This window comes from Cavia porcellus, unplaced genomic scaffold (genome assembly GCF_034190915.1).
Source record: "Cavia porcellus strain 051 isolate PalLab524CR breed Dunkin Hartley unplaced genomic scaffold, mCavPor4.1 scaffold_33, whole genome shotgun sequence".
Lineage (NCBI taxonomy): Eukaryota > Metazoa > Chordata > Mammalia > Rodentia > Caviidae > Cavia > Cavia porcellus.
Genome location: NW_026947516.1, coordinates 240108 through 312196, shown reverse-complemented (window position 1 = coordinate 312196; position 72089 = coordinate 240108). Strand labels below are relative to the sequence as shown.

The 72089-nt window shown below is 39.0% G+C and overlaps 3 protein-coding genes across 7 annotated transcripts in view; 1 reads left to right on the top strand and 2 right to left on the bottom strand.

Moving 5' to 3' along the window:
- Window positions 1-21074, bottom strand: part of LOC100723486 (zinc finger protein 709-like) — a 95442-nt gene extending 74368 nt beyond the window's left edge. The window contains exon 1 of the mRNA XM_063243062.1: window positions 21003-21074. Coding sequence (XP_063099132.1) covers window positions 21003-21005 — 3 coding nt within the window. The 5' untranslated portion in view covers window positions 21006-21074. The remainder of the gene's footprint in view (window positions 1-21002) is intronic.
- The window catches only part of LOC100722928 (zinc finger protein 431-like), a 30603-nt gene extending 9472 nt beyond the window's left edge, over window positions 1-21131 (bottom strand). The window contains exons 1-2 of one of the 2 annotated variants that reach the window (XM_063243061.1): window positions 21003-21131; window positions 20484-20569 (exon numbers count right to left, since the gene is read on the bottom strand). Coding sequence is in view for 1 of the 2 variants with exons in the window: in XM_013146403.3 (XP_013001857.2) it covers window positions 21003-21005 (3 nt within the window). In the remaining variant the exon portion in view is untranslated. The remainder of the gene's footprint in view (window positions 1-20483; window positions 20570-21002) is intronic. The other variant, XM_013146403.3, reaches the window with a different exon arrangement.
- A 10413-nt stretch (window positions 21132-31544) lies between these two features.
- LOC111755284 (zinc finger protein 791-like) lies at window positions 31545-61038 on the top strand. Of its 4 annotated transcripts, none has more exons than XM_023562575.2 (5): window positions 31555-31689; window positions 47781-47944; window positions 52272-52398; window positions 52593-52653; window positions 56533-61038. In XM_023562575.2, exons 2-5 carry the CDS (start codon window positions 47936-47938, stop codon window positions 58238-58240), a joined length of 1905 nt encoding a protein of 634 aa, XP_023418343.2. In that variant the 5' UTR covers window positions 31555-31689; window positions 47781-47935; the 3' UTR covers window positions 58241-61038. The 4 variants fall into 4 exon arrangements, with proteins under 4 accessions (XP_023418353.2, XP_023418334.2, XP_023418343.2 ...); XM_023562580.2 differs by having other exon boundaries at window positions 31562-31683; XM_023562585.2 differs by lacking the exon at window positions 47781-47944 and having other exon boundaries at window positions 31545-31683.
- The last annotated feature ends 11051 nt before the right edge of the window (window positions 61039-72089 follow it).

The following is a 72089-nucleotide window of genomic DNA, read 5'->3' as shown; positions in this document are numbered from 1 at the left end:
GTAAGAGGCACAGTCCTGCTGGGGCACGTTCGCAGTTTCTGCAGTCTGAAAAACACAGGTGTTTTCTCACTCCTCTCTGTTTCTAAACAGAGTATTTCATGTTTGGTAATAACGAGGAGGTTTGCTTTCACCCACGGTCTTAGGCCAAGGTGTGAAGTTAAATGTGCTAATGGCTCTCTTGCTACCAGAGCCGGGAGCCCACAACACGGTACATCTCACGGAGTCTGAGGGGCGGCTAGTGCCCTCCTCTCACGCTGTGCCTGTGCCACCGTTCACTGAAAGAGAGCCCCAAAAATTATCAAGTTGCAATTGGATCCTAAGTAACCCAACTTCCTGAATTTACCGAAAATCAATTACTCCAGGCCACTGCGAATTACTTTCATCATGCCTTTTAAATGAAACAATCCACATTCAACCATAATTGTTTCCAAATTACTCATTAATCACCACCTTTACACATACACAAGAGTTATGAAGACATAAGTCTACATAAAAACTGGTACATGAAGGGCCGGAGATTTAGCTCAGTAGCGTAAGTGCCTACCTAGCAGGCAGAAGGTTATGAGTTTGATCCCCAGCACCAAAAAAAAAAAAAAAGAAAAAAAAGGTACATGAATGTTTATACTTCTGGTGGTTAAGTTAGATAAAGATTCATATCCAGTTTGAAAGGGCCAGTCCCAAAGCAGAGCCATTTCTGAGACGAGGTGAATTACGATGTCGTGGAGGCCCGAGCTGAGAGAAAACAGCCCCACGGTGCAGGGAGGAGGGCAGGCCCAGAGGCCAAGCTGAGCAAGCGCTCATGGCTGTGCCCCGACTCTTACACACCTTAGGGAAGCTGAAGACGTAACAAGTAGATGGATGCGGACGCTCCTGATCCTAACCCTGCTCCTACCCTGTCAGCACGTGTCTCCGTTCTTTCACTGTACTAACAGTTACACAGAAACCACAGCTAATGATTCCTGCAGCGGAATCCTTACTTCAGTATTAGGTAAATATTAGCTACACAATGACGCTTGTAACACAATAGATTGAATTTCACTTGACCAGAGGTGACCTTCACCACAGCTTACTGCACAGAACTTCCTAGACGATGCGATTTTACTGTGCAAAAAAATGCCTAAACACTCAGGTGCAACCCACGTTCACACTCCCTTCTGCTGGGGGAGATTTTGTTTTTCAGAGGCTCCTAACATGCTCTTTTCCATTCTTCAGTGACAGGACACGTGAACTTGACATATTTAACAGGCTGGGATGCACTTCACAAGAACACTTCAACTTAGTGTTCAGAAAAGCTAAAAGAACCAATTCAAACGTCCACAAAACTATGAAAAGCAAAACTTCATTCATTCATTTAATTAATCAATCATTTCAGAGCAATGATACAATCCAACCTGGAACTGTCAGAAAAAAAAGTTAGACACAGAAACTGTGTCGAGTTATTCACTTATATAAAAATGGCCAGAATAAAAACATAGCAAGTATGTGACAGATTGTTTTTATAGGTTGGGGAAATAAAGAGGTGGGTTTTGTTTGAGAGCAAAATGAGATATACTAAATGGATGAGGCTGTTAACTATACTCATTTTTATGTGAGAGAATCAAATATTAAGAAAGCTACATTTTAGCAAACATGTCACAAAAAAAACTTTTACTTAGTAACTGGTAGAGACTGGAGAACTACTTGCAGGGTGACCAGCAAAAATGAATGAAAAGAGAAAGGTGGCAAAGAAGGAGAGATCTGGGTGAGATGCAAAGACAAACGAGGAAGGACAGGAGAGCAGTAAGGGGGGGGGGTGATACAGTAAGGGGAAGAGCAGGAAACGGAAGGGACGGGGAGGGACGCTCAGGAGGGCAGCAAAGGAATAAAACCTGAATACAACCAGAACGTGAACGGAAGGAGAACGGAAGGAGGAAACAGAGATGTGGACGAGCAGGAGAAGCAGAAGCCACCGTGTCCCCTGCGGGTGAGAGTCTGATGAGAAAGGCCTCCTTCCAACGTTCTGCGGATCCGCATTCCCAAGAAGGAAAGTAACAGGGTTTCCATCTCTACAGTCACAGCTGCCGAGCCTCCTGTTGTGTGGTGCAGAATTTGGGCTGCACACAGCTGACAAAGGGAAGGCCAAAGAGCTGGCCAAACACAAGAACAGTCCTATAAAATGCAATTAAAACAGAGGACAAAAAACCCTAAAAAGGATGATATATTTTAGAAGAGTTCAAAAGAAACAACAGAAGCCAGGCATGGCGACACATGCCTGTAATCCCAACAGTCAGGAGGGTGACGCAGGAGGATTATTGTGAGTTCGAGACAGTTTGGCTTATAAGATGAGCTCAAGTCCACCCAGAATAGAATAACGAGACCTTGTCTCAAAAAGACAGAAAAGAAAAAGAAAAAAGAAACAATGGAAACAAAGATGAAAAAAACCTATAAAAATTCAAATGTACTTTCAAAATGGTAGCATTTTGAAATAATCTGATAGTTTTACATCCAAAATCACTTGTTTGTTTGCTAATCACTGAACAAGTCTCCAGAAGGAATTTCCTGTAGTGGGTCCAAAATTCTATACTCACATTAACCACAGCTCCCACAACTCTGACCAACTGAGATCCCAGGGTTGGTTCACAGCCCAAAAAGCACATTTCAGGCTAAAGCACAGGATGCTGTGTCTCCACACAAGTCATTATTCAGAAGATACCAAGAGACGGCGCACTGCCCGCCCTATTAACATAGATGAACACAACTATCTCAAAGAGGCTAATAATAAAAACAGACACTTGTATGGTTCAAAATATTATGATAGGTTTAGCACCCCAATTCAAGAAATGGGAAAAATGCCATTTTTTAATCATTGTGGTATACACAACTAATATAAAATTCACAGACATTTACAGTGAGAAGAATTCGAGGATTGTTTTCAGTCTTTGCATCACACATTCTCAATTAGCAAACATGACAGCATCCCAGAGATAAAAGCAAGTGAATAGTTGATGATGTTTAATTTAGTCAAGGAGCTTGGTGAACAGAGTGATTTAAAAACCCACACTAGGGCAGAGCTTGGTGATTCACACCTGCCATCATACTGCTGCTATGAACAAGCAAGAAGATCATAAAGTAAACATTCACTTTATGTCACACAGAGAGACCTACTTTTTAAATTGACTACTAATACTGCTAATTTTTTTTTCCATTTTCTCTTGGTACTGGGGATTGAACTCATGACCTTCCACTTGCCAGACAGGCACTTAGGCCGCTGAGCTAAATCTCCAGGCCTTGCTGCTAATTTTTAAAATGGATGTAGTAGGCAGCAAATGTCCTGGATTCAAGGAAAAATGTCCATGCAGGGACAGACAATGCTTTTCCCTAATCCCTTAGCACACAAGAAGCCCGGACAATTTTCTAAGTTTTTCCAGTTTGCTTACCTGTGTGCTTATACAACTTAGTAACAGAAGACTTACTAATCTAAAACTTCTAAAATCGCGCTCTTACCTTTAGTTCTCTGATGTTTTACTTGTATTCAACCCTAGCCAGCGTAAGACCCTCTGTTCACTGCCTCAGCAAAACATTTTGCTCTCGAGGGTGAACACTTCCCGGTCCAGGAGCTGACTGCCGCCTCCAACAGCCCCTCCTCCACATGCCACCCCTTCCTAACCCTACCTGGACACAGCCCTGTTATACCTGATGGCTGACACGCACACAGAACAGACAGTTGGCAGTCAAGCTCTGCAGCAGCCCTCCTCCAAGAAAACAGCTACCTCAACACGTTTTCATTATTTATAGAAATTCTACAAACTATCTAAGATTGTAAGGGTTATGTGAGAGACAGGACCTGTGTCTCTTTATACCAAAGGGTATTCACAGGAGGAGGCCCACATGAAGCGGAGCATCAGTTACTGGTTAACAGGCAGTCCCTCTGTCAAGTTGTTATTTGAAAGATTACTCATTTTCTTCTTTAAAAATTAGTAATTCTTCCGTCTTGGTATTCTAAGTACATTAATGAAAGCTTTCTTTTATTTTTATTGCTTTCAATGCTGTGGATTTAACAATGAAATTTAGCAAGCTCAAGGACTGGTCACCCAGTGAGAATTATCACCTGCAATGTTAAATATTTTTTCACATTATGTCACATATTATCAACAGCAAACAGTGTCTTTACAATGCGAAAAAGTGGGTAAAAATACAAACATTTAGTATCATCACAGTGAAGTCCAGAACTGAGGGTACAACTCGTAGAATTGAGACCCTGAATCCCAAACATGGATTAAGTTTTCAACAGTGGTACCTCGTCCAATCTTCTGTTACCAGGACAAAATACCCTACAATACAAAGAGAAGACTTTATGGCTCACAATTTCTGTCCAGGATGAGCTGGGAATAAAGCAGACAGAGAATGACAAAAGCATGATGGAAGGAAGGTGCCAGGAAGCAGGAAGAAGAGGGAGAAGGAGGAGGCCAGGGCGCACTTCTCCCCGTCACACGCGAGTGGCCCACTTCCATCCAGGTCCAGATCCTCACGGCACACTCTGCTGAGCACATCAATGGATGAGTGCACTGCTGAGCGTGTGGCCCCACAATCAAAACACGTAAGAGACATCTGGGGGACCTCTGAGACATAAATGATGACATGGAGTGTGCTGCTGGGTGAAAAACACACAGGACAGCGAAATGCCGTAGTGTCATTCTTACGAGTCAGAAGTCCCTCTGTAACCTGCTGCTGTCACTGTCCACTTTGCAGAGAAGTATGCCTGTAGGCACTGAGCCACCTGAGCTAGGACTCTGGCCATGTGAAGTCACCTCACAGGGACAGCTCAGGACACTGAGGTCCCTATTGCTGGCACAGCCTCACGCTGAGGGCCAGGAAGGACCAAGTTTGTAGCTTCAGCAATTGCCACCTAGGAAAAAAGACACTACAGCTGATAAAGGGAGAGCCAAGTCCTGCTAGGGCTGGTTTAGTTCAGATACCAAAATCAACAGCCATAAAACAAAACAATGTAAAATCTGAATCTGTGGAATAAGTGAGGTACATGGTTGAAATATAAACTTTCCTACAATCCTGTGCAGAATAGCCTGGTGGAGGAATGACAACTCGTCTTTCCAGTATATTAACAATACTACAATAACTTCAGTTATTAACTCCTTCAGAGTTCCACATGGTTTTAGCCAATTAACACTCTGCTTAGTGTTGTGATAGTAAAGCCACAGAGAGCATCCAAAAATCCATCTTGTGGCCACCTATGAGTGTAGTTAGATCAAAGGTATAAAACAAAAACAAACACAGTTGTGTTTGTTCACCTGCATCAAACCAATGGAGATTTATGCGTGTTCATATCAAATGTAAAAGAAATAATTTATGCCTAAATTTGTTTTGCTTCTTCTTGTGCAGTTTCCAAAAATATCAAATATTTATGGATGAATCATGAAACAATATGTTCTAAAATCTGCTGGCTCTCTCTCTCACTCTGTCTCTCTCTAAACAACATACATTAAAGAAAAACTGAAGAAGAAATTTATAGAACATACACTCAGAACATTGTACACACTCCTGGCCGTTCACCCCACTCTCACACACACCACTGCTCTGACATTTACAAGTCAGATAAAGTTGGAAGAATCCAACGGTTCATTTTACACTGGTTACCGCACATTCTCTACGGACACTAATTACAACTTTTTGGACATAAACACAATATTTGATAATGTTTAATTCAAACTTACACAGTGAACTTGAAAACAGAATTGATCGTAAAAGCCCCACATAGGTTACACATCTCAGAAATTCACAGTCAAAATTAAATAATAAAACTAAAAATCATATATATATATATATATATATATATATATATATCCTCAATTCAATCTGAAATGCCTTTACTGTAATATCTGGATAATTGTGTTCACCTAAATTTTTATCCCACAGCAAGGCCAGACAATGTTCTGTTTCTATTTTGTCTCAAAAGACATTTAGTGAAAGGAAAATCACAACAGAACTTTCCCTGCTCTAACTTTAACTAAATATCTCAGTATTTTTCTGGCATATGTCTTCTGAATCACATTCCACACAAGCCAGCATTAAAGAACAAAATAATAAATTATGAGGAAGTCCTCAAGGAAGCCACTAAAAACAATTAAAGGTACAAAAAAATACAACCCAGCAGCTAATAGGCAAGACTGAAAAGATCAATCAAAGATTAATGCAGGTAAAAAAAAAAAAAACTAGAAGATAATGCAAATGGAATTGTTACTATATTTACAGAAATTATCCCCAAAATTCCCAAGTATGATAAAAGACTTCAAAATACAAGCAAGCAAGGTTTCTTAAATACAAAACAACTATGATTTAAAAATGCTTAGTAAGGTATGTCCTTTGTAAACTCCCAAATACCAGTGAAAGTTTTTCAAAGCATTCAGAGATAAACAATAAGTTGCATATAGAGATAAACCAATCAGAATTACATTTGACTTAAATGCAAGATTTTAAAGTTAGAAGAGCCTATACTGAAATATTTCAAGTAGCTTCAATGAAATTGAAATGAGAAAACAATACAGACAGCCAATGAGTCAATTCCTTAAAAAAAAAAAAAAAAGATAAGACCTAAGGAAAACTTAACTAGAAGAAAAAATCTTTGCAATTTGAATGAAAAATGCAAAAATCACAACAGAGAGCCTCAAAGTTCAAAAGATTAGGGCTGGGGATTTAGCTCAGCAGTGTAAACTCCCGCCTGGTGAGCACGAGGTAGTGAGTTCAATCCTGCTACCAAAAAAAAAAAAAAAAAAAAAAAAAAGTTTAGATTATAACTACTATGAAAAATTTTAGTCCGGCAAATTGAAATTTTGAAGAAATAGACCAATTTCTAGATTCATCCAAATTGCCAAAGTTAACTGAACGAGATACAACTAGGCAGAACCACCCAATCACAGTGAAAGGAATTAAGACAGTAATAAAAAGTCTGTCAAATAAAAAAGACCCTAATCTGATGAATTCATTGCTGATTTCACAAAGAAATTAAGGATATGATATCATCTATACTCAAATTCTTCAAAGAATGTGAAAGTTGTGACGTGCTTTCGAAGTCATTTCAAGAAGCAATCAACATTCTGATTTCAAAACCAGTTAAAATCCCACAAATTATAGGCTAATGTCCTTATTGAACATAGATGCAAAAATCCTCAAAAAGGTATTTGTAAATTGAGGGCAGCACATAAAAAGATATCATACATCATGACCAAATAAATCTTATTCCAGAAATACAAAAATGGTTGAATATATGCAAAACAATGTAGTATGTCCCATAAATAGAAGGGTCAAAATCACTGAGTAAATTTTATGCAAAAAACAAAAAAATTCAGCACCTCTTTACAATAAATTAAAACACTGAAACAGTAAATAATATCCAAAATGTACAACAGATACATAAAAATGAAAGGGAAAGTGCTCAAAAGGCCAGGACAGTGGGGACGGTGGAGAGGAGAAAACACAGAAGGGGAAACATTAGATGACATGTGTATACGCAAGATAGATAACTACATTACTAACCTCTTTCAGTTCATCAAAAAGGATAGTCAGTGCATTCATTATTGGATCATTTTTACGCCTAAATCTTGTAATTTAAACAACTGCTTTGAAGATAAAAATATGCAGTACATTAACTAGTGCTAATTTCCTATTATTTTGTTTTGAAATTTGGAATCATCATTTTTATTCTATATTTTATAAAGAAACCTAAAGAAAATCTATTTATGAAAAATTACTGGCCACAATAAATACATGAAAAATATTCAACATCATTGGTCTTTTGCGAGACCCAAGTTAAAACAACACTGAGATTTCATTTCACTGGGGAAAACATGACTATTATCAAGCAATCAGCCAAAAACAAATGCTGGAGGGGCTTTGTAGAAAAAAGGAGCACTTCTCCACTATTGGGGGGCAGTGTAGACTGATAAACCACTATGGAAATCTTGTGGAGATTCCTCAAAAACCTGCTACTAGAGGACCCACTCAACTCAGCTATTCACTTGCTCGGTACCTTCCCAGAAGAACTAAAATCATGCACAGCAGTAATATGTGCACCCACGTTTATGGCAGCATGGTTTGCCCAAATGTCCATTAACCAATGAATGGGGATGGGATTTTTATACAGTGGAGTACTTCACACACATAAAGAAAGATAAACCTGTGACTTTTATAGGTAAATGAATGCAACTGAGAGCATACTCGTAAGTGAAATAAACCAGACTCACAGTGTAAACATCAGATTGTCTCCCTGGTGTGACTAACTGAAAGAGTAAATAAAGTCTAAAGTGTACAGTTGACATGGTGAAGCAGGAAGAAATTGTTCAAAAGGGAAAAGGAACTAAGATGGGGAAGGAGGAAAGGATGGAAAGCAAAGGAAAAATGCAAGTCACTTACACTCTAGTATGTCTTAGTCCGTCAAAAAAGGAAGGACTGTGCTAATAATGACTGAGAAACTTTTATGCCCATATATTGTACTCTGAACAATAATTTTAAAGATAGCAATGTGGCATGTATTGACTATTGCTATTCTATTATTGTTACAAAATTTTGTTTCACTTTCCATAAAATTAAAAAAAAAAAAAAACCATTAAGCCAGATCACATTACAAGGGGAAAGAGTCCAGCATTCACTCTCAAGTCAAATCCCAGTAACAAGGTGAGGATCCCACTATCACCAAGGTTAGCCAGAGGAATCAGGCCAGAGATAGAAATCAAAGGGCTACATACAGAAAACAAAGAACTCAAATTATCATTACTGGCAGGTGATATAATATTCTATATAGACGACCCAAAGAGTTTCAGTGAAAGGCTTAAAAGTTTTAACCACCTTGAGCAATGTGGCAGGATACAACATTCACACACAAAAATCAAGAACATTCATGTATCGCGATAATGAACTCAATGGAAAAGAAATCATAGAAACGGTAGTATACATAGTACCATCGAGAAACATTAAATACCTCGGAACTGACCAAGCCAGTGAAGTAAAGGACCTCTACAAAGAAAACTACCAAACTCCGAGACAGACATAGGAGAGGACAGGAGGACGTGGGAAGACACCCGGTGCTCCCTTGACAAAGGTCAAAGCGGCCGCGTTCCCAGATGTGTTACATACAGCCTACGCAGTACCCACCTGAATGCCAACACGATCCACATTCTAAAGAAACCAGTTCTGAACCTGCTACGTAACAGAAGAGAGGCAGCAGGACAAAGCGACTGAGGCAGGAAGACAAAGCGGGAAAAGTGCAACACCTGCATGTGAGCTACTTGGTTTACACGCCGTGAGTGACAGCCTTGGGGACTAGCTGCTGGCTGTTTTGAGTTAAGCTAAGTGCTTCATGAAGTCCCATCTTTTCAACAGACGAATTTCTTGAAGGACTAGAGGAAGAGGCGGCTGGGGTTCTGCTGGAGAAACGTGCACTGCACTCCTCAGCGCGTTTGTGTCTCCCACTTTCCTCTTCCCAGATAAAAAGGAACACTTTTCCTTCCACATACACGTCTCATTGCTGTTTCTGCCTTGCTCTGCGATTCTAAGGCATAAATCCATTGACCGTGAACTGTAAAGCAGGAGTGTGACCCACAGCAAATATGTTTTTGGTACATTATATGACTAATTTTTCACAGAAAGTGAAAATGCAATAACAAAACCACTGAAGGCATTTATGCTATTTTCTCACATTGGACATTGAGGGTCATTCAAGCACATGGAGGAAAAACAGCCAGCTTCAGAGTTTAGCACAACTTAAATTCTGTGCAACTCAAGTGTTTCATTTTGTTTTATATCTTAATTTTTTGAATTACTGTGCTTTTAAACTGATTTCTGCATACACGAGAAAGATGATCACTGACCACATTACATCTTAATCCCTCAATTCAAGGTTTCTGAAAACAATACTTTAAACACATTTTATAAAGCTGAATATGCTAATATTAAAACATGGAGCTTCACGCATATGTAGGCACGTACTAAATCTACTGAAATGGGTCATGTAAAGTCAATTTCTTTTTCTAGACTGTTACTCAGTTTACTAAAAAATAAAGACTGTGGTCAAGAAGACATGAACAGTGGGGAGCAATGATATGGATAAAACACAAATCAGTCATTGGAAAACCAACATCGGCATCTCCTTCGTAAGGAAGTGTCTACTCATCTCTGCACTAATGAAACATATAGTTACTTTCGTCTCAACTATGTCATCTACACAAAACACTTCAGAATCAAGATAAAAAAGTTTACTTTGGCTCACAGTTTTGAAAAGGATGGGGTACTTCTGTCTGGAGCTGACCTTCTTGGTGACACAGTGCTGAAGTCACAGGGCTTCACACAGGGACGGAGTGAGTATGTGTGAGTGTTCTTCACTCCGTCTCTTTTCCATTCCACCATTCAACAAGGTAACTACAAAAGCAATCTTCAGCCAGGCAAGGCGGCACATGCATGAAATCCCAGCACTCGGGAGGCTGAGGCAGGTGGATCATCACAACTTCAAGACCAGCCCAGGCTACATAGTGAGTTCAAGGCCAGCCTGAACTACATAGTAAGGCCCTGACTCAAACAACAAACAAACCAAAAACATAAAGCAAACTTCTCTCTTTGTAACTACCTACTCTGTTCCCCCAATACATATTTACTCAGATAAAGTTTCTATTTCTTCGTATATCCCTGAGGCTTTCACATCATCATGAGTTTTGAATAAAACAATTCACATAAAATTAGCACAGATTTCACAGTATACATCATTTTCTATCCTAGGTAGATACAGGAAAGTTGTAACACAAATCCACACAAAACATGTGTATGGCTATTTATAGCTTAGTATTCATCAAAGCCAAAGTAGAAACAGTGATGTGTCCATCAACTGAAGAATCCCCCAAAATTCAACCACCCAGAAAAATCAATATTCTTCTACCAAGAAAAGGATTGAGTTTTAAAAACTAAATAAATAAAAATTTAAAAAAGATCTTTAAAAGAGGACTGAGGTTTTGACTCCTACGTCTGTGGGTCAATGAGGAAATGCCATGTCAACACAGCAGACAAAGAGACAGTGTTCAAACACCCACCTTTCTTGATGGGGGAGGGCAGAGTCTTGCTATGTAGTACAGGATGGTCTTAAACTCTCTATGTGCCCCCATGTTTGTTTCAAATTTGCCACAATCCTCCTGCCTAAGAGTCCCAAGTGCTGGGGTGACAGTCATGTGCACCATACCCAGCTCAAACAGCCACTTGTATAGAGCGGTCGGAGTATCAAGCTTTCAGGGCAGACGGTGCACCAGCAGCTCATAGTCTTAATGTAAGTGAAAGACTAAAGTAGGTACGATTTCTAAGGAATGGCAGAATCGCTCCTAAATGCATTACTTAATGATTTCCAGGTTAATTCATGTTGCAATGAAAGGCAGGGTATTCTTTATGAGAAAGTATTATTCTGTACAATACACCATATTATTATTCTTTACAGGCTATGTTAGCAAATATCTAAAGTAAAGTAAAGGATCGTCTAAATGCATGGACAGGAGGCTGTGTTACCAGGTGACTGGTTAGTTTAAGATGCTGGGTTACAGGCAAATACTCACCTCTTCAAGAGTTTAATTTAGTGATGTTCTAGAGGAACAAGGTCAATGGGAACACCACTAGAATGATGCATTCCGTTTCTCTACTGATTTCTCAGTCTCTTTCTCTCCCCCCACTTCCCTTCCCTCTCTCTGTACCTCCTCTGCTCGCTCTCTCACTCTGAATGAAAGCAGTGTGACTAGAATCCCTAAGCACATCCCTCTGAAATGACACTTCTGCCTTTCTACAAGATTAGTAGTAATGAAACAGGCTGACAAAGGGCTGCAACCGCCAGCTTGGACCACAATCAGCCTCCTCTTATTTTCTGTAGTGTGCCGACCGTTGCTGTACTAAATGAAAGCACACTAACAGCTCCAGTGAAGTAGATGCATGCTGTTTACACACCATGCCTATGGAGAGTGATTCTTCAGCGCACCTGGGAATGCAGATATTGCTTCCTGATTCTGACTTCATTTCTATAGCTTTACTTCAACACCGTTATTCTTTTCTTTCTAAATTTCTGTGGTAAAGAGGTGGAACTCAGATCCTTGCATATGCTAGGCAAATGCACTGCATGCAATGATTTCATCAGCACTCAACTTAATTTTTTGAGTGTAAACCTCTTAATATTAAGATAAGACACTTATGTATTCAAGCATCTGCTAACAAAAAGTTGATGCACTTTCTGTTTCTTTTTCTGAGGAAAAGTGTTCTGACTGAGTAAATTATGAAGAAAAGCACTTTACTTTGTCCCCACAGCCATGAGAGCGTCAGGCTGACCTCACCAGGGATCTGTGTCCTCCAGTGTCTCACACCAATGTCTCTCCTCAAACTTTAGGAACAGAACAGCTGCAGTGCTGAGTCAGTGCAGTGACAGGGACCCAAGTTTCACTGTCGTTTACAATCACATTTCCCACTGTTTTAGAGAATCCCGGCTTCCTCCATCAATCTGCTCTGGAAAACTATGTTCCTTATCTGAGGTCTACTAAAATTTTATGACAGATTACTTTGCATATTTTTCTCTAAATTAAAAATAGAAAAGGCAACAGAAAAACACATTTAAACAATATCATATCTTATGAGTGTTTCTTCACCTTAAAAATAAAACAAACATGGCAACTTCTTTGGAATGAAAACATTTAGATATTGGCAGCTATTAAAACCATGCTTGCCACTAGTCCTGAGGCAAATGTTTGTCACAATAAAATGCCTCAAGGGAGACTACAGAGAGAAACATAGTAACAACTGTGCTGAGGACCTGAAGAAAACCCAGTTACTGAAACTGCAAGATGCACAGTCATGTTGCAGCGTGCCTGTCAGTTTCTGCAACTATGAATAGTCCAGGTGCTTTCTCAGCCCACTTTTGATTCTGAACAAAATATTTCATGTTCAGTAAATAATGAAAATGTCTAGTCTGGCTCAGAGTTCTGGGCTGGAATTTGAATCTGCTAGTGGCCTTTTCGCTGACAGAGGCCTGAGGGCATCACATGGAGAGAGTTTGCAAGTGCAGGTAGTGCCCTCCTCACCCTCCCCGTTCCAATTTCCACAATCAATCACAAGGACGCCAAGAAAATTGCCAACTTCTAATCGGCTCCTAGACAACTCAAATGTCCATATGTACACAGATAATGCTTCCACCAATATGCCACTGTGAATTAGAATTTATCATGAATTTTAAATGAAACAAACCACATCTAACTACAACTGTTTCCATATTATTTGATAACTACTATCTTAGACATAGACCAAGACTAATGAAGACAAAAAATTACACATGAATGTGTATATTGAAGATAATTAAGGTAAGATAATTTAGATAAAACAAGGAGTCAGAAAAGGATCAGGTCCAAGATACGGCCCCTTCTGAGAGGAGGGGAACTGGGTCTGCAGGTGAGGGCTGCGCCGAGAGAACCCAGGATGCACCATGCAGAGGCCAGGCCAGGACCACGGCCTCACTCGGGTTAACAGCTGCTCAGAGTTGTACTGTGACCAGGGCTGTCATCTCAGGAAAAGCCAGATAAAGGTAACACCTCACCCCTGCTCCTCCCAGGAATGCCTTTGTTCTTTTTGGCACCAACAGTTAGAGATAAATCATAGTTAATGACTCCTGAACCATGAATCCTTGCTACAAGACTTGTGTATTACACCAATATTAGGTAAGCAGTCGCAGTTGTAACACAATAGGTTGTATTTAGTTTCACTCAAGGTAACCTACATGATTTTACAGTATAAAAAATCCCAAGATGTGATTTTACTGTATACAATGCGCAGACCCTCAGGTGCAACCCACTTACACATTCCCTTCTGCTGGGGAGTATTTTTTTCTTTTATAAACTTTTTAACTTGCTGGCTGCATCATCTTTTCCATTCTTTGATGACATGACATATGAATTCACACATTTAAGAGTCCAGAATGCACTTTTTTGGAGGTTCTCTATACAGATCACCGTGGCCTTAAACTAACTTTGTAGCCCTGGCTGTCAATTATAAAAGCTAAAAGATAGAACCAACTGAAATGCCCCAAAATCAATGAATAACCATACATTTAAGCTTCTTATATTATTCATAAAAATTAATAGCTTACCAATAAATGGTATAATGAAAATCCATTTTGGAAATGTCATTCCAAAAAGTCAGACAGAGAAACAGTGCTGAACTGTCCACTTACACAGAACAGCCAGGATGAAAATGTACAGTGCACAAGGTAACCATTCACTCCATGTACTGGTACCATAGGAAATAAGGAGGAAGAGTTTCTTTAGGTACAAAATAAAATATTCTAAATGGACAGGGCTGATGACCGTGTGTGTGTGCATGTGTGTTTCTGTGTCTGTGTGTGCATGTGTGTCTGTGTGTGTGTGTCTGTGTGTGCATGTGTGTGTGTGTGTTCTGAGTACCAGGAATCGAACTCGTGACCTTCTGCTTGCCAGGCAGGCACTTGTGACACTGAACTAAACCCCGGGCCGACCGTGTACATTTTTAAGTGACTGAGTCAAATAGTACATTATATTTTACTGAACCTAGCACAAAAGGCAATTTCTACTTAATAATAAATGGAAGAATCTGGAGAACTAGTTGCAGAGCAATTAATAATAATGAAAAAGGACAAATTTGGGGAGAGGAAGAGATGTGAGGGGGAGGCAAATTGAAAATGAAGGGGCATGAGAGCAGCAAGTGAAAACGAGGAATAAAATAAGGAAAATAATAAGAAAGAGAAAGGACAGAGAAAAGAAAAACTATGAGAGAAGGAAATAAAAGGAAAAACACAGGAGGTGGGGCCGTGGGGAGGGGAGAGGAGAGACAGGAGAAGAGGAGGAGGAAACAGGCCAGTGAGCTGTTAGTGACTCAAAACTTCAGGTGAGAGTTCCATGGAGAAGCCTTCTTCTATGTTCCTTCTGACCCCTATCTCTAAGGATAAAAGTAACAGGATTTTCACATTTCCTGTTGGAATTTACAGTCTCCTGTGAATTTAGGATTCGGGTTGGACATAACTGACTGTTATGGCTCATACACTGTGTCAACCTGAGAAGTTTAGAAGTTTAACTGAGTGGCTCAGCAGGGAGCCAGAATCCCACTTGGTGGTAAATATCCTCATCCTATGCAGTGGGAGGACACAGACATTCTGTGAGTGCTACACCCTGCAGAGGGGCGGTAGTGGCTGGTGTACAACGTAAGGGAGGAAAAAGGCTTGTTTCCTTTTGAGCTCTGGCTGCTGCCTTGAAGTGCTGCCTGCGTGCCAGGCCGCCCTGCCTTGCAGCCAGCTGACTGTGGACTGAAACCTCCAAAAACTGTAAGCTAAATACACCTTTCCTTCCTTAATTCAGGGTGTTGGGTATTTTGTCCCAACAACAAGAGAAAACTAACCAAGAGGCTGTCAAATGAGGGCCAGAGAGCTTGCCAAACACAGACAATTATATCCATAGATATAATTCTATGGATCAGAATTCTAAGGCAATGTGCTGTCCCTCAGCATGGAGCCCTGAAGGTGGCAGATACAATGAAGACAGAGCAGGGGACAATGAGGACTAAGCAGCTCATGAGACCACGTGCCTGATGAGCTTTTCAGCTCTGCACGGGCCCCCTCATGAGGGAAAATGGGGCAGGGAGAATCTTAGATGACTTTAGAGTCACACAAGGCCTCACAGAAACCCACTGTTGTCACCATAACTGAACAAACACATCCCAGGAGACAGCCACAAGGCAGACGCTGCCACAGAGGCTAAAGTGTGTACTGTAGTTCAGAGCTGGGCAAACAGGCAAGTAGTGGGCACAGCCCACGGCAATAAGCAAGAACGGAGCGCAGCAGAGGGAAAGAACAAGCTGCTCTGGGGCGCCCAGGACACACAGGTGATGCAGAGCAGAGGCACAAGAGGCTGCCACCATGTGTGAGGACACTGGACACAGTTGGAAGGGAGCTGCCCTGGGAAAGCCGAGAGGCCGCAGAGGACAGACTGGGACAGGGCTCGGTGCTTCTGAGCAGGCGGGGCTGCTGCTCGCTGGGCTCCAGGACAGGGTGAAGACACAGTGCGGACATTTAAACTGTGACACCAACCAAATGACAGTTTAATAACTTACATCCCTGAGCACTTAATAGGCATTAATTACACTGTCATTTTTCTCATCTACTGAGTCATAATTGCCTTGATGTTCACTATAGAGAAAGCTAAACATGACAGGAGTATATTAAATTCTCAAGCCACAGCCGAACAACTAACTGGGTTTTTTTAAAACACTAACTGCAGGAAAGAACATGCATTTGGAGCACTGCAACCAGGCACGGGGGAACTGGGTGCATTACCTTTCAGAGTGAGAATATTCTTGGAAACATATATTTGGTTTATTTAATAAAATGTATTTGCTGAGATCTCATTATTTTATTGATTATTTCAGTGTTTTGATGTATTTTTGACTTGTATATCAGCGTTCAATCCAATATCCTACTTCCCACTGAATGAAAAAGAAAAAGAGATGGGAAGGTGCTGTATACTTGCAAACTCTGCATCTCAGAAGACAAAAGCAAGGGGATCACAATTTAAAGATCGTAATTGGACAACTTACCAAAAGATGGTTTTTGTACAAAACCATCATATAATTTCAAATATTCCATAAAATTTCCCTGAAATTCAAGTATGAAACAGCATATTTTCACTCAGATACAAACTGACCTCAATCAATATACATACATACATGGTTTTAGTGGAAAATGTACCATCTATTAGAAATGCAACTAAAAGCTATTATTTCTAATTCGCTTGGAAATATTCAGAGGTATTAGATATACTTAGATTGATAGAAAACAAGAAATGTTTTCCCAAAAAAATCATTTACAAAAACTTTTGCTGTGACATAAGTTTTCCTTTAATTACAAAACACAAATATTAGCCGGGCGTGGTGGCTCATGCCTATAATCCCAGCACTCGGGAGGCCGAGGCAGGAGGATCTTTGCTAGTTCGAGATCAGCCTGGGCTACAAAGTGAGCTGCAAGAGAACAACATTTTGCAAGAAAACAACAACATTTTGCAAGAAAACAACATGAACAAACTAAGTGCAGTTCAGTGGTAAACTGCATGTTTACTGTAACTGAGGGGCACTATTACACCACTGCAGTAATAAAACAAATTAGAATTGTAAAATGATTCCTTTCCTATTATTTGTGCTACTTCTGTATTAGAAGCTACATAATATTTGTGTGGGTATTTTTTTTTTTTTGTCTTTTTTGAGACAGGGCCTCGCGCCATGCAGTTCAGGCTGGCCCTGAACTCATTACATAGCCCTGGCTGGCTTCAAACTTGTACTTGTACTCCTTTATTTCAGTCACAAGTGCTTTGGTTTCACGTGAAAGTCACCCTGCCCAGCTGAAAAATATATTACCTGAGATAGAAGGGAAAATACTGTGATCAACCCAAAGAAAGTAGGAAATTAAGTGCACTGAAAATGCACAGAGTATCACTGATTAATCAGATAACATTGTCAAGACTTCCTTAAATGTGCTGAATACATATCCCTTGCCTCATGAACACTGTGGACCCCAATACACTGCACATCACTAGCTATTTACTGTAGGTGTCCCATTGGTGACAGAGCAGTGACATCTGACTGCTGTCCACCAGCATGAGAAGATACTGTACCATATACCACTAGTGAGAGTAGTTTATTTCCACTAAATTTTTTTGTTGTTTTTCTTTAGAAGTAAAAAGAGTCATGCAAGTTACATGGGAGGAATATCCCAAAATATTTACTTCATGTTGAAAGAGGATCTAGTTCAACAGTCGAGGCTGGGCTTGGTGTTGTAATACTCCTGTCGCAGTCCCCAAGCAGCTGCAATTAAGTGTCCACCACCCAGCCTCTCTGATGCTTACTCCATTTTGGCACTGAAATCTGGGTAAATCATGGTGATTACAGAACCCATCTTGAACTATGTCACATGCCTGTTTTTGCAGCAGTGAATGGGGTGGAATAATATCAAAAGTCCTCCATAGCCTGAGCAACTGAGTAAGAACAGCTCTCAAAAATTAAAAAAGAAATATGGGGCCGTGCAGCTCTGAGCCAAATTCCAGCATTCAATCCCCAAACATGAAAAAACTTCAAACACTTTGAAATGTTTACATCTAAGAGAAATCCCTTCTCAATCTACTTAAATGATGATACCTATCCTATTATTCAACCTACAGGGTCAATTTCCTAATTTCAATTTTGCCTCAGTATAGGTGAACTAATCAGTAACAACGGACAACATATTTACAGCGTCTGTTACTAGCTCCCTGCTTTCTTCAGGCCTGTGACCTCTGACCCACTCTCAGGCCACGGCAGCACAGAATCCTTCAGTTATAACACCCTGATAATAATCTGATTTCATGGGAGGGTCAACGTTATCACTGCTGATTTTACCTCCTTTCAAAATTCCTGGTTGCCCATTTCCTTTTTCCTCTTTTGCTCCTCTCTACTCAAAAATCCCTTTTATTCCTCCTCTCTTCATGTGCCAGCAGAACCTCAATCAGGGATTCACCTCTACCTCAGTGCTGGTGTCCTGGAGTCCATCTCAAACAACATTTCAATTTTAAATCAATATGTAGAAAGAGTGCATGGACAATATCAATACTTTCCGGGACGACAGCCCTGCTCTTCCCTCACTGGCAGTGTCACAGGTCCACGCCCATGCAGATGCCCCAGTTCAAGGCGTCTCTCAGCGTGCGTTTAACACACAGCACTGTAAGAAAGTCGTCCTTAGCAAAAATTCTTCCCCCTATCTTAGTGTTGGGCATGATTTCTCTGATATTACAAACAGGACAAAAGAAAGTAAACTTTCAAAAGCTTCTTGGTGAGGTGAAATTTCTTTCAGGATAAGGTAACACAGCCAGACAATGGCAAGCAAGCAAGATGGGCAGGTTGCCTTTTATCCCTGATGTACACTGTCATCATGCCACTGGTGGAGTGTGGCCATGTGACGTAAACTGATTGGTGACATTAATGATGTCATGGCCTCTAGGCAGAGTAAATTCTGTGATCTGAAAAGCCCATACTTGCAAAGTTTTATTGTAGGTCAACAACCAAATACCCCTTGATCTCAAGTTTTCCAAAAACGTGAAAGAAGCACACGTACATTTTACCAAAAAATAATAGTATTACAGAAATTAGGATGCTTTTAAAATGGAGTTACTAGAATTACTTCCTTTGATAGAAAAGACTACCTATTTCCACGTGGGTAATAATTACTATCCCCACCATTTCCCACAGCATGCTAAGCTCTCTGCAATGCCTCATTTAAATAGTCTAATTGTAAGATTAGTTTGTTTTGCAACCTTATGAATAAGGCATCTAGCTTGGGAAATGGGCTGAGCCATATTGATGAGAATTAAAGTAAGAAGAGGTAGCAAACTATAGATAGAAGACAAACATTGAACTTCCTCAGGAAACGGGGAATGCAGCCTTCCCTACTGTACAGTGTCAGCGACTCTCCACCAAGGTCCCCAGTGTCCAGGAACTTCAAGTGCAAAATAACCACTTTTTCTCTAGAATTCCAGTTTCCTTTAAACCTTAGTAAGAAAACTTGCTTGAGAACCTCAGTTACAAGTGGCCATTTTTAATACACAGAACCACCCGTGAGAGGTGGACATTAAATAACTGAGCAATTGCTGGGCTCTGGTCATCTCCAACTAGCTCTGGATTGAGCAGCCACCTGGTCACCCACTCAAGATGCTTCCAAGAATCAAGGAGCTATTTTTCTTATTTCCAATGAAAATTCTCCTCATGCTGAGACCCATAGGGAAGGTTAGATAAAGGACTGGGCCCCCTAAGAAGCAGAGGAGACACAGACTCTGTGTCACAGCAAACAGTCATACTGACAGCCTGCAGTGTCACAACTGTGTCTGTGTAGCCAGTCTGAGGCTTCAAGCTCCCTTCAAGTAGGTGAATTGCCCAAAATGAGTTGCTAAACAAATTGCTGGAAAATTCCCCTAGAGCCCAACAAACTCAGCCCTATGGCACAAGTCCAGTAACCAATCACTCCATGATCCTTGGAGAGGGTGCAGATGGGGACCATGTTCTGGCAAACAGGTCTGAACCCCAGATTTGTAGGCGACTCCATTTTGACTGTCTCCACTCTCCTCCAGAGTGGGTTCGTGCCGCTTCTTCCAATACTTGCGATATGGTTTTGCTTGGCGCTTTCTTCCCTGATTCTCTACCTATTTCTATGTCAGAGAGAGACAAGCCCACAGAGGGTGTGTCTGCAGACCTGAGACCCAGACACCAGGGGCATCTTTCTTTAGTCTTAAGGACTTCATTATACAGGGCTGTGAGAGCATGAACTGTTTTTTATTGATGTCAGTAGGGAGCTGACATAAGTAACTGAGGTGATAATTGTTTGGGTTGCTGAGTGTGCCACATAGGAGTTCACTGCATGTTTGGGAAGCTCTCCTCCCGAGTCACATCACCTGCAACGTTAAGGCTTTTTTTGGCCATTCGCACCATCTAGTGTGAGGCTGGCAATCTGGGGAAACACTGGAAACTCAGGACTTCACTGTGAATAGAAAAAGCAGAGGTCTGAAGAGAGCAGGTGTGGGTCTGAGACCCTGCCTTGCAGCCATTTATAACCGTCACATCCCCAGCTCTGCTACTGAGAGCACCGAGACCAGGGACCCAGCGCCCGCAGCCGCACCAGCTCCAGGCCGCCCTGAACCAGGGCCGCCCCGAGCCCCGCTCTCCCCACACCGCTGAGGCGCTGCTGGGCCACACCGGACGGCACCGTGGGCCGGCAGTGTCACGGTGGGGACCGACTCACGGACACGGCGGTGACCCGGACCCCGCCGAGGGAAAAGTGGCAAAAGCCCCAGAGCCCGGAGGACCTCGGGGTCCGGAGCTCGGCGGGAGGCTGCGGCTCCCAGAGCCGGTTCCGGCCGCCTCCTCTCAGACCTCAGCCCGACCCCCTCCCTTCCCCGGCTTCCGCCCCGCACCATCACCACTGCGCGGCTTCCCGGTGTCCCCGAGTCCTTCCCACGCGGCCCGCAGCCGGCCGAACTCGCAGAACAGGGACACCAGCAGGTAGTCTGGCAGCACCGGGCTGTGGACAGGGAGTCACAACACCGGAAGTACCCGCCCACTCCGTCTCATGTGATTGGACAGTTCATTAAGCCCGCCTCTTTATCACTGATTGGCTTCTGCTCCACGCCCACTGTCCAGCGTGAAGAGAAAATTAACTCCTGCCTGGTTGCCTAGGTCTCAAATGATAGACTGTCGCCCAGGAACTTCTTCTTCTTTTTTTTTTTTTTATTTTAAAGAGATTAAGATAAAACAGGACAAAACAAAGCAGATCAGAACAGAACAATGTAAGCAACACAGTATTTCACTAGAAGACAACCTATAAAAACTACCACAATGTCTCTTTCTTTGAAATAGTTGAGTATAACTTCATATACAATAGTATCAAACATAAAATAGTATAAAAACATTCAAGAGAATGAGAGTATTACAGGGCATTCAAAACAAAATAACAGAAAACAAACAATGGCTACTGTATTATCTCATTTTCCATAAAAAAATTTGTTTATACTTCACATGTAATACAATCCAAAAAGACACAGCATGAGAGAACCAATGGAAACAGAAGAGCAAAAGCATGGTAGAACTTCAAAGTAAGACGATATTTTATTTCAGTACTGGCTATTATAATGACATGTTTCCCTCAAATTAGCTGTTCATACCTTCATACCTTCACAGTTAATAAAATCAAACAAACAAGGACCAAACCCATTACAACTAATGCGATCATTATAAAACTTCAAAACAATGTAATGGGGAATCATGATTACCAAAACTCTTATGTACTCTTACTATTTCTTACACGAGGGAGACTATACGGTATTTATACATGTGAGTTTCATTTATTTTTCTTACGAGTATGGTCTCAAGTTGTGCCCATTTATTATATCTCAATGTGATCCTTATTTATAGATGAGTAGTACTCCATTGTATAAAAATACCACAACTTTTTTTATCCACTCCTCAGTTGATGGACCTTTAGTTGTTTCCAAGATCTGGCTATTACAAATTGTGTTGCTATAAATACGTGTGCACATATACCATTGTAGTATGACACTTTCAGTTTTTCTGGGAATATGCCTAGAAGTCGAATAACTGGGTCAAATGGCACTTCCAAACCCAGGTTTTGGAAGAATCTCCAGACTGACCTCCACAGTGGTTGCACCAGTCTACACTCCCACCAACAGTGCAGGAGAGTTCCTTTTTCCCCACAGCCTCTCCGGCATTTGTTGTTGGTAGTTTTCTTGATCCTGGCCATTCTTTCAGGAGTGAGATGGAATCTCAGTGTGGTTTTAATTTACATTTCTCTAGTAACTAATGATGATGAACATTTTTGCATGAATTTCTTTGCCATTTGTATTTCATCATTTGAGAGGTGTGTATGCATATCAGATGCCCATTTTTGGATTGGGTCCTTGAATCTCGGGAATGTGATTTTTTAAAAATTCTTTATATGTTTTAGACAGAAGTCCTTTGTCTGAGGGACAGTTCAATAAGATTTTTTTTCCCAGTTTGTGAGTTTTCTTTTCACTATGCTGGAGATTTCTTTTGACATGCAGAAACTTTTTAGTAAGACGTGATCCCAGTTATTGATTCTTGGAAGTATTTCCTGTGCGGTTTGAGTCCTGTTCATGAATTCTCTACCTATCCCTATGTCTTCAAGGTTTTTACCCAATTTGTCTTCCAATAGATTTAGTGTTTCTATTTTAATATTCAGATCTTTGATTCACTGTGATTTTAATTTAGTACACGGTAATAGGCATGGGTCTAGTTTTAGTTTTCAGCATATGGAGAGCCAGTCTTTCCAACACCATTTATTAAAGAGACTGTCATTCTTCCAGTGAACATGTTTGGCCCCTTTATCAAAGATAAGGTGGTTGAGTGTGTTTTTAGTTGTGTCTTCTAATATATTCCATTGATCTTCAGCTCTGTATTTATTCCAGTACCATGTTGATTTTACAACAGTTGCTTTGTAGCATAACTTCAAGTCCAGGATTGTGATGCCTCCTGCCTTGCCTTTGCTGCTTAGAATAGCCTTTGCTATTCTAGGTCTCTTCTGGTTCCAGATGAATTTTAGGAGTGATTTCTCTAGATCTGTGACGTATGTTGATGGTATTTTTATTGGGATTGCTTTGAATCTGTATAACAGTTTTGGGAGAATGGCCATTTTCACAATGTTTATTCTTCCTATCCATGAGCAAGGGATGTCTTTCCATTTTCTGAGATCATCTTCAATTTCTTTTTTTAGTGTATTATACTTTTCCTTGTATAGGTCTTTCACTTCTTTCATAAGAGTAATTCCTAAATATTTCATTTTTTTGGTTGTTAGTGTGAAGAGTGTGGCTTCTCTTATTTCTCTCTCTGTGATTTTGTTGTTAGTCTATAGGAATGCTATTGATTTCTGAGTATTCATTTTGTGTCCAGCTACATTACTGAATTTATTTATTATACCTAAGAGTGTTGCAATGGAGTTTAGGGGGTCTTCTATGTAGAGTACCATGTCATCTGCAAACAATGATAATTTAACTTCTTCTTTTCCTGTCTTTACACCTTTTATTTATCTCTCTTGTCTAATTGTTCTGGCTAGTACTTCCCGTGCTATATTAAATAGGAGTGGTGATAAAGGACATCCTTGTCTTGTGTCTGATTTTAAAGTAAAGGCCTTCAATTTTCGGCCATTTAGTAAGATACTGGCTGTTGGTTTGTCATAAATGGCCTTTATTATATTGAGGTAAAGACCATCTATTCCAATTTTCTGTGAAGTTCTTATCATGAATGAATGTTGGACCTTACCGAAAGCTTTTTCTGCATCTATAGAAATAATTATGTGATTCTTACTTTTGGCTTTATTGATATGGTGTATTACATTTATTGATTTACGTATGTTGAACCATCCTTGCATTCCTGGGATCAATCCCACTTGACTGTGGAGTATAATCTTCTTGGTGATTTGCTGCATCCTGCATCCTGTTTGACAATATTTTATTGAGGATTTTTGCATCTGTGCTCATTAGTGAGACTGGCCAGTAGTTCTCTTTTTTAGTTGGGTCTTTCTCCGGTTTTGGTACTAGAGTTATATTTGCTTCCAGGAATGACTTAGGAAGAATTGTTTCCCTTTCAATTTTATTGATGACTTTGAGGAGTGTCAGCATTAAGTCTTCTTTATATTTCTTGTAAAATTCCACAGTGAATCCGTCAGGGTCTGGGCTCTTCTTTGTAGGAAAGGATTTAATTATGTTTTCAATTTCATTAATAGAAATTGGGTAATTCAGTAGTTTTACATCTCCTTGACCCAGCTTCATATGTTTCTAGGAATCTGTCCATTTGTTTGTGCTATTGAACCTATGGAAGTAGAGGTTTTTGAAATAGGTGTTGATGATCTTCTGTCTACAGAGTCTATAGTCATTTCTCCTTTTTTCATTCCTTATTGCATAAATTTAAGCTTTTTCTTCCCTTTTTTAATTAGGTTGGCTAGGGGCTTATCAGTTTTATTTATTCTTTCAAAGAACCAACTCTTTGATTCATTGATTCTTCAATTGTTTTCTTAGTCTCTATTGCATTAATTTCTGCTCTGATTTTTATAATTTTTTCTCTTCTTTTGGCTTTGGACTTCACTTGCTCTTCTTTTTCTAGATGTTTGATGTGTAGCATCAGGTTGTTTACTTGTATTTGTTCCGTTTTATTGATGTGGGAACTGAGTGCAATAAATTTTCCTCTGAGGACTGCTTTCATTTGCTTGTAGGTATTGTTCAATTTCTTCTTTAATTTCCCCCTGTGACCCTCCGATTGCTCAAGAGTGTATTATTCAATTTCCATGTGTTTGTGGGCTTTTTGCAGTATCTTTTATCATTAATTTCTAGTTTCACGGTGCTATGATCTGATAACATGCATGGGATAATTTCAACTCTTTTTCATTTATTTAAATATGTTCTGTGGATTAGTATGTGGTCTATTTTAGAGAATGTCCCATGTACCACTGAGAAGAATGTGTATTCTGATGTTGGATGGAACACTCTGTATATGTCTATTAAGTCAATTTGTTTACAAATGTGATTCAGTTCTGTTATTTCTTTGCTGATTTTCTATCTGGTTGATCTTTCCCTTGGTGTCAATGGTGTGGTGAGGTCTCCTGTTATAATTGTGTTATTGTTTATTTGATTTTTCATTTCTGTTAATACTTGCTTTGTATAACTGGGTGATCTGGAGCTTGGTGCATATATATTTAAGATTGTTATCTCTTCCTCTTGAAGTTTTCCCTTAACTAGTATGTAATGACCTTCTTTATCTCTTCTGATCATTATTGGTTTGAAGTTCACATTGTCTGCAAACAGAATAGCTACCCCTGCTTTGGTGGGGGATATGCATGTAGTATTGTTTTCCATCCTTTGACTTTCAGTCTGTGAGTTTCCTTTTGGGCTAGATGGGTTTCTTGTAGACTGAATATGGTTGGATGTTGTTTCTTGCTCCATTCTGCCCGTCTGTTTCTTTTAATTTGTGAACTGAGACCATTTACATTAATGGTTATAACTGTTATATATTGGTTTATTGTTGACATGTTATCTTTTTGCTGTTGCATCTTTATCTTTCCATGTTGCTTAATTATCTGCCTTGTTTAGTGTTTTTTTCCTATGTGTACCTAAACCGTCTTTCAGTATTCTTTGCAGGGTTGGCTTGGTGATCATGAAGTTTTTTAACTGTTCTTTCTCATGGAAGTATCTTATTTCTCCATCCATTTTGAAGGACAGTTTTTCAGGGTACATCAGTCTAGGTTGGAAATCGTTTTCCTTTAGGATCTGAAATACTTCACTCCATGCTCTTCTTGCCTTCAATTTTTGTGTTGAGAAGTCTCCTGTGATTCTAATAGGCTTTCCTTTATAAGTGATCTGTCTCTTCTCTCTAAGAGCTTTTTGTATTCTATTCTTAAGTTGGATTTCTGGCATGGTTATTATTATATGTCTGGGTATAGTTTTGTTTTGGTTATGGCTATTTGGAGTTCTATATGCTTCACTAATCCTGATGTCAGTTTCCATTCTCATGTTTGGGAAATTTTCAGCTATTACTTCTGTGAATAGCCTCTTGATATCATTTGTGTTGTCCCCTTCTTTTTCATTTATCCCCATCAATCTTATGTTTTTTTTCTTTGAGTCATCTTGCAGCTGTTGGATTGTTATTTCTTGACTCCTTGTTTTTTTAAAAAGATCTTTCCTTTCCTGTTCACTAGCTGCAACCTTGTCTTTGAGATCTGAAATTCTATATTCACTTTCATTAAGGCAGTTTTGACAACTTTCAGTGGAATTTTTGATTTCCTGTGTATCTCTTTGAATCTGCTTTATATATTCTGTTTGTTTCTTATATTGTTCCTCCATGGACTCTTTTTGTTTTGTTCCTCTAATTTTTAAACTGTATCTTTAGATGTGTTCAGCATCTCTTTCATTATTTTTATCATTTCTTCTTTCACCTTGGAGATTATTTCTAGTTTGAATTCCTTTAACGCTTCCTGGAGTTGCTTCTTTATTTCAGTTACTATTATTTCAGGTATTTCAGGCATATGGCATATATTTTCTTCTATGTACATGACTCCTAGGCTTTCTTGGGATGGGCTGGATGTTTGAGACTGTATTTTGGTCTTTCATTTTGTCATTGTCACATATTTCTGTGTTTCAAGTGTCGTTCCAATGCTATCCCCTGGGCATGATGGAAATTGTCTCCTATGTCCTGGGCTCCTGGGACTCCCCTGGTAGTGTAGCTCCTTCCTTGGGCAGCGAGGCACTCAGATTAAAAGATGTTTACCAGGGGAGGCTCAGGCAGGTGTAAAGCCTCCTCAAGCCCCACAGCTCCCTCCTCAGGCAGCAAAGCTCCCCTGACCACAAGAAGGCCACCAGGCATGGTCCAGGTGGGCCTGAATCCTGCCAAGCCCAATCTAGTGTGACCACAATCTGGGCAGATCCCCAACCACCCAGAGCAAGGATCTCAAACTTGCTGATGTTGTGCAGGCATCCACCTTCTTGGTGGCAAAGCTCCCTGGGCTGAAAGAAAGTCACCTGTGTGGCCTAGACAGGCCCCAACCTTCTCCACAGCACAGCTCCCTCCTCCAGAGGGCACTGGTAGCAGCAGCGCTCCCTGGACCACAATGGCAAGGCCTGAGCAGGCCTCTGCAGGGCAGCTCCCTCCTCCACGCAGGAACTTCTAGACAAGGCTCTTTCTTAGGTTGTCAACCTGACCTACCCTAACAATAATTGCATTTAAACAGCTTACGCCTCGCTTTCCAATGCTGCCCCTGTTTTCTTAGTAGACTTAATGTTCTCTTCCTGAAATGGGGCCTCTCCTGTGTTCAGAAGGTTCCATGGTCAATGTCCTATGGAAGACTCAGTCCTAAAGAAGAAAGAGATAATTCTCCCCTTTTTTCAAATCCATCTTCTTCAAAGATAACAAGGAAGGAAAAGAAGAGGAAGAGAAGGAGGAACCAGAAGAAGGAGGAGGAGGAGGAGGAGGAGGAGGAGGAGGAGAAGGAGAAGAAAGAGAAGAAGGAGGAGGAGGAGAAGAAGAAGAAGAAGAAGAAGAAGAAGAAGAAGAAGAAGAAGAAGAAGAAGAAGAAGAAGAAGAGGAGGAGGAGGAGGAGGAGGAGGAGGAGGAGGAGAAGGAGAAGAAGGAGAAGAAGAAGAAGAAGAAGAAGAAGAAGAAGAAGAAGAAGAAGAGGAGGAGGAGGAGGAGGAGGAGGAGGAGGAGGAGGAGGAGGAGGAATAAGCTATGATAAAATTACAAAGTACATCAATCAGGGGAAGCAATGGTACATTCATTGCACATTGTCATGCCTCAAATCATTTACCAAGAGCACAAGACATCCGCATTCCATTGTCTAAACAATACCAGTAGAAATCTTTCTCTTCAGCCAACTCAGAGAAATCAGTGGTATAACTGTCAACTATTTTATACACATATACATAGACATATACATGTGTTTTTTACTTTCAGCCTCTCACACTAAGGAAACAATACAATGTTATACATGTGCATCTTATTTATTTCACTAATCAATGGGCATTTAGGCTGTTTCCAATATCTGGCTATTATAAAGTGTGCTACTATATGCATTCCCCACCAACAGCAGCTTTTTCCCCAGAGCCCCTCCATCATTTGTTGTTGGTGTTTTTCTTGATACTATCCATTCTATCTGGGCTGAGGTGAAATCTGTGCTGTTTTACTGTTCATCTCTCAAATGATCAGTGATGTTGAACATTTTTCATGTATTTATTTGCTGTTCATAACTCTTCATGTGAAACATATGTATTCATCTCAGATGCCAATTTTAGAATTGGGTCTTTAAATCTGGGAGGACTGGTTTTTTTGAGTTCTTTATATGTTCTCAATAGTGATTCTTTGTCTGAGGAACAGCTGGCAAACATTTTCTCCCACACTGTGTATTGTCTCTTCACTCTGTTGGTGGTTTTTCTTGCTGTGCAAATGCTTTTCAGTAGGGTAAGATCCCTGTTCTTGATTCTTTGTGATAATTGCTCTGCAATCTGAGTTTTATACATGAAGTCTTGGCCTACACCAGTGTCTTCAAGAGGAAAGTACAAAGTGGCAGAAGATCAGAAATGAGACCAGAGACCAAGAAGCAAGCCCTCCTTGTGAACCAGTACCAGGCTGCTTGCAGGCTGCTTGCAGTGGAGGGAAAAGCCAGATCCCAGCCGCTTCCGTGCATGGGCTGGAAAACAAGAAGAGCCAATCCCCTTATTCCATGAGCAACAGCTGATCTAGCAAAACAGGCTGTGATGATAGCTATTGTTATGACATACAATTTGATGCTTGCAGTGTTTTGGTGTTTTACTGACTTTGCAGGTGTAGGGCTAGTGGTCCGATCATCTATTCAGAGGATGGCGATACACAGTGTGGCATCTAGGAGAGATCTCCTTCTGAGGGTGGTAGCCACTGTTAACTCCCTAGTGGTCTTGTTTTGAAGTCCTGTATCAGTTTAATTATTTTGTTGGGTTGGGTTTTGCTCTGTTTTGTTTTGTTTGATTATGTTAAATCTGATGGCAAGATCAGCTGTTTCAAAGATAGCAAGCTATATTATGGTAGCCATTCTGGATCTACTATTGTCTTGTTTTTGAAGTCCTTTATTGCATTCATTGTTTTGTTTTCATTGGTTCTATTCTATTTGATTTTCACTGTGTCTGAAGGTATCTGTAGCTATTTTGAGGAAAGCAAGAGGCATTATGGTAACTATTGTTGATTTCATATCGTTTTGAAGTCTTATGTCACTTACACTGGGTTTTTTTTATTGGTTTTATCCTCTTTAAAATAAAAAAAATGAAGCCAAAGAAAGGAAACTGAGGCAGAACAGGCTCGGCTTTTCCTTTAGAGTGTTGAGGATCAGACCAGTTTTTTTTCAGTAAAATCTGTCCTCCATGTATTAAGAATGGCCATTGATCTTGCAACATGTAAATGTTAGAAGGAGTCCTGTGGTTTATTAATAGTTACATATTAATAGTCACATATCTATGTATATATTTTTTCTTCTTTAGTGTTACGATTGTATTAAAACCTTCAGCAGTCACATATTTTAAGTGAGTCTAAATGTATCATATATAAAACAGAAATGTAAGATCTTATTCACAAGAGCTAAACCTCCCTTTAATAACATTACAAAGTGATTTATTAATAGCACAAATAATGGTGAACAAGAATGACAACTATGATTACCTAATGTATTTCAGCAACTAAGAAAGAAAAGTAAAATCTTACCTCCTGTTAATCATAGAAAAATCAAAAGTATTGTGTTCTATCACCAGTAGCTATTTGGGCTTCAGAAAGGTAGAGTTTGAGATTCCACAGAAGGAAGGCTAGCAAGGGCAAGAGAGAGAGACAGTTCTCTATTGGAATATAGAGAGAAGTATGGGAGAAGAGGAGAAGAAGGAAGGAGAGTTTCCCATTGGAACAGACAGGTAACTGTAGCACTTAGTGTGACAAAAGGAACAATTTTAAAACCTACACTGAATGTTTTCAGTTAAAGTCAAGGCCACAGGGGACATGAATGAGAGGCCAAGTGCAGCTGTCACCATGAACAGTCAATCACCAAGAGAAGCCAGTAACCCCGTGGAGTGCCCAACCATGACTAGCACTAGGTTTATAGCACAGAAGGAGAAGTGAGCCTTTTTCTGTCCCAAGGAATAAAAGAGATCAAATCTGAGAAGTTATTAGTAGTCCAGAAGGGGAGCTAGATTGCAAAGAGGAAGGAGATTTTGGCAGAGAGGGGTTAAGTTTCAGACAGAAAAATCATGGATTCAAAAGCCATAGCTTTGGGAGGCTGAAAACTGCTGCCTGACCGATGAGAAGTGGGAAGGGGGGGCCTAAAGGCTCAGACAGTATTAGAAGCCCAGTATGGGCATGAGCTTACCCAATCTGAAGCATTCAGCGTGGTGGGATCCGGGTGGCTGCTGACTACAGATGGTCTTGGAAGCTGAGTTAGTGAGAAAAAGAGGGAGACTGACCCAATGTGAAATTCTCAGCAAGATCAGACATGGAAGAAGCACCTGGAGCTGTACTGATCGTGGTCTGAGGATGTTGCCAGGTGGTCTCAACTGAGGTGGAGGTTCAAGAGAGCTTAAACCCTTCCAAAGAGAGTTAGTCTCCCTTCCTGGTCTTGGCACCAAAATGTAAGATATAGGTGGACGGGGGAGAAACTAGCAGAGACTCTCAGGCTTGTGTAAAGGCAAAATGGCCTGGAATGCATTGTGCCTGAGCTTAAGCAGAGGGCATGATAAGACTCTGTCATGAACAAAGAGAAATGTGTTGAATTTCTAGGGACGGAGAGAAGGCAGGGGACATTAGGTGGGAAGATCCCAATGCATATCTGTGGTAAAAGTTTTCTGGAAATCTTGCAACTCAGTGGGCTGAATTCCTTGAAATATCTGTTGTAAATTTTTGAGTGTCTCCACATGTCTCCAGGACCGGCAAAATTGTTTGTTTTATCTTACCTCCTTTCCTGAGTTTGTCAATGACAGCCTCAGTGCTGAGCTGAATTCCCTGCAGAGAGTAGTGCTTTTGATGAATGCAGGCCGGGGACTGGGAGAGTCAGGTCAGGTGGAGATTTCCACATTTATGATCTTCCCTTATAATGCGGGACTAATTCTTAAATAGGATACTGACCTTGAAACCTTCTGAACACACAAAAGACCTCATTTAGGAAGAGCACACTGATTCCATCAGAAATCAGGGGCAGCTCAGGAAAGTGAGAAGTAAACTGTTTCAGTGGAATTATTGTTAGGCTAGGTCAGGGTGACATCAGAGATGAGGGCCTTGCCCAGAAGTTTCCGTGTGACAGTCTATCACTCGTGCTCTACCCAGGCGGGCTGATGTTTACTTCCTCCTCATCTCACTCAACAGAGAGAGGATGGTGGAGTAGCAGCCAATGACCGAGGAAGAGGCGGCTGCATGAACTGTCCAATCAGATGCGCCGGGTGGGCGGGCACTTCCGGTGTGCTGACTCCTGTCCACAGTGGTGAGAGACCCTCGACTGACTAGACGTCTTCTGGGAGTTCTGCGGGCTGCAGGCCGCGTGGGAAGGACTCGGGGACACCGGGAAGCCGCGCAATGGTGATGGTGCGGGACGGAAGCCGGGGAAGGGATGGGGTCGGGCTGAGGTCTGACAGGAGGCGGCCGGAACCGGCTCTGGGAGCCGCAGCCTCCCGCCGAGCTCCGGACCCCGAGGTCCTCCGGGCTCTGGGGCTTTTGCCACTGTTCCCTCGGCGGGGTCCGGGTCACCGCCGTGTCCGTGAGTCCGTCCCCACCGTGACACTGCCCGCCCACGGTGCCGTGTCTTGTGGCCCCAGTGTAACGGCAAAGTTCTGACCAGGAACCGAGGGGCGCCCAGGTTGGGAGGATTCTCGAATCAGCTTTATTTGCCCCAGCGAACCCCACTGGCACTGTTCCCAAGGAAGTGGGCCCCGAAAGCTCGGGGAGGGAGGTTTTTTTGGGGTTACAAGAGACGGAAGTACAGAAGCAGAGTGGTTTGTCATTTAGAGATTGGTTTTTCTAATGTACATCATGGTGACCAGCGGATTTTGGAAAACGGGAATTTAATTGTGTAACAAAAGGAAGTACACAGGCGGTTATTAGGGCAACAGAAACTGAAGTATACTAGCAGTTTACGTCGCCAGGAAGCCAGCACCGTTTTATGACCCTGGGGGTTATTTTCAATTGTACCAGTACAGTCTCAGCAGTCTGGGGAAAGCAGATGCTTTAGGAAGACCCCGGTTCAGATTTGGCGTGGAGTTGCGTACTTGTATGATAAATATAGTTATATAAAGCATTTAAATTAAAGAATTCCTATCATAGTGCATCATCAAACTGGAGTCTGTATAATTTCCCTGATATTCAGATAGGAAGCAGGAGATCTTACAGGGCGGGTTGTTTACCAAGCAAGAAGCAGGATATCTTACAGGGCGGGTTGTTTACCAAGCAGGAAGCAGGAGATAAGCGCCATCTTAGCACACTCGATGGGAGGGGTAATCTAGCTCAGGCTTTGCTCTTTCCTACAGGCCTCACGTCTGCCAAGTAAGGCGACCGGGCTCGGCTGCGGCTCCCAACAGTTTTTGAAAATTTCTTTGTTGGTCTTTTTGAGACAGGATCTTGCTATGCAGTTCAGGTTGGTCTTGTGCTCACTTTGTAGCCTGTGGTGGTCTCCAGCTTGCAACAATCCTCCTGCCTCAGCCCACCCACCACCAGTGCTGGGATTGCACACATGTGCCACCACACCTGACATTTCACTTAGGATTCTGTAACAGTTTTTTCCTATTTTCACTGGTAGTCAGCTAAACACTAGTCCCTAAACTAGAGTGTTTTAGATTATTTTTGTAGTTTTTGTGGGTGCTGATCTTGATATCAAGATGTTTAAGTGCTATATTCATGTATAATATGTTCTGAGTGTATATCATGTATCTTCACCGAATTGGGCTTAGATGAAGATCCTACTTGCAATATAATTTTAAGCTTGTATTTATCTGTAAGGCCTGTGGGTGTAACCATAATGTCTGCATCGTGTAGCCTGGTTTCTCTCAGCCCTGAAGTAAGACCCAGTTCCCCTCAGTCTCAGAAATGGCTCTATCTTGGGCCTGAGCCTTTTCTAAATGCTTGTCTATCTGTATCTTAATTATGTGCAATATACACATTCATGTATAATTTTTTGTGTAGATTTATATCTTCAAAAGTCTTGTGTCTATGTCTAAAATAGTAAATATCAAATAATATGGATACAGTTATAGTTAGATGTGGCTTGTTTCATTTAAAATTCATAAGTTCTAGTTCACAGTGGCATAGACCAATTGGTGGGAGCATTATCTAAGTAAATATAGACCTTTGGGTTACCTCAGAGCCAATTAGAAATTGATAATTTTTTTGGAGTCTCTTTGGGCGACTCAAATTGAGAATGAGAGGAGAACACTACCTGCACTCATAGACTTTGTCCCTGTGATGGTGACCTCAGGTCTCTGTCAGCAAGAAAGCCAATAACAGATTCAAATTTCACGTCTAAGCCCAAAACTCTGAGCCAGAGTAAGCCTCTTCATTAATTACTGAACATGAAATATTTTCTTAGAAATAAGAGTGGACTGAGAAAGCACCTGGACTATTCATAGTTGCAGAAACTACCAGGGCATGGTGCAACATGACTGTGCACAGTGTAATTTCAATAACTGAGTTTCCTTCATGTTCTCAGCATCAGTTGTTACTGTGTTTCTGTCTGACTGTAGTCTCCTTCATGGCATTTTATTGTGACAAACATTTGCCTCAGGACTAATGGCATGCATGGTTTTAATAGCTGCTGATATGTAAGTGGTTTAATTCTAAAGAAGTTACAATTTTTGTTGTTTTAAGATGAAGAAACAGACATAAGAAATGATATTACTTAAATGTGGTTTTTTTCCTATTTTTTAAATTTAGAAAAAGAAAAACATGCAAAATAATCTGTCATAAAATCTAAACAAAGCTCATAGTTTTCCACAGCAGATTGATGGAGGAAGCCGGGATTCTCTAAAACGGTGGGAAATGTGATAGTAAACAAAACTGAAACTTGGGTCCCTGTCACTGCACTGACTCAGCACTGCAGCTGTTCTGTTCCTAAAGTTTGAGGGGATACACTGATGTGAGACACTGGAGGAGACAGATCCCTGGTGAGGTCAGCCTGATGCTCTCATGGCTGTGGGAGACAAAGTAAAGCACCTTTTTCCATAATTTACTGAGTCAGAACACTTTTCCTCAGAAAAAGAAACAGAAAGTGCATTAACATTTTGTTAGCAGATGCTTGGAAACCTAGAGTCTCTTGTTTTAATATTAAGAGGAATTCATTAAAAAAATTTAGTTGAGTGCTCCTGAAATGATGTGCAGAGCACTTGCCTAGTGTATGCAAGGATTTGACCTCAATCTCTACCACAAATATTTAGAAAGAAAAGAAATACTGGTGTTGAACTGTTTGGAAACAAAATCAGGATCTAGAATAGATATCCACATTTCCATGTATATTGAAGAATTAGTCTCAAAATGCAGGATGTGAAAACAGCACATGTCCACTTCAGTGGATTGTTCAGTGGAACTTTCAGTATATAATAGCTGGCACACTTTAAAATGAGAGTGAACTGTGGCTCAATTTTGGAGGTTGCAATTCTTGGTCAACCTGCTTGTTGCAAGGCAGAAATATTGTTACAGAGGACTGTGCTGAGGAACTCTAGTGAGCCTCATTTCAGCCAGGGAGGAGAGAAGAGAAGAGAAGAGAAGAGAAGAAAGGAGAGAGAGAGAGAGAGAATGGAATGCATCATTCTAGCACGTACTCCCATTGACCTTGTTCCTCTGTAACATCAATAAATTAAATTCCTGAAGCAGTCAAAATTTGCTATAATGCAGAACCTTGAAATGACCCATCACCTGGTAACATAGTCTACAACCCATGCATTTAGAGAATCATTTACTTGAATTTAGACATTTAGTAACATAGCATGTGAATTAATAATGTGGTTTATTATACAAGAAAATATTATTTATTCTGATAAAGGATACCCTGCATTTCATTACAACATGTATTAACCTGGAAATCATTAAGTAACATATTTAGAAGAGACTGTACCTCTCTCTAGAAATTGTGCCTTCTTTACCTTTTTTTTTTTCACTTATAGCAAGCCTATGAGCTGCTGATTCACTGTCTGCTCTAAAATTTGCATACTCTGCCCACTTTGTGTAAGTGAATATTTGAGCTGGGTGTGGTGGCATATACCCGACTGCTGTCATTTTGTATTTTTCAATCTAATTGCAAAGATTTTCTCTCTTTCTCTTGTGAAATTTTCCTTAGGTATTACGTATTTTTCTCCTAAAGAGTTGGCTGATTCATTGACTCTTTGTACTGTTTTCTTATTGCAACTCATTGAAGCTGTTTGTTCTTTGACTTTGAAATATTTCAGTACAAGCTCTTCTGGCCTTAAAATTTCATGTTAAAGTCAGAAGTAATTCTTTGAGTTTGTCTTTGTATGTGATTTCTTTTTTCTGTGACTCCTTTAAAAAATGTTTTGGTTGGATATTTGGGGATTGACAAAGGACATATCTTGCTGAGCATGTTTTCATCATAGTTGCTTTGTGTTCAAGAAACCTCTCTTGATTGCATTTTGAATTATTTTCTCTTATTTGGGAAATAATCTGGGACAATTTCTGTAAGTATACTAATAATTTCTTTTGTGTTATCTCATAGCTTTTTACTACCTCCATTTAGCTTTGATTGGTCTTTTCAGTGTTGTCTAGTAGCTACTTGATTATATTTTCTTGTTCTTTTATTTTTTTAGTGACTTCCTTGAAGACTTTTTCTTTTTCTTTTTCTTTTTTTAAAATTTATTTAAAGGGGGGCTGGGGATTTAGCTCAGCGGCATAAGCGCCTGCCTTGCAAGCAGGCAGTCGCGAGTTCGATCCCCGGTACCGATAAAAAAGAAAAAGACAAAAAAAAATTTATTTAAAGAAAGACTAAACAAAACAAGAAAATGGGTAGAAATAATACATACGTTCAGAGAAAAAAATAAACAGTAAGAAATCACTAGTTGATGTTTACATACTGTCCTTTTACAAATAGTTGTTCAAAATACAAAAGTGGAACATATAAAGTGGGAATTCAAACAGTGAGACTGCAAACAGTTCTCTTCAACTATCCAACAAAAACTTAGTAATATAGTTGTCAGTCCTATACACTTAAACATACATGCAGTTATCCATTCTTCATTTATGTTGGGATTAAAAATTAAAGCAGGCTAAAGTCATTCTGAACAAAGAATAATAGCGTTGCTGGATTTCACATCATGACACTCCAGGATCAGCACTGGGTACGGTAGTGCCTTTTTAAAAAAACTTTATTTAAAGAAAGACTAAACGAAACAGAAAATGGGTAGAAATAATAATACATACTTTCAAAGAAAAAAATAAACAGTAAGAAATCACTAGTTGATGTTTACATACTGTCCTTTTACAAATAGTTATTCAAGATACTAAAGTGGAGCATATAAAGTGGGGATTCAAACAGTGAGACTGCAGCCAGTTCTGTTCAACTATCCAACACAAGCTTAGAAATATGGTTATCAATCCTATACACTTAAACATACATTCAGTTATCTAGATCTTCAATTATGTTGAGATTGAACCAACCCAAGCAGTCTAATATCACTCTGAACAAAGAATAATACTATTGCTGGGTTTTACATTATGACACTCTAGGATCAGCACTGGGTACTTTAGTGTCTCTTTTTCTTCAAAGTATCTGTTCATTTCTTCATGTGTTGTAAGATCAGTTCTCATATACTGTTTATAGATTCTACACATGCATGAGTCTTAACATGTATTTCTATCCTTTCTATATTAGAGGGGGGAACAAAATAAAGCAAGACAAAACAAAACGTATTTCTATAAACACATGAAATGAAAAAGACATATAAGATCATTGTACAAGGAGTTCTACTATAGTTCCTGTGTTGTGTCTTGTTATCTTCAATAGAATTGGCTATATCATCAGACATAAATAATTGAATATATCACTACATAACAGTATTAATAAAAACACAACTTTGTATATAGTATAAAACTTCAAAAGCAGGCAGTTACCAAACCAGAATGTGTATCGTAGAGTCTTGTCATCTTCAGTGTAGTTGCTTATACTCTCAGACTTGATACTATCCATCATATCAATTTTCAATAAAATCTGTCGACACCAAACAGCAATCAAACAAACCAGATTTAGCGAAGATCAGTCATGATAAAACAGTGTAAGTCATACAGGACTCCAGATTAAGATGATAGGAAATTAAAGTGATTACTGTGCTATATCGTGATGTTTTTGGGATAGCTGTCTGTGCCCTCAAATCTAATGCAAGTAGACAAACTGGGGCAGAATAAAATCTATGAAAAAAAGAATAAAATCTGTCTAAGCAGAGTGGTATGAGTAATGTGGGTTTTAAATCTTGATATACTATTAACAATATCTTCTGCCATCTTTTTTAATATCTTCTCCCTCCCTTTTCACTTCCCCAGGGTACATCGTGCACTTTTGGGTCTGACCAAGACATTTGGTTTTAAATTGGGGGGGGGTGTGGAGGTAACCTGCTATTTACCTAAGTGTTTCCGAATCTTGTCTCTCCTGGACTTGATCTCTAATTATATTCCTGTACCTATTAAAGCCTGTCTTTCCGACTTATCCACAAATTCTGGTCTAGTTGCCCCTATTACTCTCTGGTTCTCTGTCACATAAAGCATTGTTTTCTCATATTTGATTTTCAGTCCATGTACTCTTTTTCATGTTAATTATATTTCCTAGAAATAGCATCTCCGTGGACCCTGCCTCCTGATCTACTCCATGTGTGTTTCTTTTTTAATTTAGTGTATCAAGGCCATCTATATTAAAGATTATAACCAACCTTCTCTGCCTCATTTCTGTTATGCTCTCTTTTTGCCATCAGTTGTCTGCTTATCTTCCTCATTCTATTTTCTGCTCCATTCATTGAGGCTTCTCTGCCACTCTTCTTGGAATCCTAGTACTTTTCCCTCTCTCTAGAATACCCTGCAGTATTCTCTGTAGAGTGGATTGGTGGTTGTGAATTTCCCAAGTTCCTCTTTGTCTTGGAAGCATCTTGTTTCTCCATTAATTTCTAGAGACAGTTTAGCAGGGTATATCAATCTGGGTTTGAAGTTATTTTCTTTCAGGGCTTGGAATATTTTGCTCCAGGCTCTTCTTGACTTGATGGTTTATGTCACGAAGTCTGCCATTATTCTGATGGGCCTTCCTTTATAGGTTATCTGTTTCTTGTCTCTAACAGCTTTTAATATTCTGTTCTTATATTGAATTTCTGGGATCTTAATTATTATATGCCTGGGTGTGGCTCTGTTTTGGTTGTACGTGGCTGGAGTACTGTATGCCTCACACATCAGAATATCATTTCCTTTTCCTATGTTTGGGAAGTTTTCCTGAATTATTTCTGTGTAGTTCCTTTGTTTGTACCCCTGCTTCTTAATGCATATTCTTTATTCTCAAGTGATAGATCCTGTCATCTTCTGGCCTTTGTATTGTTACTGCTTGTTTCCTTGTTATTTTTAAAAAGTTTTTCCTTTCATAATCTCACATTGCAAAACTATCCTCCAGTTTGGATAATCTATCCTTAGTTTCTTTCAGGCAGATTTGCCATCTTTCCATAGAGTTGTTAATTTCCTGATAATCTCTTTGAATCTGTTTCATGTATTCTGTATTTTCTTTATATTCTTCATCAAATGGTTCTCTCCTTTGTTTGAGTTCCTCCCTTCTTCCATCTGTGTCTGCTTGAGGAGTGCTTAGCATCTCTTTTATTAATCTTCTTTTGTTTTTTTTTTTGTCTTTTTCATTTTTATCGGTACCGGGGATTGAACTCACGATCACCTGCTTGCAAGGCAGGGGCTTATGCCACTGAGCTAAATCCCCAGCCCCTCTTTTATTAATCTCCTTATATCTTGCTTTACTTGACTAAATATTTCCCTTTTGAACTCGTCTATGAGGTCCGGAATATATCTCTTTATGTCCACTGGTGCTGTGTCTGATATTGCTTGTTTGCTGTTCTCATTCTCCTTTGTATTTACCTGTCCTGGACCAGTGTTCTCAGGGTTGGGACCTGGGGACTTTTTGTTGTTGCTTCCTCTTCCCATCTTCTTTGTTTCTTTCAGGAGGCCCCAGTTTCTTTCTTTGTTGGTTATAATTCCTCTGAAGCATGCCGGCCAGGCGACCTCTCCCACTGCTAATGAGTTGCAGAAGACAGGGCAGCATATGCTGGTCTCTCCCCTCTGGATCAGCCAAGCTGCTGAGGCCTGCACTGCACCAGTATGCATGGCCTCCCCTCCCGGTTAGTCAAACTTCTGAGGCTTCACTGCATTTGTATGTACCGCCACCACAGAGAACTGATCTCGGACAAACTATTGGGTCTCAGATAGGTCATGTGACCCAGTCCTAGCTCACTCCACCAATTTTGTTTGGGACGGGAACAACTGACTGAAGTCACTGCTGCCCCTTGTACTTGCCAGTCCTGCCCAACCCCAGAATGTCATCCACCAGAGCCCCCCTTTCTGTGGAATGGCTCCACTCCCATCACTCATCACAGGTTGATGCAGGCTCCCCTCCAGCTCAGCTCTCTGTTTAGCTGGCCGACTCTCAACCTCAGTGTGACTGTGCCTCCAGTGAGTCAAAGTGGCGGGATGTCAGACGGCTGGGCAAGTCGCCCGCTGTGGCAGGAGCACTGATCCTTTAGCTGTTCCAGTAATAGCACTGGGACTGTATGTTTGATTGGTTCTTCTCACCTTAGTTTCTTCTTGGGACGAGAGAATTCATCTCCCGCTGTTTGGGGCTCCCCATGCAGTATTAGGTCGAATTCTAAGTTGACTATCTCAGGGAACCTCTGTAGCCAGCTGTTATCTATCTACCATCTTTGCTCCGCTCATGACTTTTACATAATGTACCATTTTGTCCTCTAATGCTGGCCTGTGTTGAATATGATTCAGCAGTCACAGGCTGGAAAAAATAATTGAGAAATTAAAGTTACACCAATGAAATTACCATTGCAAGTGTCCATTCACCAAATGTCTCGTGAGGCAAAATGGGAACAGAAAATTGTCTGGCCTTGTTGTAGGGATAAAAATCTGGTGAACATTCTCCAAGTGTCACGGGAAGCGCATTTCATATGAATTCAGGGCATTACTCTGAGCAAATTTTAAAAAATTTTTTTAGTCTTATTAGGTCATTTTGATAGTCTCTGGGTTATATAAACTGGGTGTTTAATTTGATGGTTCTGCCTCAAACTCTGAGAGTGGTGTCAGTGTGGAAATGCAGATCTAGGCCAGATGAAAGTCATGGCACCAGAGGCACCCCATAAGGCAGGCAGCTTTATTGTGTTGTCAGGCTGAGTGGGGAACACGGAGGTCTGCATTGCCAGCACCATTTTGGGGAAAACGTTACTGGCTTTTTAAAAATTTTATTTTTAAGAGAATTAAACCAAGCAAAATATAGCAGAATAAAGTCAATCAAAACAAGACAGTGTAAGTGACACAGGATTTCAAAACAAGATAATAGAAAATCAAACAGTGATTACCATAATGCCTCTTGTTGTCTTTAAAATAGCTGCCCAGGCCAGGGATTTAGCTCAGCAGCATAAGTGCCTGCTTGCCACGCACAAGGTTGTGAGTTCAATCCCTAGTACAAAAAAAAAAAAAAAAAAAAAAAAAAAAAAAAAAAAAAGTGTATCAAAATCACTACCCATTCCTTCAGACATAATAAAATCAAACAAGACAGAACAGAATAGGACCAATTAAGAGAAAACAATGAATGAAATACAAAACTTCAAAACAAGATAATAGGAAATCACCAATGGCTAGCATAATATATCTTTTGGTGTTTGAAATAGCTGCCCGTGCCATCAGATGTAATAAAGTCAAAAAGATAAAACAGAATAAAATCCAATGAAGCAAAACAATGAGAATGATACAGGATTTCAAAACAGGATAATAGGGAATTAATGATCTTCAGAAGAAGATCCCCTATCTATGCTACAGTGTGTATTGTTACCCTTTTAATAGATGATCAGACTACTGGCTTTAGGCCTGCAAAGTCAGTGAAACACTAAATGTTACCAGCAGTTAGTTGTATTTTATCTCATTTGCTCTTGTCACAGCCTGTTCTTCTCCACTTCAGCTGTTCACTTATCGGGGCTGAGGGGTGTTGGCCCTTCTTGTCTCCCTGCCTATGTGCTGGAAGGGGTTGGTATCTGGCACTTCCCAGTCAGCCCGCACTTGGCACCAACTCACAAGAGGTCTTACCTTCTTGTTAACTTCTTGTTCTCCTCCCTCACAGTCCACAAATGACTGAAAAACAGTTCTTATATAAGTTTACAGAAGAGGTACAAAAGACAGGTAATGTGATATTTTATAATTGGTTACACACGTCTTGTCACATATTGCTAGCAGAATTTATACTACATTAACTTAATTGGGGTTACCATCATATAGCAATCAGGAAGAACCAATCATTGACTAAGACTGAGCTGGGTGGTCCTTGAGAGGATACGCCTCTGGGAACTTCACCACCTGACTGAACTACACTTATCTTGCACCTGGAAATGGAATGTCATGGCTCCTTAAATTTTGTAGCTTTCTAATTTTAGGAACTGGTGCGCTTCAGAGTCCCATCCTTAAATAATGATCAGTAATGTAACTGTATTAGAAGTATAAGTTTTATATTTCCTTTCCACTTACAGTGGTTCCTACAGTGTGAATACAGATGTGCATCACAAAACACAGCTATGTTAGGGCCTTTACATTCAGTTCTGTTTACAAGGTCACAATGTAGGGTTAAATTACACATCATCAGCTATTTGTGGTTATGTCCAAAAAGTTGTAATTTGTGTCCGTAGAGAATGTGTAGTAACCAGTGAAAAATCAATCTTTGGATTCTTCCAACTTTACATAATTTTTGTAAAGATCAGAGTAGTGGTATGTGTGTCCAATAGATTTTTTTAAGTGATAATTATTCCTAGAATCTGGAATAAACAACCTAAACCTATTACAGTTTGTGAAACACTATAAATATCTATCTCTTTTTATATACCACTTCAAAATATTTATTTTTGGAATCTGATTTTGTGACTGTGTAAGAGACTTGGCTCTGAGTTGACAGAACTGTGTTAACTGTGGGTGATGTGAGAAGTGAACTTGTGGCCCATGTATTTCTGTTGAAGAATTTCCTACTGTTCAACAAAAATGATGTTTAAATGTTGAAGTGAAATTTGGGAAAGACATAGGTAGATCTTCAGTGAACTGGTGAGTTTTGGTATTTTTCTGAATTAAGCCTGTGTAAAATGCGGTTTTACCTTGGGAGGAAGGGTAGGAAGCATGAATGGGAATCCCTAACTCAGATCTCGTGGTATTGCCTGTGTTAGCACCACTCGGGAGTGAGACACCCTGGGTGTGTGGGGTACCGTGAGAGTAGCGTGTCAGCTTAGGAGTGTATTTAATATTCTGAGTGTGTGTTCTGTGAAAATACTTTTCATGGTTTCTTTTGAAATTTAGAGAGAGACAAACAGAAAGAGAGACAGAAACAAAGACAGATAGACAGGCAACCAGAGGCACAGAGAGAAAGAACCAGAAGTGTGTAGAATATATTGTTTCATAACTTATCTATGAGGATTTGATGATTTTGGAAACCAGTATACTACATCAGAAGCAAAAAATTAGACATAAACTATTTCTCTTACATTTATTATGAACATACATATCTCTCCATAGAACCATGATGCTGGTAAAGAGATACAGTTGTACCTACTTCTAGTTTATTCCTTTGGTTTCATCTAACTACACTCAAGATGGTCAAAAAATGAATTTTTGGTGGGGTTATTGTTTGTTTGTTATTTGGTACCAGGGATTGAACTCATGACCTTGTGCTTGCCAAGCAGGCACTTATGCCGCTGAGCTAAATCCCCAGCCCTCAAAAAATGAATTTTTGATGTTCACTATGGCTTTACTATCACAACACTAAGTAGTGTGACTTGACTAAAACTGGAATTTTGAATGAAGTAATAATTGAAGTTATTATAGTATGAATATGCTGGAAATATTATTTGTCATTTCATTCTCCCCAAGCTATTACACAGAGGATTGTAGGGAGGTTTGTATTTCAGCCCCTGACTTTATTTATTCCATGGATTCTGGCCTTGGATTGATTCTAGGTGTTTTGTAGCAGTGGATTTTGATGTCTGAAGTGAACTAGTCCTGGCAGGACTTGGGTCTCTCTTTATTTGTTGTAGTGTCTTTGTTCCTTCATGGCAACTGCTGAAACTACACCCTTGGTCATTCCTAGATCTCAGAGTGAGGATGTGCCGAACCAGGACCTCAGTATCTTTTCCTATCCCAGTGAGGTGACTTCAGCGTGGAGAGGGTGGTTTAAGTAGCTTAGCGCCTGTAGCCATGCTTCTCTGCAAAATGTGTGAATACTGGCAGTTTGCAGAGAGACTTCTGACTCTTAGCATGTGGCACTATGACATTTTGGGTGTCCTGTGTGTTTTTCCACCAACAGTAGACTTGGTATCATTGTTTATATTCAGATGTCCCCCAGATGCCTTGTGTGTGTGTGTGTGTGTGTGTGTGTTGTTTGGATTGTGGGGGCCACGTGCTCAGCAGCCCCCACATACATTGCTCGGTAAGTGGATGTGCTGTGAGGATCTGGAAACTATAGAAGTGGGCCACTTGAGTGTGACTTGGAAAAGTCCTGTCCTCCATCTTCTCCCTCCTGGAACCTATCCTCCACCATGCTTTTTGCCATATTCCCAGCTCATCATGGAATGAAACCGTGAGTCGTGAAATCTTTTTATGGTGTGCATATGGCATACTTTGTCCCAGTAATGTGAAATTGGGTGAATTATCCACTGTTGTGAAACTTAATCCATGTTAGAAATACAGGATCTCAAACCCACAAGTTATATTCTCAACTCTGATTTCATTGTGATGACAGTAAATTTCTATATTTCTAACTACTTTTTTACATTGTAAATGTCATTGGTTGGTTTTGATAATATGCCAATAAAACTAAAAAAAAGATTAACATTTCATTGGATCTCAGTGGTTTAGCAAACATGAAGGTTGCTAAATTTCACTGTTAAATCCACAACATTGAAAACAGTAAAAATAAGAATAAGTTTCCATTAGTGTTTAAAATGGCTAGAAATTTGGAGGAGGAATTACTGATTTTTGAATAAGAAAATGGAAGTTTTCAAATAACAGCTTTCCAAAAGGATTGCATATTAACCAGTAACTGATACTTTATTTGAAGTGGACCTTCCTCATGTAAATATCCTTTGGGTATGAGTGGAAGGAGACGTGGGTACTACTCTCACATGATCAGTACAGTTTTGGGTGGTTTGGAAATGTTTTAAATAATGGAGTTTGTATTGAGATAGCTCTTTTCATGGAAGTGTGCTGCCGCAGGGTGTAAGAACCTGTTGTCTACTTTGCCTGCATATTAGTTGTCAGGCATAAAAGGATTTTTGGTTCAGGGAAGAGTAAAGGAGGAGGATGGAATGTATGAAAGGAGAGGCTGATGGAGTGTGGCAAAGTCAGCTCCTAAACTAGGAAAGATACACCCTTGAGGTTAAAAGAGTTTAGTGGTGACAGTGAACAAGCAGTCTTATGCTGATTCACATTAAATACAAGTAAAATATCAGAGACCCAAATAGAAGAGATAAGTTTTAGAAATGTTAGGTTAATCTTTTGTTACAGAGTTATATAAACACACATGAGCTAAAACTGGAACTTAGAAAATTGTGTCTGGCCTTGTTATGTGTTAAAGGGATTAAGGGAAAACATTGTCTGTCATTGAATGGATACTTTTTGTCTTGGACATTTGCTCTCCACTAATATCCATTTTTAAAATTAGTAGTAGTAGTAGCAGTAAGTTTTAAGAGTGAGTCTCACTGTGTGGTATACAGTGAGGGTTTACCTTATGATCTTTCCTGATTCCATGAGAATGGTTTCATTACAGGAGTGGATTCTCAAACTCTGCTCTGGTGGTGGTTTTAAAAATCACTTCTACTTGCCAAGTTCACAACCCTTGGTTAAATTAAACATCATTAACTATTTAGTTTTTTTTAAATATGCATGATATTGTAATTATTTGCCAAATGAGAATGTGTGATAACTCACTCTGAAAAAAATCCTTGAATTTTTCTGGCTGTAGATATTTGTGAATTTTAGATTACTTTTGGTTAGTACAATTTTTTGGAAATTATATTCTCCCCTTTTCTGGGATGGAATGTTACAACTGTCATTTTCAAACTCTAGAAATGTCTGTCTTTTTATTACAGTCCATGTTGAGACAGTTATCTTCATTTACGTTAATAGGAAAAGTCCATGTGCCATTCCATGGCCCTTCTTAATATTGACTTGTGACAAAACACATCACATGATCTGCTTTTTGAGCTGTGAACCACGTCTGGCATCTCAGTTGGTCAGACTTGTGGTAGCTCTGGGTAACATGAGTATAGAATTTCAGGCCCATTACAGATAGTTCTTTTTGGAGACTTATTTGGTGATTAGCAAACAACACACTTGAGTTCAGAAGGGAAATTGGGAAAATGAGTAAGTCAGTCTTTAAATGACTGTGGGTGAGTGTTGCTCTCTGCTCAGAATTAGGCCTTTGTAATTTAAGCAGTTTTACCATAGGAGAATGTTGAAGTAGGCTGTGTGGAATCCCAGATTTAAATTTCCAGGCTTCCCATGTCTTATTCACACACCACACCCCCAAAGGAGTGAGAACCATTGAGCCGCATGGTCTGAATGAGGCTGATGTGCAAGCTCAGGAGTGTGTTTAACCTCTGCGTGTGGGTTACCTTTATATCTGCAGAGAAACAGGCCTCTCCCTGGCCTGCATCCATTATTTCCATGTCTTTGCCCATGGTAAGGTCTTTGTTATTGCTGTGTTGATTTGTGTTGGTGAATGTTTCTTGAAATTCCGAGAAGACTGTTTCCTCTGCATTGGTTAGAGGAAACAGATGAACAGTTAACCAATATTCATTGACTTTATTATCAATATTGGCTTAAGTGTATCTTGGTTTTTGCCTTGTTGTTCTATTAATTATAGATATAAGTATGGTCATCAGAAACACAACCCTTTGAATTTCCCTTCAATTTCAATATTCTTTCATGTTATTTGATGCTTTGTAAGTAAAATATTTCTTAAGCAGTGTTAACTCTTCTTCAAGAACTGCATTTTATATGATCATCTGAGTATGGTAATTCTTATTTTCATTTAGATACATATTGAATACTGTCAAACTATTATACATTCAGTAAATATTGAATCAATGCTAGACTGGTTTATCTTTATGAAAACTCCATTCTGTATTTTTCCTTTATGTGTCTTGTATTTGTTACATTTGAAAAATATTTATTTTCATTTATAAGTGGAAATTTAATATGTTTATAATTTAAAGCTTGATATTTTGAAAAAATATACATTTTGGATGGTTAAATTAGCCAGTTATTACATTTCAATTTTTATAGAGCTTTTTTCATTTCAGTTTCTATTGTTTTTCGTGTTCTGTTTCAAATAATGTACAATTTTTCTGGAGCTTTTCTCTCATTTTATTTTCATTGCATTTTAAATGGTTCTCTTGTCTCCTAAGATGTCCAGTAGGATTTTGTCCTAGTATTTTCTACTTTTCCAGTATTTATCACTAATCTAAACTCCTCTTTGAAATGGCCTATGATCTAGAGACAGGTACCTTGGTGATGGGGACCCTGAATTCTAAGTTGACATGTTATCTGTCTGAGCCCCTCTTTACCCTGCCTTGTGGACCACTTTTGGAATGTGGAAATCCTGCATCCTTTCGGTTACCACTGAGATCTTGATGGTCAATGAGAATATGAAGGTCAGAGAGCAGTAAAAAGTGCTGAGGACGATTCAGGGAAAACTAGTACCCAGATTTGGGGATGAGTCTTAGTTTAACTTACGGTGTTAAACTTGCCCTTTTAACACTACTTTGTGTTGTTCTAGGAAAAGCACTGTACTCGTCCTGTTGCACTCGCTAATAGAATGGTGGCTGACTGGAGATTCTTGGTCTGTGTTCCCAGAGAACACTGATCGTCCAGATCCCTATTTCCTTGCAGTTTTTCTCTCTTGCTCTTTTTCTTTCTCATCATATGCTGTAACTCTGTGCAGCACACTGGGAGTCACTGCAGGTGTCCCGGATAACTGGCACAGTAAAAATGTTTCCAATACGTTGGGATAGTCACAGTCTTTTCTATTGTACTCACAATTCATTTCTGTCATATTCCAAATCCATAGTACTAAGCATCAAGTAGATTGTCGATGTTACCAGTTTGAACATAATTTCTTAGTTATATAATAGAATCTGTGGCAATAGGTTCAGTTCATTTATTCTTGTCTGAACTTGGATAACTTCTGTGTTATCTTTTTAAATGTCTATCTCTTTACTGGTATTTCTACAAATATCATTTGTTGCCTTTAGGTTATCTGTCTCTGAGAGCATCTGCTACTTTTTTATAATTAAGATATTTGCCTAATTACCTTTGTATAATTATTCACTGCTTATTTTCAGATCCATTTTTCCTAGTTTATTTTATTCCTTTCTGAGCCGTATCTTTCTCTTCCTCTGCAGTTTTACTGCTGCTGTTTATTGTTCAAGGATGAATATCTGATTGCTCTCATGAGGAAAATGTCAAAATCACATTCTGCGTGGTCATTGTTTAGGGAGGAAGATTGGAGTGGCTGGAGTTGGGAGCTTCACATCCAGCAAAGCCTTTGTGTGTAGAAATGTCCCAGGTAATCAGGCTTTGTAGTTCTCTGGGGGTTTTATTCAGTCTGAATTTATTTTTTTTTTTAATTTTATTTAAGGAGAAAAAGAAAAAAAGAGAAAAGGTACAAGTTACACAGATTTACAGAAAAAAATAAACAGTAGGAAATCACTAGTTAATGGATTACATATTGTCATCTTAGAAATAATTGTTCAAGTTACAAAATTAAAGCTTATAAAGTGGACATTCCAACAGTGAGACTGCAAACAGTTCTGTTCAATGATCCAACAAAACTCAGTAATATCATTATCTGTCTTATACACTTAAATATACATGCAGTTATATCGTTTAGAGCACTTTCTTTTCCTCTCTTTTGTACAATGACAATTACACATTTTGGGTTTTGTTGCTCCCACAGTTCTTATTACTTTTTTGGAAGAGAGTAGAACGAAATGTGACATAACAGAACAGAGTCAGTCAAATAAAAGGGTGGACATAATAGATAATGTAAAAGCATAATACAAGGTGATCAACAATGGTTACCATAATGCCTCCCGCTATCTCTAATAGAATTGCCTATATCATCAGTTATAATAAAATTGAACAAAACAAAAAAAGAACAAAACCAAAACATTGGAGACATTATAGGCCTTCAAAAGTAGATAATAGTCAACCAGAATTGGCGTCATAATGAATCCCACTATCTTCACAGCTGTTGCCTAAACTTTCGAACCTGGTACTATCAAGCAAAGCAGAATAGGGGGACATCAGTCAGAACAAGATGGTGAGAGCAATACAGGGCTTTAAATGAAGACAGTGGAAAGTCAAAGTGGGTTACTATAATATATCCTGCTATTTTTTATTTATTTTTGCCTTAATTAAAAGGATAAAAATAAAAAAGTAAATAATGAAGTGGAGATTGAGATAAAAGAGGGTATAACAGCAAAACAGCACAGATCAAAACATAACCATTTAAGCAAAATAGTGTTTCACCACAAGATAATCTCGACATAAAAGTAGTTACCATATTGTCTCTTCCCTTGAAATCTTTGAGTATAGCTTCGTATACTGTAGCATCAAATATATCAAAACAATGTAAAACCATTTAAGAGAATGACAATCAACTAACAGAAAATGAACAATGGTTTCTGTATAATCTCCTTGTCTATAAAAGTTTTTGCTTATTCAGTCTGAATTTATTAAAATACCAGAATTTGGGGCTGGGGATTTAGCTCAGCAGCATAAATGCCTGCCTTGCAAGCAAGCAGTCGTGAGTTCGATCCCTGGTACCAATAAAAAGGAAAAAGACCAAAAAACAAAAACAAAACATCAGAATTTTCAAAACCCCACCCTATTGTTAGAAACATAAAACAATTTTTTTCTGATACTCACTGTGAAAACCTGGCAGTGTTTCATGGGGTAAAAGTGAGTCATTTTTAGGTCTTATAAACTGTTCACAGGGGCTGAGGGTGTAGCTCAGCATTATGGCACCTGCTTATCAAGTGCAAGGCTCTGAGTTTAATTCTCAGTTCACCCCCCAAAAAAACTGGTCCCAGGAGATGTTTAAGTCTCAGAATTCCTTCATTCTTGTTCATCAGGACGCTTGTATTTTATCTACCATCCTTCTGCTCATAGTTTCCTGTCAGAAGAATTTATCCTTCTGTTAGGCTGCATTCTCATTTTTGCACTTTGAAAGTGCAATAGATGGGCTTTTTCTAGAAGGGTTGTGGATTTTAAATGTTAACTTTTTTGTTGCTTAGACGAGAACATTGCTGTCTATGTTATTTCAACTAAAATGGAAATAGAAGTGTGTGAATTGATCTTTTGATGTTTAGGTACAATATTTAATGTTGTGCACTCCTTTCATTTGTGTCCCACAATGTTAGGTGATTTTGCATCCCCGGTCTCCTTGTCCTCACATGGTGGGGGAATAGCGTTGTGTTCAGAGTTTCTGCCCAGCAGGTGCAGTGGATGTGTGAGCTGGTGGGCATGTAGGTGACTGGGCACCCCAGTCTCCCTTTCACTCTTTCTGCCAGAGTTGAATTTGTGCTGCCCACGCCCCGGTGCTCAGCTTCTGGCCTGACAATGATCCGTCAGTCCTGCCCCTGGTCACCGTGCCATCTGCCCAAAGTGGAGATGGAAGACCTGAGTCTGGCTCAGTTACATGGGGAAATTGGGCAGATGTCAGCGTAAGAATCTGCATGGGCACGAGACCACCACAGACCACCTGAGAAGGCTTGATGAAGTCAGAGCAGCACAAGGCTTGTATACCTGCATGCCTCTGGACTGGAGAGACTTTAGGGACCCTTGGCTGTTGGCTGAATCTCTAACCCAGCCTGTAGGTTTCTTAGGGTGGAAGCAAACAGCTGACAGTCAGAAATGCAGTTTCCAGGTAACTGGAACTACTATTAAAGATGTTAAAGGCCAGCTTTACTAACTTGTGTTGTGGGGTTTGAGGGCTGCCTTCCAGTTTTGGTAGAATTTTTTCAAATATCTGGAGCTGACTGAGGAAGGAAATTCTTCTTTAAGACCAGTTTACCTTCTGGGTCTAAGGCCGTATAACATCTGGAGTAGCAGCCACATGAGCCATAAATTGAGCCAAATTTTCATCTTTTGTTGGACTTGTTTCCTTAAGCCTGTCACAGTTGACTGCCATGTGTGCGGTCTTCTGGAGTCCTTGGACCAAGAGGCAACCTTATATTTACAATTCCCTCAAGCAGTGGCTTGAGCATTCTGATGTAGCCAGTGGAAGTCCCAGTTTAGTTTGGCTCAGAATGACCACAGTGCCCTCCTGAAGGTTAGACACAAGGCAGCTGTGATCATCTACAGAAGCCTGAGCTGAAGAACAAACACATTCCCATTGATCAGATGAGAGGGTTGAGAAAAGGATAAGAGTCATCCCAGTTCTGGTCATAAGACTGCATGAGGTATTAGAATATAATATATATTGAATATATTTGGTAGCATCTGTGAAAAAGGAAGAAAGATGCTGATTGATCTGAGAGAGATTTCACAAGGAAAAGGGAGCATGAACTCGGACCATTTCCTCTATTCCTGCACTTCTCTAAGTGAGAACTGGGGAGCAGGGAATGGGGGAGATGCCACACACTGCTTGGACCAGGTATGAGATGGAATGAGGGAGAGAGAATGTAACGAGGAGGTTCACATTCACAAAGAAATGCTAGGTAGAGAGGTGGGGTAGCTGTCAGATGAGCAGGGGGCCCTAGAGCAGGGGAAGAAGTGGTGGAGGTGCTGGGATGGGAAGCTCCGCAGGGGGTGGAGAAATGTGCAGTGCTGCCAAGCTGGGGGTGTGGGAGGTTTCCAGGAGAGAACAAAATCAGCTGGATTCATTATCACGGAGAAGTCAGCCCTGGAGGGAGCCAGAGGGGCCATGGAAAAGGAAGGGGAGGAGAATTTCCGAGGGAATTACATGAAGAGTGCAGAGTATGAAGAATGCCTAGACATTAGGTACTGTGGTCACGTCCCCAGGCTAGGAAAGTAATTATACAGATCTCACAGATGGAGAAATTCAAAGTACCATTCTCTGTCCTCCGGGAGCCATTGTGGAGCTTGTAGTGTGTGCATACTGTGTTACAAAAGAACAGGTTCTAGATTGTTATATTTGAAGGTGTTTTGGGAAGTGAAAATTTTTTCTTCAATTTTTCCTTCCCTGAGTCTAAATTTAATCTACTGATTTCACATAATGTAGTACATCATCATTATGTTCTGTGCCTGTTAAGTTTGCAAAGTATTGGTGATCAGTGCATTTCACATACATTTTGATGATATCCATCTCCCTATTTCTCCCCATTAAGCTACCTTTCGGGTCATTGAGCCATAAGATAATATAGATTCCTTAACCTAATGTCATTGTTCTTGGGCATTCTCTAATAGAAACTAAAAACATAGAAGGCTTTGTCAGGTTCAAGTTTCAAAAGGCTACCTACATAGAACTGAGAAAGAGGAGATCAGTTCTCTAAATAACAAGTTGAGAAAAAAAGGTATTTTTTGGCCCATCAGAGTAATTCATCAGCATTTACCTACCTTACTTTTTTCACTTGGATTCTAATGTGTGGGTCCTTCTGTGACCCATGCTTTAGTGACTTTGTATTGGTAAATTTGGGTTTAACCAGCAGAAGAAACAGAATTCCTGTTCCACTATTGTTTTAGCACTGAATTTCAGCATAGCATCACGTTTCCTATGTGACATGTACATATGGAGAATAATTGTTTGATGAACAAGACAGGAAGTAAATGTTTGCAAAACTCAGCCTCACTTGAGCATTTTATAAGTTAAGATGTTTAGTGTTACGAATCTTACTCTTCTTCCTGAAAATATATGTGTGATATTGTAGGAGGCAGTGACCCTCGAGGATGTGAGTGTGAACTTCACCAGAGAGGAGTGGGCTTTGCTGGATTCATCCCAAAAGAAGCTCTACAGAGATGTGATGTGGGAAACCCTGAGGAACCTGGCTGCCGTAGGTATGGAAGATACCATTTTGTCATTTATGCAATCATAGAGCATGGGTTGGTATTCACTGGCAGTTTCCTTAGTGGGAAAATGGAAGTTATAAGAGATCTTCCAGGCATGCTTACATTTCACCATGAGTCTAACTGGAATCTACTTATTTTCATATAATGTAAAACATCATTATATTTCTGTCTCTGCACTTTAGGAAGGAACTCAGATGACCAGCAAATTGAAGATGAATACAAAAATTGCAGGAAAACTCTAAGGTAATCATGAGAAAAATGTTCCTCAAGTATTAGAATATGAAACCAAATCAAACTACACAAACAGGACCATGTTCAAATTTCTTTAGTCTCATATTTCTCCAAGGACTTATACACATTTAATATTGCTAATGTAAAAAAATCACATATTTGAATCATTCTAATACCTGAGATGCATGTGGTAATGATATTATTCAAAAAGTGACATCATTGATCTAATGTAAAATAGCAAACATCTAGTTGTGATAGCATCTGCCTCTTGGGAAGCTGAGGCAGGAAATTGCCACAAGTTCCAGGTCAGCCTATGGCACATACTGAGTTCAAAGCTAGTCTCAACTTCAGAGAGATATCCTGCCTCAAAAAAAAAGTACAAATTAATTATATTCCATGCTCAGAATTATAGATATGTTGAATGAAACAATTTAGGCATTGAGGACAGGAATATATAAAATAAAATTTGTATATGCACTGAGACCTACATTTTAATTATATTACATGTTTATTAAAATGAAAAAAATAATTTCAAAAAGATTTCAAAACAGAATAAATGGGAATTAATGATTACTATGTTGTATATTGTTGTTTTCCAAGTAGTTGTTTATATTGCCAGCTATGTATGATAAAATGATCAAACAATGAAAGCACAAACCATTCTTTTTGTTAAAAGAGGTTTGTACTATAATTATCTATCTATCTATCTATCTATCTGTGTATACACACACACACACACACACACACACACACATGTACATATATTCTTTGCTTTTCTTTTCTTTTCTCCTTTCCCCCATATCAGTGTTCCTTCCCTTTTTAGTCATTTCCTCCCTTTCACTTTCCCATGTCTATTGTACATTTTGGATCCCACAATCTCCTTTAGTCTTTGACACTAAGGAGACAACACAGTGTTCACCCAGGTGAGTCTGATCCATTTCACCCATGAGCATGATCTCAAGTTGCATCTATCTACCTACACGAGCCTCAGAATCATCCGTCTTTGTAGCTGAGTAGCATGCCATTGTGTAAAAACACCGTGTCTTTCTTACCATTCTGAGGTTGATGGACAAGCTACCCCTGTTTTTTTCACGGTCTCTGTCACATGGAGCTTTGTTTTCTCTCCTTTAACTCTCAGTTTGAGAATTTCCTTTTGAGTTAAATGTGTTTCTTGTGTACAGCATTTTGGTAGATCTTGTTTCTTGACCCACTCTGCCTGTTTCTTTTTATTGGTAAATTGAAGCCATGTGCATTAACGGCTATAGCCAGCATGCACTGGCAAGTGTCTGCTGTGTTATTTTCCTGCTGTTGGCGCCCTACTTCTCTCCTCTATTCAGTTGCCTGCTCTGCTCAGCAGTCCCCCTCTGCTGCTGTTCATGGAACCTGGGTCATCTTTATCTCTCTCTAGATATTCTTTAGTACTCTTTATAGGGTTGGTTTGGTGCTCATGAATTCCTTCAGTTCTTGATCATGGAAGTATCTTATGTCTCCATTATTTTTGAAAGATAGTTTTGCAAGATGCAACAATCTGAGTTGGAAAATGTTTTCTTCAGAACATGAAATACTTTACTCTAAGCTCTTCTTTATTTTAGCGATTGTGTTGAGAATTCTGCTGTGATTCTAATGGACTTTCATGATAGGTGATCTGTTTCTTTTCTGTAACAGCTTTCAATATTGTTTTCATGCTGAATTTCTGGGATCTTGATTATTATTTGTCTAGGTGTAGATTTATTTTGGTTATTGGTGTTTAGAGTTCTATATACCTCATTTATCTCATTTATCTGTATGTCAGGTCCTTTTCCCACACTTGAGAAGTTATCTGCTATTTTTCTGTAGAGTCTTTTTATGTCATTTGTGTTGACTCCTACTTTTTTTTTCTGAAATATATCAATATTAAATGATTTTTCTTTGCCTTATCTCACAGCTTTCATTTGTCATTTCCTGGTTCCATGTTAATTTTAAGAAATCTTTCCCTTTAGGATCACTAGCTGCAATCTTTTTTTTTTTTTTTTTTTTTTTTTACTAGCTGCAATCTTGTCTTCAAGGTCTGAAATACCTATCTTGTTTCTTTCAAGTGATTTTGCCAGCTTTCAGTGGAGTTTTTAATTCCCTAGATAGCTCTTTGAATGTATTTCATATATTCTAATTTTTTCCTATTTCATTCAAGGTTTCCATCATTTTCTTATGCTTTTTTTTTTAAATCTATGTCTTATTTAGATATAGTTAGCAATTCTTTCATTATGGTTGTCATTTCTTTTACCTGAGATATTCCTGATCTGATTTCTTTTACAGCCTCATAAAGTTGATTCTTGACTTTAGTTGCTATGATTTCAGAAATTTCAGGTGTGTGATTTTCAATTCCTTGTATGTCTATGTTTCCTGGGCTCTTTCTGTGTGGGTTGGACGTCTGAGATTGCAGGTTGCTCCTTCATCTCGACACTTTGCTGGGTTGCTCCAGATGAGCCAGTTGTGGGGTTCTAGGTGCTTCCCACATTGGCTGCCCATCTGGGGTATATGCGATTCTGCATACCTAGGATCCTGGGTAGGGAGTGGAGCTCTGGGGTCATGACTGGTTTATTCTCCTGGCCTGCACTGGCTATTGGTGGGAAAGGTCCCTGATGGTAGACGGGGGATATGGGGGGGTACATGGGGTGTGACTGGCTGCTTAAACTGGTTACTGGTGGGGAGGTTTTCCCGATGATGGCTGACAGGCATGTGAGGGTGTGACTGGCTGCTTCTACATGTGTTTTTTAAAAAAAGACCACTTTGTTATCAAACAAATTATATCAGTGATACTATATGTAGCTCAATGTCATACATACATCCAGTATTTCAAAATTACTACTGTTGTGGATGTGTTTAATATCTGAGTGAATGCCACTGTTTCAGTCATAGTTATTTTTCAAGTGGACCTTCAAATTCATATTCCAAAATATTAGGAGGCACACCCCATGTTTTTGCTAGGACTGTCAATGTGGACTATCTCCTATGCAATGTGCATAGAGATTCCACAAAAAAGGAAACAGAATTTCTATTTTGCAAGCATATTGCAGGATGCATAAGTACTCGTTTGTTGTAGTAGTTTAACTTAGAAAAGCTAAGCTCTAGAAAAAGTCTAAATCTTCATCATTGAGTTCACTAAGGAATTATTGAATGGCTTGGGCTTAAAAAGCCATGCTTGAATCCTAGAACTATAGGAAGCTGAGGTAGGAAGTTCTAGTGCTAGTACTAGTGCTCAGCCTGGGCAACTTAATGGTTCATGAGACTGTTTCAAAATGAAAATTGAAAATCCCACTGACGTATGTCAATGCTAAACTCTGGATCAATTTCCAGGACTGAAACAGGTAGTGTGTACACATAATGGAATAGGATGAATCATCCACAAAGAAACAAAGTGATATCATTTGCTGAAATATAGATGGATCTAGCATGTGTGAAGTTAGATTAAATAAGTCAGAGAAATTTCAGTGCCCTCCACTGTATTTTTCTTAAGAATCCCCAAACATGAATTAAGGAGTAAATGCATAAGGGATGGTAAAAAAGAGAAAGGTAGACATTTTGGAGTCGGTAAAGAGGCTTCGTTGAAGGGGAGGGAATGAGCCATGAGGAAAAGGTATCAAAACACATCAATATATGGAACATGTTTCTTCAAGATGTATTCCAAATCCTCAAAATGAAAGTAAGTATTGTGTGTATTGCAGATGTGTTTATTATAAACTCCCAAATGAATCCTGCTTGGGTAAAAATTGTTTCCAAGCCATCACCCAGCAGGTACAGTAAGTGGATGTTTAAATATTATTAGAGAACATCAAAGCAGAACTCATGATAAATCATTACCAAAAAGACATTTTAAAATGTGATTCATCATTCTGTTACTTTTGCCTTTTACAGGAGTGAAGAGATAGAGAAATTCCCTGCATACAACTTGTGGTATCAGCATGGAGAAATGATTGGTTTGACACCAGGTACAAATGTGCACATGACAGTTGTTGGTAAAAAACCAGGTGAAAGCATTTCCTCTGGAAGACCCCTGGTTAATCATCCATCAACAGATGAGCCCATCATGGCTACCACTGCACTCAAACCACATGAGCAGCAGGGATTTCAAGAGAAACTGTCTACCTGTAACAAACGTGGGAAAGCCTGCACAAATCTCCAGTTCGTTCAACAACATGCAGAGACTAGTTTTGGAGAGAAACCCCATAAATATATGCCGTGTGGAAAACCCTACTCTGATTACACTGAAGACAGTACCTTTGAAGAGAAGGCACTTCTGTATGAGCAAGATGTGAAATTCTTCATTACACCCAGTGATGTTCAAATTGTGGAAAGAAGTCATAGCGAGGTGAATGCTTACACATGTGTACCATGTGTAAAAGATTTACATTCTCACTGTGATATTCAGACACATGAAAACACTCAAACTGGAGAAAAATCATATACAAGTAAACACTATGAAACATCTAGCACTAACAATTTATTTGATAGTCATGAAAGAACTCACATTGGAAATAAATCCTCTGTATGTAAGCAATGTGGAAAAGCTTTCAGCACACATAGTGTTTGTCAAAGACATGAAAGATGTCACATTAGGGAGAAGCACTATGTTTGTAAACAATGTGGGAAAGCTTTCAGAACACACAGTACCTGTCGAATACATGAAAGAAGTCACACTGGGGAGAAACCCTATGCATGTAAGCAATGTGCGAAAGCTTTCAGGACAAATACTAGTTGTCGAATACATGAAAAAAGTCATACTAGGGAGAAAGCCTATGTATGTAAGCAATGTGGAAAAGGTTTTCGTACCCACAATAATTGTCTAGTACATGAAAGAAGTCACACTGGGGAGAAACCATACTTATGTAAGCAATGTGGGAAAGCTTTTAGTACACGTGGTGGTTGTCAAATACATGAAAGGAGACACACTGGGGAGAAACCCTATGTATGTAAGCAATGTGAAAAAGCTTTCAGCACACATGTAGAGTGTAAAAGACATGTATGGACTCACACTGGGCAGAAACCTTATGTTTGTAGACAATGTGGGAAAGCTTTCAGCAGACAATATACTTGTCAAGAACATGAAAAAACTCACACAGGGGAGAAACCATATGTATGTAAGCAATGTGGGAAAGCTTTCAACATTAAAAGTAGTTGGCGAGTACATGAAAGGAGTCACACTGGGAAGAAGCCTTATATATGTAAGCAATGTGGAAAAGGTTTTAGCACACACAGAGATTATCAAGAACATGAAAGGACTCACACAGGGGAAAAACCCTATGTATGTACACATTGTGGGAAAGCTTTTAGTACAAAAAGTTATTGTCAAGTACACGAAAGGACTCACACTGGGGAGAAACCATATGTGTGTAAACAATGTGGCAAAGCTTTCACAAGACAATATAGTTGTCAACTACATGAAAGAAGTCACACTGGGGAGAAAGTATATGTAAGGAATGTGAGAAAGCTTTCAACAGACAATTTACTTGTCAATTACATGAAAGAAGTCTCACTAGTGAGAAACCCTATGTATGTCAACAGTGTGGGAAATCTTCCAGCAACCATGCTCATTGTCATCGACATGAAGGAACACACACTGTAGAACTTCTACTTATGTAAACAATATGTCAATGTATTCTGTGCACCGAGGTATTGTCAAATACATGAAAGGAATTATACTTGAAGGGTTGTATAAACAATAGGCAAAAGCCTACTTTGCTGCACTAAGCATCATGCACATTGAAAACAGAAAACTAAGTAGATGAATTGACACGCACTGCCATGAATTAGATTGGGGAGAACATTTCCATGTAAACAGTAAAAAATCCTCTGTATACAGGTATCATTGCCTAAATAAAAGAAGTCATAATTCAGATGGTTTGAACATATGTGACAGACGTGGGAAAGTATTTTTTCTCAAATACATAAAAGAATTCACATGGGATGGGAATTTGTATATTTTCACTAAAGAGAAAAGCTGTGTAAATGAGAAAGTATTGTATGATTTTCGTAACATCAGAAAATATAAAAATTCATGTGTCAGTATAAACACAGAATGTGAGAGATCTTAATTTTTACATTACTTTTCATGAAACATGGCCTTGAAAAAGAGAAATTTATATGCATGTGTATTAAATGGAAACACTTGTAGTCATTTTGGTTAATTCATATAGCAAATAAATACAGTATTGTGATAAACTATTAATATAAGGGATGTACACAAATTTATCTTATCCTTCATGTGAGAAGCAATATTGTACTAAATCCCTGTGAACATACATAGTACATTTCCTAATCATTTTATCATTTTTCATGTTTAAATTAAAAAATAAGTTTTATAAAAATCAGATGTAATGATTTCTCCGGGAAATATACCACCAGAGAAGATATCTTAAAGTATAAGTATTTTAAACTTAGTCTTAAAGCAGATTCCTGCATTAAATAACTTTGTTTACTTTTAAGAATAAATGTTGTATTCACATAATCCTGTACATAATTGTAAGCAACCACACAGGACTCTTGTTTTAAATTTAATAATTGTTTTCTTTATTTTGCACTGTTAGATTCACAGGTGAAGTGACTTGTATTTCTTACACGCTGCTAGGCTCAGTATTTTGTGTCATTTTTGTTTCCTTTGTTCTGTTTTAAATTTACAAATTCTCATGAAACATGAGTCCAAAAGCAAATTTTCCTTAATTGTTGTTATTTTTCCAGTTGCTTCTATTTAAAAGTTTGCTGTATACAGTACATTATTCTACCAAGAATTTTTAAATTGGGTCATATTTTATAATTTTATTACTAGCAATTTGTGTATAAGTATTTAAAGATTCATCTGTTTTCAAACAATGAATTAGCAAATTTATTTTGAATATTCTAAGATCTCTATATATTACAACATATTTACAGATTATAAGCAATGCATAATTTTACCTATTTTTTCTCTGCATAAAAACCATTATTTTCATGTGTGTACAATATTAGTTATTTTTATCATTAAATTTCCGTTTTTGTGCTCATAGTGCCATTATATTGGTGGTAATTTTTCAATCCACAATACCAAAAACTAGTGTATTTTTGTGAGTTTTCCACTGCCAGAGAACACCAGAACCACATAATTTCTCAAAGATACAATGTAGTACAATATTTAACCTCTCTACAAGCTATAAATGTTGATACAATTTGTCAGCAAGAACATTCTCAGAGGAGGAAGTTTTGAGAGTTTTGAAGTTCATTTTGATTAGATGGCTTCTACTTTTGTAATGAAGTAGAGTCTACTATTTTGATTTTGCAAATACCATGGGTGCTTTGGAAATCAACATCTGTTTAAACTGGAAAGCTCAAATCAGGTAAAATCCTTGTGTTTCATTTTTGTTCTCTTATCAAATTTAGAGGTAAGTATATAGTGGTTTTTGTCATCAATAAGTATCAGTGTCTGATAGTGGAAGAAATGATATCCCTTCTATTGCATAAGACTTGTGGAAGCTATCACTATGAGACTATCTGTCATCCTTGACTTATTTGCCTTTATTTCCTAGTCCTATGGGCCTTTGTAAAATATTCTGCACTGTTTCATCATTAGCTGCTCCCTTTACCATGGGGTTCTATTACAATGCTGCTGAGCTAAATCCTGGGTCCAATATTGACTTACATACTTAAACATATAGCTAATTTCATGACAGTTTAGTTCTAATTCTTACCATCAGGAAATTGCACAATGAATACTGCTATTCCAGCCAAAGGAAAATTGAAATTCAAGATCATTGTATCATGAGCATATTTATTTACTATTATTTTAGCATCAAAAAATATCACTGTTACTGGTTAAAAGGAGGGTAGGGGAATGAGGAAAAAAGAGTCAAGTTACATCGTATCCAGGTACTGTTATTGTTTATGTCTAGATGTCCTCCAAAGCCTCATGCAGTCGTGGGGTGGATAGGCTGAGATGTGCCTGAGTCTTTGGGGGGAGCCAGAGGTGAAATGTTATGGTTTGGGTCTAGATGTCCCCCGAAGCATCATGGAGACAAGGGGACAGGCTTCTAGCATTTGTAATTGATGCATTGTCCAATGCTGGAATTACGGGCATGAGTGCTACACCACCCTGGGCAGGTAGCTTGCATACAATATACGGGAGGGAAAGAGCCCTGCTTCCTTTTTGCTTTTGTTGTCTTCCTGTGTCATGAACAGTTGCTCCTCTTCCATGCTGCTCTGCCTTGAAGCCAGATGACTATTGACTGAAAGCTCTTAAAAATTGTGAGTTAAATAAACCTTTCCTTCCTTAATTTTGAGCCTCAGGCATTTTGTCCCAGCAATGAGAGACAAGTAACCAGGAAAGAAACAAATTCCCTATGATAAATGTGATCATTGTATCTATAGTGTAATAATAAATTAATCTGTTAAAAATCTTGTGCATCTCAGTGGAATGTGTATTAAAACAAAATACAAAAAGTTGAAGGTGTATCTCAATGCACTAATATTCTTGGGTCAACTCAGTGTTTTATCTGTGAGACCTAATGGCATGTCTGTAATACTAGCACAAGAATCTTGAGTAAGGGGAATCAGTCTGACTTCTAAACCACTGTGGACTATACAGTGAGTTCAAGACCAGGCTGAAATATGTAGTTAGACCCTGTCTAAAAATGAAAAAAAAAAGAAAAGACCTGTGTTTTATTGAGCAATGATAATATTCTATGCTTAGTTTATTACTTCAGGTTTGTTTGTTTGGCCCTGGGAATCTAATTCAGGACCTTGCATTTGCCAGGCAGCACACACAGAGGTACTTACTTGCACCCTTCATGATGATCATCTAGCTTTTTTTTTTTTTTTCTTTAACTTTTTTTCCCTTTCCTTTTGTGCACCAGAATTTTAACTGGAATTCTTAGGGACAAAGTTAAAGAATCCATGTGTGTATTGTACATGGAACAACTAACTGCTCCCCCATGATCTGTGGTTAGAGAGGTGTGGGGAATTGAACTATGGGACTGTGCAGCCCCAGGCTGTCCTCACTGTGGAAGCAGGAGCAGAAAGGCATCCCGCAGCACTCCACCCCACCTTACCTAACAAGAAGTTACAGAATATAATGGACGTGCTTGGTGGTGGCATTGAACTTTTCAAAACAATGAGTGACGGGTTAGTATTCCGCCCCCCCAGTGAAGAACAAGAATTGGGACTGATCAGTCTTTGACGGCACCTACAAGTGGAGAGGGTCAGACTGCAGCACAGCATTCCAGCCCATCCTGAAAAAACAAGCTGGGAAGACAGGCTTTTTAATGGAAGATGAACATAGAAAACAGCAAGGACCAGGAGGAGCTAACTGCACAAAACCCAGAGCAACCTCTTGTCTCTGTCTGAGGGCAGCACAGCAACTGGGAGAGGAAGGATGAGAGCAACAGGGTAAGTAAGGAGTGGGCAGACCATTAAGCGATATATAGGAAGTACTGGCTGAAGACTGGCCCCAGGCTGCCACATCTGGAGGCAAGATCAATCCCACACCCAGTGCAAACTTGGCAGTGTCACTCAGTAGTTTTGGGCTCTTGGTGGGCACCAGAGGACTTGTTTTTAGTTTTCGTCTTTCTTTGTTGATTTGTCTTTCACTTATATTTTTATGCTAATTGATCCATCTTCTTTTCCCTAACCTCAGTTATCTTTTTTGACTTAGCCATATTTTCATATGGGTGAATATTTGCTCTAATCTTTCTGGCTAACTTCAATAATTCCTGGCTTATTCATTCATTCTCTTTTGCCCTCTTTTCTAGCTTCCCAAAGCTTTTGTGATTATCCTTTGTCCTCTGTCCTTGTTTCTACTGTATTTCTCTTCAGTAATCTGTTTTATCATTTATCCTTTTTAAATTTCCCCCAAACAGGGTGAAACCATTCTACCAAGGAGAAACACTTTTCATACAAGCTCTTGATTTATGATGGATTCTTTTATATAATTGTGGGGTTTGCTCCTATTATCAAAGGTAACAAAATTGTTACCACAGCTTATCAGTATCTAAATTGTGCTTGATGCTATTGTTATTGCTAATAGCACTACTTTAACTAGGGTGCCATATCTGTTGTACTCAATTGTTCCCCATTCTGTAACAATACTGGGAAGCGCTAGGGTAATAACCGCACTACATCTCAGGACCAAAAGGTTGGGGACTGATACAGATACTAACCAAGAATCTCCTACGTACAGAAGACATCTCAAAAGATTAAACATTTTCTAGGGAGGCCTTGATCCTAATGATAAAGCTACCTACTAAAAAATTTTACAAGAATCCACATAGAGGGGCTGGGGATTTAGCTCAGTGGCATAAGCACCTGCCTTGCAAGCGCGTGCTCATGAGTTCAATACCTGGTACCGATAAAAAAAAAAAAAAGAATCCACATAAAAAAACAAAAATTTTATAGCAAGTGTGAAGTCACGAGTTCAATCCCTAGATCCCAAAAAAATTTTTAATAGAAAAAGATAAGAAACAGAAGCAAAATGCAACATCAGAATCCCAATGCAGCAAGAACAAGTCCAGGAGACACTGAGATAAGGAAAAATTAAAGACACATACCTGAAATTGCTGAAATAATAGCAATCAGTGGAAAGAAACAAATACATGAGGCCACAAAATGGATCAGGTCACAAATAAATGGTCAGGTGAAAGAAAAAAATGATAACTACAATGAAGGAATTGCTCAGAAAATCTTGTATAGATTTTTTTAAAAATAGAGTATAGGAAAATGATGGAAACCATGAAGGCCTGACATATGACAGATAACTGAAAAACCATCGTATTAAAAGATGTGTTCACCCAAACCACCACATAGGTGGACTATTAGTCTCAGTCTTTGCTGAAAACAACTGATGCAACTCAGAGATAGTTTAGCCTGGCCGAGTCTAACTGCATGTAGTTGCACTGCCGGTACTCTTTGTAACATGTTCTGCTTTTAAGGACTGTCTACCTAAGATAGACTTGTCAAGGACTTAGCTTCACCCACTCCCTTTGCTCCAACTCCCTTTCTGAGGTTACCACCTTATGATAAACAACTCTAGTTAACCTACCCCAAGTGAATCTGCCTAACAACATGATCTAATCTATGTAACCAGCTATAAACTTGATCACTATCACCTTTTGTACTTTTTGCTTACAAATCACATATAAATTTTTGTTTACCCTAATTTGGGGCTGGTGATTTGGAACTGAGATTCCTACCAGGAGATGGAAGGTCAAGTTTCCCAAAACATGTAAATTAGTGAAGAACAATGAAAGAATAAACCACACTGTTTGTAAGAAAGGAGAGAGGGGGGGGGGAGAGAGAGAGAGAGAGAGAGAGAGAGAGAGAGAGAGAGAGAGATTGATTTAATTTTTATTGTATGTATCTTCCAGGATCTACAGAGTTTGGGGTGTGTCCAAGTCCATACATGTCCTTGCTCATGCTGATAAAGGAGTCAGCACCCACATCTTTGTTGGATACTAGCACCACCAAACTCTAGGGCATGCACACCTTTGCCATGACTTTCAAATCCAGAGTAAGTCAGGTTGCACCTGGGATATGGCTGTGAGAATGTGGTATGGGTTCTTTAGCTCAGATGCCTCTTGGTGTCTCCATGCTGCTGTCTGACTGCAGCTGTTTCCAATGATCATCTCTTACCTAGTTCCTGAGAGATAGCGACAAAGGGAACCCTTGCAAGAGTCCTGTTTATTCTAGTACCTGGGTTCAAACAACCAACACTTAACTGGATTTTGTTTTACCAACTAGCATCTCCAAGACTGTGGTGGTCACTTGTACTACACTTGCTCAGCAGCCACTGCTTCTGGAAAGACGCATTGGGAGCAGAGTTGAACTCTTCCCTTGAAGATCACAGCAATGTCCAATGAGATCTGGTCAACTATGTTTCTCCATGTGGTAGCTGGCGTCCCCAGCATTAACTTTGCTTTAATGGGGTGTGAATGACCATGGTCCTAAGCTGCTGCAAACCACAGAGGAAGTGCAGATGGCCTCTTCCCTTCTCTTGTGTTCTTTCCTCAATTTCTTGGTGCCTTTAACTTCCCTGTCACATTCCACCAGATTCCGTCTCCTACTGCTTTATGCTTCTCCACTTTTTTTCCTAGAGCTTGAATTCTGAATTTGTTTGAGTTGATTTCTTTCACCATGCCATCACTTTCCCCACCTTGTATGGTCTTTGTTGCACTGGCACTGCTATAAATGAATCAAACTGATTCTTTTTTAGGACAGAGAAGTATTCCGCTGTGAATAACTGTATTTTCTTCACCCATTCACCTGTATATCTTCCTTTTATACACACATCCCTTTTCTTCCTCTCTCTTTCCTAGCTGCTTAGACTAAAGTGTTGGGGAGTATATTTAAAATTTTTCATAGTTAACATTCTTGTCTTCAGTTTTAACTAAAGCTTTGTTATTTCATATTTCATGTAATATTTTTCATAGGTGATTTTTAGCAGATTGACATTAGGTTATGTACTTTTCACCAAAAAGAAAGTTTTTATCATGAGCGAACATTGGATTTTGTGAAAGGCTTTTTATATATCTATTCAAATGATGGTATGATATTCTATTTGTCTCCAATATATTGATTTCTGCTTTGATCTTTACACTTTCCTTCCACATATGAGGTTGTGTTTGGGGTGTCTTTGTTTTTCCAGGATCTTGACTTACATGATTAGGTTATTTATGTGGAGTCACTTTTTCTGATGGGAACATTTACAACCATAAACTGCTCACTCAGTCTAGTATGTTCATCCCATGACACTTTTTGGATTTGTAGACTTTAATGTCTTTAAGCTGCATAAAATCAATCCTCATATGAAGCACATTCAGATATCATGTGTGTGACATGGGGAGTACACATGTCAACATGTTCCCACCACAAGAAAAATGACCACTATGAGCTTTGTGGCTTTGGTGAAGACCAGTATTTTGCATGTTTACTTTTTCCTCTTTATGATTGAAAGAAAAAATTAGGTAGAAGCAAAAATGAAATACAGTAGTTACAATTTTGTAATCATATTGTGAATAAATCATAACCCAAAACTGAAGGAATAAACTAAGCCCAGATTGTTACTGTTGACTCCTAAAACAGGTCTGTTTTGTTTTTTTGACAGGGTCTTACTACATATTCAGTCTGACCTTGAACTCACTATGTAGTCCATGTTGGTCTAGAAGTCACTGCAATTCTCCTACCTCAGCCTTCCATGTGCTAGGAAGATAGGCACCTGCCACAATGCCTGGCAGATAAAACAGGGTTTACCTAATACTACTGGCCTGAGCTTCAGCAGGAGCTTTTCATATTTTATTTTGATACATGTTCCACTGAATGGCACAGGTTTTGCCTCCACTCCCTAAGATGGTTCTAATCATGCATATCACCTGTGCTTGAGTGGTAAGATTACAGACAGAAACCACTGGTCCCAGTATTTTCTTCACTCTATGCTTGTAGGAAATAAATATGCTTTGGATAAAATGCTATTTTCACTTTTGCTGTGGCTGCACTAGCAGGATGAACTATGCAATGTTCTGATAAAAAAATTAGAAATGGGCTGTAGTAAAATTATCCTTATAGCAAACATGTAAACAGAAATTATATATTCTGCAATGTAGTATACTTCATGAACCATAAGAGACACTTAATATTTTGTTACAGAAATAAATTTTTCCCTGGAGAGGTGATGAATGCATATAATATCCACATTTGGGAAGCTGATGATTGCCATGAGCTTGAGGACAGCCTGGGCTACATGGTGAGACCCTGTCTCTAGAAAGCAAAATAAGTAAATGAATAAGACAAATTATGGCTTTGTCTAAACATAATTGACTTAGGTTAGCTTGAAGTATACTGTTCACAATATTAAAGACTATTTACTGTATTTGTCATTTGTGTTTTGATCTTGCATTACTGGAATGCAACCCTCTGGTAAATCGAGCAGCTACCGAATTGAAAGGGAAAACAGGATATTTTACAAAACACTGCAGTATTTGAAAAGGAGGCAAAATAAGTCAAGGATGCTAAATGGTCTCACACTGACAGTTTGCAAAAGTGTTATGCAGTGGAAGACACATAAGGGACTTCAGTCATCAGAGAGTGGTACTTATTGATGACAAAAATCACCACATATATCGCTAAAGATTTGAGCTTCCTAGGTTAAAAAACATTTATTTCTAGAGTACAATGGTATTTTCAGAATTTAAAAAAATACAATGAAGACTCTGGTTTACCACAAAGAATACAAACCATCTTGTCAAAACAAAGATCAATACAGTAAAAAATTCCTGAGAATGTTCTTGCAGAAAAATCCTGTGTCTTCTTTGAGGAAAATATATGCCCCTGCTTGTATCTGGCAGTGGGAGACTCACATAATGTTTGGATGAAATATTGAATGATTAACTCCAAAATAAATAATGCCAATATGAGGCTAAAAAATAAAATTTAGTGATAAAAACTAATATAGTACACACACGATAGTAATGGCTCTGATGCAGAGAAAAATACGGCAAAACTATGCATTGCTCATAATCTGCAACCATGTTGTGATTCACATACATATCTTCTTAGAATATTAAAAACATGATATTTGATAATTTACATGCTATTTGAAAACATGAATTCTTAAATACATGTACAGAAATCATTAGTATGAAAATCATAAACTATTCATCCATTTAAAAGTTTTTGCTAGAATGATGTACATTCAACACAATTTTAATTACAAGCTAGTGAAAAAATGGCAGCAGTTAATGAAAATTCAGTTTTAGTGTCAGGTTACAGCACTATTTATTTATTTATTTATTTATTTATTGTCTTTTTCCTTTTTATCGGTACCGGGGATTGAACTCACGACTGCCTGCTTGCAAGGCAGGCGCTTATGCCGCTGAGCTAAATCCCCAGCCCTATAGACAAATTCTTAGAACACTAAGTTAAACTTATGAATGATAACTTGTAAAGCTAATAAAAAGTAGTTTTTATCATAGAATGCCTCAGAACAGTGAAATTGGATTAAGGAAGCAATATTATGTATGGCTCAGTATTATGGCTCAGTAACTGAAAAGTGGCATAAGGGAGAGAAATGTGGGGGTGGATATGATGAAAATATTTGTGAAATGTTCTGATCACCAAGATTTTGCAAACTTAACAGGCACTACTAATGAAAGGTAAAACTGAAGAAAAACGTTTTCACTTCCACATACGCATTCAAATGTGAGAGCCTCTTTCAGGTACACAAAGTATTTCAAAATCGACTCTGAAGGGCACTGCTCTATTTGTAGAGAGAATGACAAATAGACTAAAGAAAAGCAAGAGAGTCTTCAATGGGCTCATATGTAAATAGAATATGTCTTAGTTACATTTTCCTCATCATGAGGACAAAATTTTCAACACCCTAAATTACAGGAAATGTTTATTTTGACTCATAGCTTGCAGAGGTTTCTGTTCATAATGGGTGTGCCCCAAGACACAGTGGCATGAAGAGGGGCATCACAGGGGAAAAGCAGTCCATGATGGGCAGAAGGCAGTAAAAACAGCAAGCAACAGCTATTCTCTTCCTGCTCCTTGTATTTTATCTAGGCCACCATGGTAGTACTCACACCTTAATCCTAGCATCACAGCATGAATCAATCCCAGTATCATGCACTATGGATCCAGCCACCTCTGAAAAGCTCCACCTATGACTGTGTGAGGCTGTGACAGGACATCTAGATACCAACTGTAACACAATATTGATTCCTGATAGAGCTCTTGTGTCACAAGCGTCATGAATGACAGTGTGTGTAACAGAGGCAGGGAGAAACTGATATGATATTCTTTTGGGGGGTACCTGGAATTGCACTCAGGACCTTGCACTTGCCAGGCAGGTTGCTTGTGCACTGAGCTCTAACTCTGGTCCGTGGTATGTTATTCTTCATATGATTTGTAGAACAATTAAATTACATCTTAAAATGGGAAAGATAAACTTTAACATTTTAAAAAATGTTTTCCACAAAAGAAAATCATGAAACTATCTGAATCAGAGGCAGAAATTAATAAAGAGAGAAATTCAGATGTAAACCATGCTATGTAAAAGTCAAGTAATGATTAAGATATCTGCTAACAGCAGTACAGTTGCAAATGTAGGCTCTGCAGACACACAGGAAGCAGTGCACAGTCTGCACAATGGCCACCAGGAGAAAGGTAAGGATAACTCTGACCCTAAACCTAACCTTACCTTTAACCCTAACCTGAAGCCAAATGTAAACTCTTAAGACTAAGACAACAAACAAAAGTACTACAGCTACTAAAATACTATAAACTGAAAAATTCTTTCGTTTCTTTCTTAGCATTGAGACACAATATTCAAAACCCACAATTTAAAAGAGGAACTGTTGATCTGAATTCACAGTTTGTTAAAGTTTCAACCCATTGATGCTGGCACCAATATGGAGTTGCTTGGCAGATGGGCACAGCGCATAGGAAGCTTGCTCATGGTATAGCACTGGGAAGCAGTGAGCCATTGAGGCATGAAGAGTGATACATATACAACCTTCGAAGCCACACCCACAGGGAACCACTTCTTCCTAACAAGATTTAACTCCCATCATCATACCCAGCCATAAACTGGACAGTACTAGTCCAGTAACACACCCATGGTTGAGTCACCCACAAAAGCCCTCCTGTATCAACCTACTGCTTTGGGAGAACATCTAGAGTGAAACCATGATGATATTCCAGGACAAAGCCCCAACATAACTACAGTCACAAGGACCAATCACATAATGAAATATGGGGAATGAAAAGGTACACATAGTATGCTGATCTCACAGCCATGAAAAAGAGCTGAGAGTGGCAAAAATTGAAACACGTGATTAACTTGTGTCATACATAGGACACAGCAAGTATATTAAGCTTTGATTGTCACACTGAGCATAATTTTAGAGATGGAGAAGGCAGACAATAAGTAGATGGATGCGTGTGGTAGGTATTTACTCCAGACAGCACCCACACTAACAGATTCCGCAGGATCGTGAGCAGGAGCAGCAGCAGGTGCAGCCCGAGGAACACTGGCAGCAGCTGCCACAGAAAGCTAAGAAGCCACAGAGGATGCACTGAGGTCGGGTGCCATCATTCTGAACAAGTCTGGCTATTGTGCCTGTTGAGAGCCAAACCAGAAGGAGACACAATAGTGAAACTTTTGGCTAAGGCACAGCTCAAATGGCAACTTAATTGTATGCTACTGAACAATTTACTAGATCTTACAATCTTTTTCATCATCTATTTAGAAATAAAGCGTTACCATTCACCATGGTGATAGACCCAATAAGGGTGTCAGCCAGAGTTTGGCAAATAGTTGGGTGTATTAACACTGTCCAGCAAGAGGCATCCAGCGGGAGTCGAGGTGGACAGGAAAGGAGGATCGGGCTATGAACACCTTATAGTGTACATCTTATAACAAACCTATGCTCCAGGTGACTTGCTGTACAGTGCTTTCTCCTGAGTCTGTCTTTCCTTGATAACTTTAGAATGTACTGATTTACATTTTTTTATGTCTGTATTATTGTTATCCTCTTCAGACAACAAACTTCCTAATATATAGGAAATGCAGGGATCTGGGAATGGCCTACACAGTTTCTAAAATATTTAAAGTGAGAGAATCACAATTTCAGTGTCAACATGGATAAATATTGCAAGACTTGAGTAACAAGAATGAGTAAAAATTCTCTAGAATTCAAGTGCTTGGAAGCATAACGTCACAGAGATATATATTAAAATATTTAACTCGTTAATACATAAGGAGATGATGGATGCAAATTTTAACACCTCAGAGATGCAAAGGAACAATTATTTCTTCTAAAGCATTTGATAGACATATTGGATACAATCAGAATGTTCTCAAAATAGAAACTAAGTAGTCAACTCATCAGCTTTACATATCTCATGTGTTTTTTAATACATGTAGGATAGAAGAAATCCAGAAACTTAATCACACAAAACTTGTACTTAACCAATGAACTACTTTCCCATTCCACCCATTTGCTTTTGGTAAAAAGTACATTATTAACTAGTCCAGTTTTTCCATAGCAAATAAATAGAGAAATAAATTTAGACATATTTATAGTTAGGTGATAATTTTGTATAAAATATTAAATTTTGAAAAACATGTTTATTTCTCTACAAGCACAATGGAAATATGTTTAGCTTTATCAATAATATAAAATCAATATTCAAAGAAAGAGGATTAAATACAATGAAAATGAGAAAACATGGTAAATGGTTATAAGAAGAAAGACAAAATAGCAAAGCACAACATGAAAATAAAAGTAATCATGAATGTCATGGACATATAAATGTTTGAAAAAGGGTCACACTGTGTGCTCTAGCAGACACAGATCACTTACAAAGGAAAGCCCATCAGAATCATGGCAGACTTCTCCACACAACCCATAAAGTCAAGAAGAGTAAAGCATTTTAAGCTCTGAAATAAAACAGCTTATAACTTAGACTGATGCATCCTGAAAAACTATCTTTCAAAATGAATGGAGAAATAAGATGCTTCCACAACAAAGAACAATTGAAGAAATTCATGTCCACCAAACCCACAAAGATTTCTGAAAGATATTCTAGAAAGAGATAAAAATGACCACAATTCCAACAACAACAGAAAGAAATCACCAAGCAGGGCAAGAAATTAAACAGAGGGGAAAAGTAGGGAACCAACAGCAGGAAAATAACATGATAAACACAAGCCATAACATATCACTCATAACTATTAATGTATGTAATGTTAATTCACTGATTAAAAAACATACTGATGGAGTGTATCAAAAACCAAAATCCAACAATATGCTTTATACAAGAAACACATTTAACTCATAAGTAAATTCATAGACTGAAAATCAAAGGATGGAAAACAATATTCCATCAGACAGGAACCCAGAAAAAAGCAGGCATAGCTATTCTGTTTGCAGATAATGTGAACTTCAAATCAGTGTTCAAAAGTGATAAATAAGGTCACTACATAGTTGTTGGGGGCAAACTGTAAGAGGAAGAGATAACAATCATAAATATATATGCATCAAATACAGGAGCACCAAACTATGCAAGACAAATATTAATAGACATTAAAATCAAATAAATACATGGTAACACAACTGTAATAAAAGACTTCAACAAGCCACTATCACAAAGAGATAGATCAACCAGATAAAGAATCAGCAAAGAAATAATAGAACTCAACCAGACTAGTGAACCCTAACCCAAAGGAAAGAAATTCAATTTCACATGCTGAGAAATAAAAAAGGTGAAATCACTACAGGCTCTATGGAAATTCAGAGGATCATCAATACCTACTTTTACAATCTATACTCTCATAGGATGGAAAACATAGAAGAGATGGAAAGATCCCTGGAAACGTATGAATTACTAAGGCCAAATCAAGAGGATATAAAAATTCTGAATAATCCAATATCAGTTAATGAAATTGAAAACGT

Bases quoted from the DNA above. Each gene is read 5' to 3' on its own strand.
- LOC111755284 (XM_023562566.2), top strand. The intron at 52,399-52,592 runs GTATGGAAGATA...TCTGCACTTTAG, and splicing joins GAGGAACCTGGCTGCCGTAG to GAAGGAACTCAGATGACCAG. The intron at 52,654-56,532 runs GTAATCATGAGA...TGCCTTTTACAG, and splicing joins AATTGCAGGAAAACTCTAAG to GAGTGAAGAGATAGAGAAAT.